This window comes from Anabrus simplex, chromosome 6 (assembly GCF_040414725.1).
Source record: "Anabrus simplex isolate iqAnaSimp1 chromosome 6, ASM4041472v1, whole genome shotgun sequence".
Taxonomy (NCBI): domain Eukaryota; kingdom Metazoa; phylum Arthropoda; class Insecta; order Orthoptera; family Tettigoniidae; genus Anabrus; species Anabrus simplex.
The window spans coordinates 173,151,258-173,223,346 of record NC_090270.1 but is presented as its reverse complement, the minus strand read 5'-3'; the positions used below and the strand labels follow the sequence as shown (position 1 = coordinate 173,223,346).

The window sequence follows — 72,089 nt, the reverse complement described above, 5'->3', positions numbered from 1 at the left end:
TATTGTAACTAAATCAGAGTACGAAATCTATATCGATTTCTTCTGTTGCATGTTCTCGAATCCCGCAAAATTTATCTCCTTGAGACAAAAGTATCCCCCTGCAAAGTAGTAAAATCATTTTATCTGTAGTGATTAAGTAGAAGTATGTCGGATGGAGATATACAACATTTGCAATTCTATGTGCGCGCGCTGATTGCATAAGAGTGCGATTGTATCAACAGAGAGATTAATCTTATGATGCTTTGCGTTATACGTTTTTCTGTTCTGAACACTGATAGCCAACATGTTTCGTCTTGTTCTACAATAAATTCTAGTGTGTACTAATTGTAACTTGTCTTGACGAAGCACAGTAGCGATAAAACTTTTCTGTTTACTAGTCAACATGTTTTGTCTTGTCGGATAAATACATACAGCATGTCAATTCTATATTTTTACAATTGCATTCTGTAACAAGATTGAACTTGTTTTGTCTTGTCGGATACAGCATTTGCTTATCATGCAATATATTTGCATGCTGAAAAAGTATTACCTTCTCTTTAGTGCCTCCTCCTCCTAACGCTTTCTCCTCAGTCGAAAAACTTATGCGATGAGGAGAACGCTACATAACGTACGTATATTGTTTGTAATGTAACGTTAAATTCAGGAAAGCAGCTGTTTGTAAGTGGAGGGATAGAGCTGACCTCATTAAATGTAAGGAAACGTCCTTTTGCCAAGAGGAGGAGCCCCTTTGCGAGGAAGATGAGCCCTTTGCCATTTTGCCATACAGATAAGGAAGAGCCCTTTCGCCCTTTTGCCAGGAAGAGTAGCACTTTTGCCTTACAGATGAGGATGAGGTGTTCTTTTTGCCTATTTGCTCTTTTGCTAGGAGGAGGTGCCCTTTTGTCCTTTTTCTGGGGGAGGTGCCCTTTTGCCCTTTTGTCAGGAAGAGTAGTCCTTTTTCCCTACAGATGAGGAGGAAATGTTCTTTTCGCCCATTTGCCCTTTTGCTATAAGGAGGTGGCCTTTTGCCCTTTTGCCAGGAAGAGTAGCCCTTTTGCCCTACGGATAAGGAGGAAGTGTTATTTTTGCCCATTCGCCCTTTTGCTAGAAGGAGGTGCCCTTTTGCTCTTTTGTAGAAAGATTATCCCTTTTTCCCTACAGATGAGGAGGAAGTGTTGTTTGCCCATTTTACCTTTTGGTATAAGGAGTTGCCCTTTTTGCCCTTTTGCTAGGAGGAGGCGCACTTTTGCCAAGGAGCCCTTTTTCCATGGAGAGTAGCCCTTTTGTCCTACAGATAAGGAGGAAGTGTTCTTTTGCCCATTTGCCCGTTTGCTGGGAGGAGGTGCCCTTTGGCCCTTTTAATAGGAGGAGGTGCCCTTTTGCCAGGAAGTGAAGCCTTTTTGCCCTACAGATGAGGAGGAGGTGTTATTTTTGCCCATTTTCCCTTTTGCTAGGAAGAGGTGCCCTTTTGCCCTTTTGCTAGAAGGATGTGCCCTTTTGCCAAGGAGCCTTTTTGCCCTTTCGCCCTACAGATAAGGAGGAAGTATTCTTTTTGCCCTTTTGCTAGGAGGAGGTGCCCTTTTTCCGTTTTAATACGAGGTGGTGCCTTTTGCCAGGAAGAGAAGCCCTTTTGTCATACAGGTGAGGAGGAGGAGGAGGAGGAGAAACCATAAAAGCGTATGTATAGCCACCATTTTGTGCAGTAGCCTCTAAGCTAGCTTTCTTCATAAGAGCCTGTGTATAGCCGCCATCTTGTGCAGTATGCCTCTTCAGCCAGCTTTCTCCATAAGAGCAGTCGCCATCTGGTCTATACAAATAGAGTATAGCAGTTATCTTGCATAGTAATCCTTACCTCAATTCCTCAAAAGTTACGCTGCTAAAACGAATATGTCATAAGATACAAGTTGTGAGCCCCTGAGGCAGCTCTCTAGTTTAGGCCTATACGAATACAGTATAGCAGTCAATTGCATAGTAGCCCTTTTCTCATTTCTCGAATGTTAAGCTGATTAAACGAATAGGTCATAAGTTACAAGTTGTGAGCCCCTGAGGCAGCTCTGTAGAGTTAGGCCTATAAGAACAGTATATCGCCATTAGCTCCTAGTCCATCTCCTTAAAGTTAGTCTCATACAACCAATGTATAGCGACGATCTTGCTTCGGGGTCCCTAGCACTAGGAAGTTGTACGCGGCCGCCATCTTGCGCAATCAGCCTAAGGCCGTCACCTTAATTCCTGTCACCCCTGTCCCAGGTTTTTCCATAAGAGCCTATGTATAGCCGCGATCTTTCTCTGACCCACGTTCTAGGAGTTAGCCTCATAAGAGCAGCCTCCATCTTGTGTAGTAGCCTCTAAGTTACCTTTCTCCATATAAGCCTGTGTATAGCCGCCATCTTGCGCAAGCGCCCTTAAGCAGTCTCATAAGAGCCTATGTATAGCCACCATCTTGCGCAAGCGTCTCTAGCGAGTCTTATAAGAGCCTATCTATAGCCGCCATCTTGCGCAAGCACCCTTAAGCCGTCTCATAAGACAGCCGCCATCTTGTGTAGTAGCCTCTAAGCTAGCTTTCTCCATATAAGCCTGTGTATAGCCGCCAACTTGTGCAATCGCCCAAAGCCGTCTCATAAGGTCCTGTGTATAGCCCCATCTTGCGCAAGCGTCCCTAGGGTGTGTCATAAGAGCCTATGTGTAGCAGACATTTTTGTGCAAGCGCCCCTAGGCCGTCTTATAAGAAGCTATGTATAGTCACCATCTTGTAGAATTAGATAGCCTCCATCTTGCGCAAGCGCACCATGGGAGTCTCATAAGAGTCTATGTATAGCAGCCATCTGGTGCAATTAGATAGCCGCCATATTGCGCAAGCGCCCTTAAGCCGTCTCATAAGGAGCTGTGTATAGCCGCCATCTAGTGCAATTGGCGTCGGGAAAGGCATCCGGCCGTAAAACTGAGGTTAGGCTCCTCCAAGATAGGGGCTTTGAGGTTAGGCTTGCTGTCTTGCGCGTAAAAAGTAAGGTTAAGCCCATCCAAGATAGCGTTTGTGAGGTTTAGCTCGCTCTCTTAGGCGTCAGGAAGGGCATCTGGCCGTAAAACTGAGGTTAGGTCCCACCTTGAGGTTAGGCTTAGTCTCTTACGCGTAAAAAGTAAGGTTAAGCTCCTCCAAGATGGCGGATGTGAGGTTAAGCATTCAGTCTTAGCCAGCACAGTCAATGAGGGGGAAGCCTCTCCCGACAGCCGGAGGTGGAGGTGGTTCCCGAACCCCTGCAAAGTATCTACTTAACCGGTCTACTAATTCATTCGGATCATTCCAAAACACATGGTCAACACCACGCTTATTATATCTCTTCAACACCATGCCATGACCTGTCCACTTCGACCCAGAAGGCATATTTTGAAAGAGCTGTTTTATTATGTACTTATGTATTTATAACTCTTAACCACTTTTAAACGACCTCTCCGATGGTTTCTCTGTCCGTGTGCATTGGTTTGATCAAAATATTTCTATAGGTTTCTAGATCTTTTTCGTCAATATAGCTTTCTTGGGGAATCCGTTTAAATAACAGCTCGTACAGACCACGTGAACCTAAATACCGCACACCACCGATAAGAACAGAAGAACCTTTAAACTCGACCGTTTTGTTGCCCATTTTGAAACCATTATTTACACGTCGAACTCCGTACACACTATGTAGTATTCTTTTGGCTGTAGAGGGGAATTATACGTAGCCAAATAATCTTATAACTCTTGAGCATTATTTGGATCAATATTATCTTCTTCTTCTGCTTCTAATACATCAACTTCTTTTTCTTCTTCTTCCTTCACTTCATGTCCACTTTTGTTAGCATTCAACCCCGATGTCGTGCTCTCCTTTTCAACAACTACTAGCTCTTTCAAAGGTTCTGTTACAGGTTTAAATGGCTTCTGTAACAGTGATTCTTCCCTCCTCTGACCAGACTGAAGGGCTTGAAATGTAGCTTTCACACCATTTATTGCCTCTACAAGTTTATCTTTGTCCTTCGCTTCGCGTTTTACATCCAAAAGTGCGTCAGACACAGACGCGGGTTGAACATGCTGCTTACGTTTTAATGATAAAGGTTTACCTTTAGGACGACGACGACTATGCTTTTTAATACGATGGGTAACGAAGTTCTTTGTCGCGCGCATCGTCTGCTAGGATTAAAACACCACGTTCAGCTATTCCGTTTGCCTGTTTGACCATTCCCTTTATTATTTTTTTACTATCTATTTTTTCCATAACTTTGCCTCAGTAATCCCTCGAACTCAGGAGGCGAATACTTTATTTACCACAAGGACACGTGCTGTTCTTGTTTACCACCAACGCTCACTCTCTCTCTCTCTTGAAAGACAGCATGGCCGCCGGTTCCCTTCCCCAACTACGCACTGCCAAGACAGTATGGCCACCGCCAAGACTATAGAGCATCCAGAGTTAAGAAAAGACTACAGGCCTTATGGGCCTGCTGCCTTCCACTGTTGCCATACTCGCTCACTCAGCGCGGCTCGGACACTGCTTGCGAAATACAGTCATGACATAAAATTATACAACGCTTGGTACAGCTGTTGCAAGACTAATAATAATATAAATGCCAGATTATCTTCAGTAATTAATGAAATTTCGTTTTGCCATAACGTTTCTAAGGATAATAGCCCACTGACTGTATCATTCGAAATAGAGGAAGAGTTTGAACATGCAGGGATGCGAACTAAATAATAATAATAATAATAATAATAATAATAATAATAATAATAATAATAATAATAATAATAATAATAATAATAATAATAATAATAATATGCATATCCAGAAACCGAAATGATTGTCTTGTTTCTTATATCTGAGAAAGTTTCATGATCGTTGTTGCTTTAAGGGAGCGCAGTGCTGAGTCTATTAGCCCCCAGAAACATTTCATTATTAAGGCATATACTGTGTGGTTACAACACAGGAAGCTGACGGCGAGATATCTCTGTCTCGGTGACGTATCCTTCAGCTCATTTCAGATAAATTTTCTCGTAAGTGACAACAGATGCAAAGGCTTCATGTTTATCACAAAATACGATAACTTAAATATTCTTCCGCAACATAAAATACGGAATGCTGAATGACCTATTCGTATGATTTCTTAAAATCAGGTAGTTCGGAGTTGCTGTTTTTCGGAAGTGAGGATTGTGTTCAGAGTTGGCGGTTCATCTCTAAAATAGAATTCATGAACAGTGCGCCGTATTCCACTTCTGACAAAATCATGGTATTTAATGAGTCTGGAATTACTGCGAATTAACTGTTTCCTTTCCCGCTTCTTGCTGGGACTCTGGAGTGCCCTTCGCTGGCTTCCATCCTTATTTTGAAGACAGAAGTCTTCGAAATTCCTAAAAACTTTGCGGCTTTATCTACTACCCAGTTTACACTTCGTCCTGGATGCTTTGTTTTCAAATATGAAAATGAATTAAGCACCATTTGCCGTTCCTTTCTCCTGACAACTTCACTACTTATCCTTTTCACATGTTCAGCTATAATTTAAATATATTACTCGCTGACTGATTATATAAAAAATACTAAACAGACAAAAACTATACACGATACACACAACCAAAAGCAATGCAATACACGAAAAACGAAACACAATAAATTATACTGTATTTATAACAAAACACTATGCGTCCCAGGAAGACGATCACTTCACTCTGCCGAATATCTCCCAATCATTGTAATGAGTGACACACACAAAAAAGGAAACATGCCGCACTGACCTCACCAATGATGATTCGCAGTGGTTAAGCTGAGTTATTACACGTGTTGTCTACTGTACACACTTCCGCACTACACGCTGAAATGTGGCGCGCAATGCGACAAGCATGGCCGGCTGTTCCGTGTACTGAACCGCATATACAATATTTAAAAGGATAAACTCAAAGATATCAAAATGATTTTACGTCTTATTTAGTATTGTATGGCACAACCAATCCTTGTTTCATAAGAAAGAGTATACATTTTGATAGGAATTCATTATAATGTTTATATACATGTAGAACTAAAGTGGGTAACACCAACAGAAGTAAAAGCCCATAAGGCCTGTAGTCTTTTCTTAACGTTGGATGCTCTATAATTAGCATAATTCATGCGACAAACTGTCAACCATCAATCACCCTCCCCCACGACACGACAGCTGCCCCACTATCCATCGCCCGGACTCCTCCCAACCATACCATATATAGCACGACCTCACACCGCGCCAGACCTCCACCCCACACTCCACACATCACACAGCTCCTCCCACACACCATATATGGACATAACCACACCCCCCAAACCTCCACCACACAACTCCACCTGTGACGTCACACAAATGGAGCGCTCTCGTTGGCTAGTTTCAAAGCCCACATATAGTCACTACTTTCCTGACAAATATCCTGATTTCTCAAGATTGCTTCACTCACCAGCTCACTGAATGTTCCAAGTTGAGACTAGCTTTAAGAATGCTTGTAAATATACATTGTAATTCTGCACTTATTCACTGCACTGGCATTTAATTTACACTTAATCACTCATTTCCACTGTTTTTCTATATCCTCTTTTCTTATGTTATACTTATCCTATCACGATTATTAGTGATTTTTGACTGGGAAGTCACGGATGGAGCCCTGTTCGATGCGCTCGATCTATAATTCCCACGGACGGACATGTTGCGAATCGGCTCTCGCGACAAAGTCCACGGCCGTTCCCCTCTCATTGCTAGGTATTTTCTATGCCGTTGCCGTCATAAAAACGGTCTACGTCGGTGTGACATAAAGCAAATTGTAAAGACTCACTGTCAAGAAAGGGGAGAAGGCCCTGGGGAATGTCGCAATTTAATCCTCATTAAAGTGCAGTTTTAGGATTTTTCGATTTAGCTATACTTGATGGAAAACGTAAACTATTGTTTTATTAGGTGCTTTTTCAATAATACTGAATAAATGCAAATAAATGTCCACATAAATCTACGCACAATCCACATAAAATCCACATAAATTGTAAAGATGTGTTTTAATAATGAAAAAGTAATTGATTTTTACATTTTTTGTAGACATAAATTGAAAGAATGGAAGCTAAAGGCACACAAATTGTGCCTCTAAACTCTTAAGGTTAATAAACATAATAGTTTAGTTTTCTCCTAGAATGATACCAAACTCAGTTTATCATTATTTATTATTAGTATAGACAGAAACTGAAAGTCTGAAGTCTTTAGTGAACAATTTAGTCTTTTTCGGAATTTCTAATTCTCAATCATGAAGCGTGACGAACAGTAGAACGTTTGATGAAAATTTTGGCCACTGTTTCGAGGTTCAATTTCCTTTTTGTTTCTTGATTATGGACATACATGAATTCATTCTCCTTCAGTTTTCCTTTCGTCATGATATTGCGGAGGTAAATTTTAAATGTTCTCACGAAGCATTAGCGGCGATTAGGGAGAGGGCAGTCGCCCCTCACTTCGTGAAGAAAATGTAGTTTTTTCCATTTTAGCCGGCTGAAACTAGGAATTATAGGATTTATTAAAACAAGCAATTAGTACAATCCCTGTTGTCTTATCAGATAATTGTTTTATTTAATTATTGACAAAATTATTAGCGGAAATACGCAAAAATGTCGTTCGTCGCGGCTAACCGATTTGTACAGCGCCACAGCATGTAATTGAGACTAGAGCTGGGACGGAGCGAGTAATACCGATGAGTAATCCGGTTCTAACGGTAGAGTGCCCCACCGATTCCCTCCGCTTACAACTGCAACTACTCGCGGAGGACCAGAGCGCAATGTAGCGTACGAAACATGTTTAACAAGGGGAGACCACGACGTTCGGATCACGGATTATCTTCAAACTTTGTACACTTTTAGTACTGCATTAGGACAAGATAATGTGCATATAGTAAGGCATATTAATTAGGCGTTTTCTAGAAAATCGCAAGAGAATTTTCGCGTCGAATATGTACCGGTGCTTTGCAGTCGCGAGTACGAGATGGCGAAGGTCGAGTTCAAGCTTCGTAATCGTTGGAACACTGGATCGAGCCCCGCTCATCGCCTTTTTGTTTTTCAGCACTGGTCATATTCTTTCATATATATTGCAGGTCAGAGCGTCCAGGTGTAAAGCAGTTCCGGGTACCTTACCCGATTTCACTGTCAGGTATGAGGGATTTCGCGAATCACGACAGGTATACATTTTCAGGAAAACTTTATGCGTTTGGTCGTTTACTTGTTGATAATTATAAATACCTTTTGTAGTCCGCCTCTGGAGACCCGGGTTCGATTCCCGGCTCTGCCATGAAATTTGAAAAGTGGTACGAGGGCTGGAACGCGGTCCACTCAGCCTTGGGAGGTCAACTGAGTAGAGAGGGGTTCCATTCCCTCCTCAGCCATCCTCGAAGTGGTTTTCCATTCTTCATCCGGGCAAATGCCGGGATGTAGGCCTCTACCTAACGTAAGGTCACGGCCGCTTCCTTCCCTCTTCCTTGCTTACCCCTTCCAACTCCACAAGGCCCCCGTTCAGCATAGCAGGTGTGGCCGCCTGGGTGTGGTACTGGTCATCCTTCCCAGTTGTATCCATACCCAAAGTCTCGCGCTCCAGGACACTGTCCTTGAGGCGGTAGAGGTGGGATCGCTCTCTGAGTCCGAGGGAAAACCGACCCTGAAGAGTAAACAGATTAAGAAAGGAAGAAAGAAAGAAAGAAAGAAAGAAAGAAAGAAAGATAATTTTTGTAATGATAAACATTAGTAAAGAGCCAAATAACATTGGAAATCCAATAAAAGTTCATGCAAATTCACCTTTTTTCATTATATTACCCTCGAATTGTAACATATATCATGAAGGAATATGACCAATGTTGAAAAACAAAATGACAAGCAGGACTCGATACAGCGATTACGGAGCTTGAACACTAACAACTCGACCACTGCCGTTTTGTGTCATGATCGCTGAACACCGGTACATTATTCGACGCGAAAACTTCCCTTGCGATTTTCTCGAGAACGCCTTAGAACCTTACTAATTGCACATAACTTGTCGTAATGGAATACTAAATGTTTACAAAGTTTGAAGATACTCCGTGATCCAAACGTCGTGGCCTCGCCTTGTTAGTGTATTGTCTGTGCTTCTTAATTTGCGTATGTATTTCCTCCGCTTTTTTTTGTAGGAAGTGAAAAGTATATTAGATAATAATTGCGGTATTAGTTTGATATTTAATCCCATATTTAGATAGCATTCATGTTTTAGAGTATTTAAGGAATTTAATATATTTTTACAGAAATGTGTATCACAAATGCCAGGGAAACCGCCTGATGCATGGCAGTTTTTTGAAATTACTGATGATAAAAATCAGCAAAATGGAAATTTTGCGGCCGCATTTACGTGGCGGGTAGTGGCGTACCGAATTGGTGGGATCATATCAAGAGGCATCACAATGATGAAATGACCAGGTCAGCTTCTTCAGCAGTAACAACATCGTTGTATTCATCAAAACAGTTATGTTGTGAGAAAAGGGCATTGAATTTACGTTGCCATACCAATAACGTATTTCGTGCCGCCACAGTACATTCACTCGGTACCGGTACAATTGGATGATGACGTCACAACAACTGCTCCGCTCCGCACCAAGGCTCTATAAGTCTTTAGAGAGCCCTACCCCGCACCGCTCCGTCCCCATCACTAGTGGAGACATTGCATGACAGTACGAGTTGGTCTTTTTATTGTTATCAGCTGACCTTTAGAACACACATTCGGTGTTCGGCTGTTGTGCAGTGCACACGTCTTTCTCCGGTCACTGGTGCAGCGGCTTTTTCACGTCTGTAGATAAGTAGAGTGTTTTATGTTTGTGTTTGTATCCTAGTAATTCTTCTCTTGTAGTTGTTTCGGGGCTAGTATTGTGTCCTCACCTTTCGGAGTACTATGTCTATAGATAGTGGAGGTGGCCCTTTAGGAAGACCACCTGATATTGGCAATGATGCCATGCGTGAGGACTTACACATGGACGCTAGTAATGCTGATAGCCAACGAGACCGTTCTCAAGATACAATATGTGACATGGATCAGCGCCAGCACGTTCCTGTATCTACATATTCTAACACTCATCTTAGCCCCTACCGAATCTCAAAATAAAATAGGACATATTCACCCTATGACTCTGGGTCGGATTTTCTTTGAGAGGCAAATTGGTGAAGTCAAGGCCATCCATAGGAAGGGAAGAAATAGGATCCAAATTACTTTCATGTCTAGTAAGGCTGCAAACGCCTTTCTTTCTCATCCCATTCTTAAGGAAAAGAAATTGACAGCTTTTATTCCGTCCTCGAATATTCATCGAGTAGGGGTAGTACGGGGAGTAGACAATACTATTTCCGAATCCGACATTCTCACCTATTTAGGATCGCCATATCCTGTAGTGAAAGTACAACGTCTAAATAGATGATCATCCAAAGAGGGAAAAACTGAATATATCCCTACAGGTACTGCAAAGGTTGTATTTGAAAGTCAACAACTTCCGAAAAGTGTGTCCATTTTTAAGGTCATTTTAGAGGTTCAGGCCTTTATATTCTCTCCTTTATTATGCAAACGATGTCAGCGGTATGGACATACCGCTACTAATTGTCGTTCCAGGAAGCCGAGATGTGGAAAATGTTCCCTTAATCACTCTACCGAAGATTGCACTCACCAACTAAAATGCGCTCATTGTGCAGAAAATCATCCTGCGGGGGCTGAATGTTGTGAAATCCACAAACAACAGAAAGAAATCAAACGCATTATGAGTGTTGAAAACAAATCATATTTAGAAGTGAAAAACTATTTTGCCCCATTACAGTCCATATCCAACCGCCTTATGATGCCACAACATTTCCCTCCTTTACCCAATAGACCTTCCCAATCGGAAGAAACTCTCCCTCGAAAGCGTAAATTTACTATGGTGTTTAGTAACCCTCCCCGCCCACCCGTTAAACCAGGTTATGACAGGTCATCATACCTGAATTTGATAAGTAATCCGAAGACGGTTCCAGAACATTCTGGCACTCCAGTAGTGCGTTTGATACCTGCTACTCCTAACGAGCCTGCATCTACATCACGGAAGTCAAGTCCCCAAGGGCAACCTTCGGATCCTCACGCACAACTATCAGCATCCCCCTCTGTCACGGCTTTACACTGTAATTCAAATGTTACTTCTACCGACAAATGTCGAAACGTCTCTAAGAAATTTGAAGAGTTAATAGAACACATGGGACAAAACGTCCAAGTGAAGCATCTGTTAAAGTCATTACAGGATGAAATTCTTCTTTTATTGGGACACTCCACTCCTTCCAAGTAAAACATACGGCTATTGCAATAGAATTGTAGGAGCATTCTACACTCATCCGACTCCGCCTAAATCATGTCTGTACGCCTGCACATCTCTATCGCATTACTCTTCTTGAAAGTAACTTATGTCCATGTGGCCGAGCAGTCAGTACTGTAACTCCCATCTTTTTTCACTGTCAGACATATGAACATCACCGTCGCGAATTCATGGGTAAGCTTTTTCATGCGGGTTACCAACTGCCGTTAAATGTTTCGTGTTTAGTGTTCTAACCGACTTTTCGCGTTGTAGACTTAATCATCAATTTTTTAGTTACATGTAACATCCATTTGTAACCTTTTCCTTTCCTCTAGGTACGGACTTGCGCATACTAACCCTTATTTGTGGTCCGGTCTTGTTTGTTTGTTTGTTTGTTTGTAGTAAGACGTCGTGACAGACCACACAGACGTGAAGAATTAGAACCCTGTGCCCCAGTGTTGTTGTGTTATGCCCTGATAGTTTAGACTATATATCATTGGTATTTTCCTAAGTTTCATCATTACCTGCTGCAATTAGCTTCATTACATAGCTAACCCTACTCTCTCGTAGTGTACTACTTTCTTCTAATGTTGGCACCTCTCCCAGACATTAATTAACCCGCAAACCACTGACTGGACGTAGCGTCTTACGACGATGTCCAACAACTAACCAGGAAGAAGAAGAAGAGACATTGCATGTGCTGTGAGGAAGGGTAGCAAGTGCATATTATTTTGCCAAGGTCATGGACACTGAGGTATGATTCACCTGCTCACCGCGCGCATTCGTCAGTCTGGCAGTCTCGTTAGAGTCTGTTAGTTTGTAGTCAAATACTAAATTATTTTTAATTGTTTAATCATACCGTATTTCTATTTATTTGTAATACATGTGTAATATTGTTCCTTTGCTGAAAGATTTATTGTATACTACTGAATCGAAATCTCAAAAAACTGTCATTACCGCACGTAAGTTTTTAAACTGACAACATTTACCTCTCTATCGAAATTCGCTCAGAGAACATTAAAACCTTATCATTTTATTGCTATTTCCTTTCGGTTTTGATGTATATAAACAAATATAGTAGAGACAATACACGACACATACGGATTTCGCCTTGCTAAAATGGGAGACAATTCGACGGTGGCGCTCCTAGTGACTTGACCTGAACAAATCGCGCTAAATTCAAATATCAATGGAAATGTATATACGGAAATGGATAAATAAATTACGTCTAGAAAGACAGTGGTATTGAGATATTAACTTCGAAGTTGCTAAAGCAATTCTGGATAAATGAATGAAGAATTATTTAAAAGTTTATATTTCAAAGACTGAAATTAGACATATAAACAAGGTGTGAAATGGACTGCTGTGAAATGGCTTGATCTTTCATTGATGCATTACTTTTTTAGCTTTAGCATACCTGCCTGAAATCTTACGGTTGGATTTGTCTTTTTTCCTCATTTAAAAACAATGTATCTTCACATTAAGACATTTGTCAATAAAAATATCGGCACATTCCTTACACATATAATGCAATGAATTAACATTTAATAGCTGGACAATTTTCCTCTTAACATGAAGCCTACTAACAGAAAGAAAATCTATAAAATCCCGGCTTTAATCTGAGAAGAGGGATAAAAGAAAGAAAAGTTTGAAAATGTTGTTGATAGCGATGCTTTGAGGAATATTTACGTACAATTAGAGTAAAAATGTAACATACCCTTGGCTGTATAGTCGAGGATTTTTAAAGTCGCTGGCCTGGAAATGATCTGAACAGATCTTATAATTCTTATACAAGCGTAACGTCCCTTCTTTCTTGTACACTTTATCCAAATCGCTTCTGTGACATTTCAAAACCCACAGATCACACCTACAACAACACATCGGTATTGAAGGTTAACTGCTGCACTATACAATAAAATATGCGTATTATATGTTAAGCCCGTTAAAACATGGGTCGAGCAGGTCAGAAGATTATGAAGTACTATAAAAATATCTGTCACTGGAAGAATATATATGCAAACACAATATTACTTACATGTTCTTGTCACGAGGGAACCTGAAGAACGAGCGCGCATTTTTCTCTACTTCGTAATTACTGCAGCCAAACACAGCACATACCTTTCCCCTCATGTTGAGAGGAGATATCAAGGAATGACACACGCTACTATTTAATTATGTCAACTCACTGAAAACGCACAAATAACACCAAAAACTTCATACAAAAATACACGTGCTCTTATGACAGAATCAGTACCGTTCAGGTCTATCCGCTAGAGTGAGCTCCAATAGCTGTCCCTCGATATCTCGCTCAGTGTCGTGTATTGTCTCTACTGTATTTGATATAAACCCCCACACCCACCCGCCCACTATATTCTAGTTTTTGTTGTCTGAACAATATTTTGCCCCTCAACTTCTAGTTCCCAATCGCCACTACTGATCCCAAGGCAGATTTAAAAAATACTTTATCAATATGATGTACGTATAAAAATAGGTACCGTATAGTTAAAGTGGCGGTCTTTAAACAAACCTATCTACCTCTGCAATCAGGTACACTTTGAGACGTTTTGGATGATTCAGATGTAGTGGATAAAATAAAATCCATATAACTCACTAGTGATTGAGAATAAAGTAAACAAATGTTTCTTAGTGGGCTAGTCAGCCCCCCCCCCCCCTCAATTGGTTATGTGGCGACAAAATTATCTTGGTACTGCTAAGGTTAAGAACTGTGGCAAAAAATATACAGGGTAGGGCACAATACCCTAACGAATGTGTCAATAGTGTCATCTGGTACCATCTACCCAAAACAGTGCCTGTGTGTATCAACAGCCTTCATTTTGATATATATGATGATGTTTCAAGTTTTCACCAGGGAAACATTTATTTATTTATTTATTTATTTATTTATTTATTTATTTATTTATTTTTCCCTTCGTTGTTGTTTTTACTACTGCAATAATTTAAGAAAACATACACCGGAGAACTACCGCTAAACTTTTATGAAATAGATCACAGATATCCTTGTAGGTTTATTATGTATATCACGTCAAATAATTTTAATACGTCATTAGTATACCGTAGTCTAAAAGTGAGATATATATATTATGTACTAGCGCTCCATGTAGCATGGTTTGTACTCGTTACAATTCTTATGCATCTGTGGTTCAAATTTGATGTGCCATGGATATGCTTAAGCAGATATAACTTCGTTCCATGTTATTTTGAAAATGACGTCTGGTATTTCATTATATAGTGTGGTATGTCAACAGTTATGATGGTTATATGATATTTTGCAAGACAGTTTGAATATAATTTTGTGTTGCAGTGTTTTGAGGATAATTGTTATTTCTACAATAGTAACAGAAATGGATGATCAGGTTTTGACAACCTTGAAGATTCTCATCATTGGGGAGAGTGGGGTTGGCAAATCAAGGTGAGGTATTTTGTTTAAAAAGCATCAATTGTAGGAGTTAACATGCTTCGTTTTTATGAAGTTTGTGTTGTAATCACGACTCTAGTATTAATGCAGTGTTCTTTTGTTGTAAGTTGTGTGTTGTTCTAGTACTGAATGATACATTTCGTAAAGAAGAAATTTCGCCTTTTGATGATCTCTTGATTTTTTCCATGTGAAATGTATTGGTCGACAACTGGAATAGTGTAGATAAAAAACTTAATTAAACTGTGTTTTAATGTGTATTGGATATATCTTGCAATTCTTCCTTCTTTTCTTTGTAGCTTGTTGTTACGGTTTATTGATGATAGCTTTAATCCTGACCAGCAGTTGACAATTGGGGTCGACTTTAGAACGAAGAAAGTTACTGTGGATGGAAATACAGTGAAATTGGCTATTTGGGTAAGCTCTTGTTTCAGGTTATTTGAGTTTTTGTTTGTATGTTGGAGTTCTTATCAACTTTCATTTTATTTACATTGTTTTAAATGTAGAGTTTATAGAGTATGGTTTGGAATATTGCCTGTAAATAATGAAGTAACTTGAGATTACATGTGACAGGATACAGCAGGGCAAGAACGGTTCAGGACGTTGACTCCAAGTTATTATCGAGATGCTCAAGGTGCTATTTTGGTGTATGATGTGAGTAATATGAACTCCTTTACTAAGCTTGAAACATGGCTGAATGAATTGGACACATATTCTACAAAAAGCAACATTATTAAGATGGTGGTTGGGAATAAAATTGATGTGGTGAGTAAAATATTTTCAGGTGTACTCATTTTAAAATATGGGCTAGTCCAAACATTTTTCCTTTGTGATATGTATTCATATGTGATTGTAAGTATTATAAATTACCTATGTTGCAGGAGAATCGGGAAGTTAGTCGAGAAGAGGGAATGAAGTTTGCTCGGAGACATGCTACGCTTTTTATAGAGTCAAGTGCTAAGACAAAAGATGGAGTGCAGTGTGCCTTTGAAGAACTAGTTCAGAAGGTATATTTACAATCCCTCATAGTATGTTTATATATATTATTTTAAGTTGTTTTCAACTATAGACAAAACTTCCTTACCCAGTGGACGAAAGTTCGGACGATGTCACAGAGGCGACACAAGACTGTCACACCAACAACACAAGGCTGCCAACTTAGAAATTATACAAAATTTTACAAGACATTTGTGATGGATAAAACCATTGGTCTGGATAGGTTAAGTCTGGTTAGTGACAAAGCCATTGGTCTGGATTCGTTAGGTCTGGCTTTTCACTGAACCGTTGGTCTGAATTGGTTAGGTTCTGCCTTGTGACAAGACCATTGGTCTGGATTGGTTAGTTTATTACCTTAGTTAGGTCCAGCTTGTGAAAAGATCGTTGGGCAGGGGTTACAGTGGTTATAAGGTTACAGTACATTCTATGCTTGACAGTGGTGAGAAATGGAAATTCTCAACACATGACTTACATTCATTGTCTTGGAGTATAAAGTGCGCTAGCTGCCTGTAAAAACTCGTGGTCACGTTCTTTGCGGGGATCGCAGTTTTTAAATAGGTGTTCAGCCAAGTATCCTATGAAGTGCTCCTTACACCCAGACATGGGGAAAGATTCTCTTACATTCCTCCATTTCCTCTCAGTCGTGTTGCAGTGAACAGCGAGAATCTCTCATGTGAGATGTTCTTGGTTCTGTTTGTGAACGTATGCAGTTCACGTATTGAAGTGAATGATTCACCTTCAAGTGCTGAAAACCGTCATCCTGGCGGCAGTTATTAGCCTTCCACCAGTTTGGTATTATTGTCGTACCGGGCAGGATATTCTCATTAATAATATTGAGCAAAGCAACACTATTGCAAAACTACGGGCACAAGAAAGAATTTCTTGTTATTGTCCTACTGATCATTGCCGAAAAGCCATTGTCCTTCTACTCGACACCCGCAATAATACTTCCTCTTTCCAAATTTTGCCACGTTGATTTCAACGTTTATTCCTACTCGTCCAATAGGTGTTGAGTTTCAATTACTCCAGTTTTCGCACACTTCCATACAATACGACGACCAGCCTGACACTGTTTCAGAACTTACTTTAAGCTCATCTTTAATAAGCAGGTAGTGGGCCTGGCACCTAGTAACCACAATGTTACAAAAAGTTATCACTTTCACGGGGAGAAGTTGTGCCTCCAAAAATGAACCCACTTAGCCGATTCCTGGAAGTTGCAGGTATGTTTTCTGCAGAAGAAGTTGAACTGAGCTCCCGTTACTTTTTGCGAGTTGCTTTACGTCGCACCGACACGGATAGGTTTTATGTAGGATGCTAAAAGGTTTGTTTTGTCACCTATTCAATACATATAAATTTTACAATTTAGAAATTTATTATTGATTCCACTTGAGATATGTTTCGCCCTTCATTGAGGGCATCATCAGTCAAATTATCTCCTCAGGGCAAAAATCAGGTACCTGGTTAGTAGTTGACATGCACAAATTAATACATATTATTAATACACATTACAAAAATTAAGTATGAGAAACAATTGTACAATAGCGATGGTTGAACATATAGGTTTATAGAATAAGAAGTCAGCACCATTGCATAAAATTAAAATAGTAGAGTTCGGCAGTGGTGCTCTGGAGAACAGTTGACGCAATCATAGGAAAATATAAAGTTTTAAAAATATTTACATTATAACAATCAAGGGAGAAAGGGTGTAGTGCTTGGCGTCAATGTTTGTAACCAAAAATTAATGTCAATGGTTGGTAACTATACAGTATTTACATTGTCCAATTGAACAGTTGAGAATAAGGTTTTTAAAAATATTTACATTATAACAATCAGGGGAGAAAGGGTGTAGTGCTCGGCGTCAATGTTTGTAATCAAAAATTAATGTCAGTGGTTGGTAACTATACAGTATTTACATTGTCCAAGTGAACAGTTGAGAATTTTACAATTTATATACATATTTACACAAAATCAGCTTGGTGAGTAAGGATATAAAAAAAATCTAGTACCAAGTGCGTCCTGTTGTTTTAAAGGTTGGAAGAAGAATGTAGCATTGACATTTCAGAATATGCAGAGTGGTTTATCTTAGTTAAAATCACCGGGGGTAGGGAAATGTTCATAGCCAAATGAGGTTTTATAGAACTCAAGCTGAAAGTTGTCTGGTTGCAGCACCGAGATCGGTACGGAAACTGGTCAGTGTGGAGGAGACTCATGGGTATTCAGTACGTTTGAATGGCAACAATGATGACAGTTATTTGTAGGTAATTGCTTATTAGGAATATGTTGCGGGTTGAAACTTTCGCTTATTCTTTTAGTTGACTTCTGTAGCTTCGAATGTTATGTGTGGACATTGGTGTGAGATGCCGGCGAGACTAAATTGATATTATTCCGTGGAAAAAATATGACGGACCTCGGGATGAAGTTATTGTTTTTTGTTGCTGGTCTGGTGAAATAGAATAGAGTTGCTTGTGTTGTGAACTGCGGTGGAGAGATTAGAATGTATACGGTAACTGCAGAATCAGAGCGTTGTAGCTGGGATGAGGCATCTTCTCATTCTGACTGCGAAGAGGAGCCGTAGTGGCACGCCATTTACGTGCCGATGTGCGTGTTGTTGAAAGTTTTATTGTATGAAGTGGAAGTTATCTGATGTGTCGCTGAGAGGTAATTGTTGATGAATATTGGTGCACTATGAAGGAGGCTCAGTCGGTAATACGCTTATTACAACATTTGCCTGGTGTGAAAATGGGAAGCCATGGAAAACCATTTTCTGGGCTGCTGACAGTGAGGTTCGAACCTACTATCTCCCGAATACTGGATACTGGCCGCACTTAAGCCACTGCAGCTATCGAGCTCAGTTCCGTTACTTTTAACTGAAGTTATCTCCCACTCACTCCACAAAAAGAAATGTGATTAATAACACTGCGAGCACGTAAAAAGTTAACAAATTGCACTTCGTCACTTGTAATACGCGTATTACTGACTGAGCCTCCTTCATAGTGCACCAATATTCATCAACAATTACCTCTCAGCGACACATCAGATAACTTCCACTTCATACAATAAAACTTTAAACAACACGCCAGAACCCAGTGCATATCGGCACGTAAATGGCGTGCCACTACGGCTCCTCTTCGCAGTCAGAATGAGAAGATGCCTCATCCCAGGTACAACGCTCTGGCTCTGCAGTTACCGTATACATTCTAATCTCTCCACCGCAGTTCACAACACAAGCAACTCTATTCTATTTCACCAGACCAGCAACAAAAAACAATAACTTCATCCCAAGGTCCGTCCTACTTTTTCCACGGAATAATATCAATTTACTCTCACCGGCATCTCACACCGATGTCCACACATAACATTCGAAGCTACAGAAGTCAACTAAAAGAATAAGCGAAAGTTTCAACCCGCAACATATTCCTAATAAGCAATTACCTACAAATAACTGTCATCATTGTTGCCATTCAAACGCACTGAATACCCATGAGTCTCCTCCACACTGACCAGTCTCCGTACCGATCTCGGTGCTGCAACCAGATAACTTTCAGCTTGAGTCCTATAAAACCTCATTTGGCTATGAACATTTCCCTACCCCCGGTGATTTTAACTAAGATAAACCACTCTGCATATTCTGAAATGTCAATGCTACATTCTTCTTCCAACCTATAAAACAACAGGACGCACTTGGTACTAGATTTTTTTATATCCTTGCTCACCAAGCTGCTTTTGTGTAAATATGTATATAAATTGTAAAATTCTCAACTGTTCACTTGGACAATGTAAATACTGTATAGTTACCAACCATTGACATTAATTTTTGATTACAAACGTTGACGCCGAGCACTACACCCTTTCTCCCCTGATTGTTATAATGTAAATATTTTTAAAAACCTTATTCTCAACTGTTCAATTGGACAATGTAAATACTGTATAGTTACCAACCATTGACATTAATTTTTGGTTACAAACATTGACGCCGAGCATTATACCCTTTCTCCCTTGATTGTTATAATGTAAATATTTTTAAAACTTTATATTTTCCAATGATTGCATCAACTGTTCTCCAGAGCACCACTGCCGAACTCTACTATTTTAATTTTACGCATTGGTGCTGACTTCTTATTCTATAAACCTATATGTTCAACCATCACTATTGTACAACTGTTTCTCATACTTAATTTTTGTAATGTGTATTAATAATATGTATTAATTTGTGCATGTCAACTACTAACCAGGTACCTGATTTTTGCCTTGAGGAGATAATTTGACTGATGATGTGCTCAATGAAGGACAAAACATGTCTCAAGTGGAATCAATAATAAATTCCTAAATTGTAAAATTTATATGTATTGAACAGGTGACAAAACAAACCTTTTTGCATCCTACATTCAGTATCTTCAATACGGATAACAATGATTTTTATCACTTGCAACGGATAGGTCTTATGTCGACGATGGGACAGGAAAGGGCTAGGAGTGGGAAGTGGCCGTGCCTTAATTAATGTACAGCCCCAACATTTGCCTGGTGTGAAAATGGGATGCCACGGAAAACCATTTTCAGGGCTGCTGACAGTGGGGTTCGAACCTACTATCTCCCGAATACTGGATACTGGCCGCACTTAAGCGACTGCAGCTATCAAGCTCGGTTCCGTTACTTTTAACTGAAGTTATCTCCCACTCACTTCACAAAAAGAAATGTGATTAATAACACTGTGAGCACTTAAAAAGTTAACAAATTGCACTTCGTCACTTGTAATTCTGTGTGTGTCTAGAATGGAACAATCGCAACCAGCACACACCATCACAAGTACAGAAAGTGTGGAATGACAAGTTCAAAATGCACCGTTTCCTGCCTTGTGGCATGCCTCATGCGAGCTCTGTCGGAGCAGTCAAAAAAGTAATATTCATGACAGCTGAATAGCAACGCAGAAAATGGTAACAAAACTCAGATTTACAGTGTCTCGGTTTTAATTCTTTTATATAGGGGCAGAATGGTGGGTTCCTGGCAAGCTTATTATTATTCTTTATTTACTTTTTTTTTTTTTTTTTGCTATTGGCTTTGCGTCGCACGGACATAGATAGTTCTTTTGGCGACGATGGGACAGGAAAGGGCTACGACTGGGAAGGAAGCAGCCGTGGCCTTAATTAAGGTACAGCCCCAGCATTTGCCTGGTGTGAAAAGGGGAAACCACGGAAAACCATTCAGCACGCCATGACAACGTTTAAAGTATCAGGTTTTCTTATTTTTACCGATTGTTGTTTTTCTTACTTTTACAGAACTTTGAAATTGATGTTCTCTTACTTTTAGCAAATGTGGCAGCCGTGTACTTGTAGATGATGCGAGTTCTATCAGAGACAATGCAAAACTTGGCCGGTGAATAGGAACACAGCACATGGTCGCATTCAGCTGATTTACACAGTCTAGGTTTTAATTCTTCTATATGGGTAAGAATACATCTGAGGGCAGGATGGCGGTTCCCTGGCAAGCATAAAGGAAGGATCTACCCTTTCTACTACTTAAGATATCGTTGCACATAATTTTTATGTGGTTTTTCTCATCCCTAAGTCTGCCCACCAGGTACAGAAGCGCCACTAACTATATAGCTCTGCATCCAAGACAGTTAGAGGGGATTGCAGTGATATGCTTGTCAGTGCTTTTTGTTGCTAGCATCTTTCTTAGTTGCTCATATGTTCATCAGTGGTAATACTGTTGAAAAAAACATTGATTTCTTTGCATAAGGAGTTATACTTCGTTTAATGGTGTGTGCGTATCGTTTATTACTCATCAGTTTATCACCATTGTGTGTTTACTGCATATGTGGAAGGGCATGCAATTCGCATACCAAACATAATTGTGCTGTTTAGAGAGTCAAAGCTAATGGAAGCACCAGAGACCTTTATTTCTATCACTATAGGAGTGCAACAAGGATATGTTCTTAGTCCCATTATTTTCATCATTGTGATATATTGTACAGTGCGTTAGAAATGAGTTACCGCAGCAAGCATTGCAGCTGTGGACTATCAGTGCATAGTTTGGGTAGCAGCAATGTCTGTTCAGGATCAAATGCGAGCAGACAGATTAAAAGAATAATTTACATGTGTATAGTTCTCACTTTTATTACTAAAATTAGGTTGGTAAAAGTGGGGTGCTGCTTATACTTGGAATTTTAAAATTAAATACAGTAAACACCCTTTAGTTTAGAACAATTGGGCGAGTTGACATACGATTAGGGGTGTGCAGCTCTGAGTTTGCAACCGGGAGATAGTGGGTTCGAACCCCACTGTCGGCAGTCCTGAAGATGGTTTTCTGTGATTTCCCATTTTCATACCAGGCAAATGCTGGGGCTGTACCTTATTTAAGGCCACATCCTTTTCCTTCCCACTCCTAACCCTTTCCTATCCATCGTCACCATAAGACCTATCTGTGTCGGGCGACATAATGCAAATTAAGAAAAAAAGAGAAAAAAGTAGTTTAGAACACTTTACTAGTAAAAAATGTTAGTTTTTACATACCTTACCTATTACATCCAAACGTGATTAAAGTAGTTTAAGGTATCTATTTATCATCACTTGACACTTTATCACTGTCACTGCCAGATGATGCGCTCCACACTGAGTCGTCTTCAGTCCCATCCATTGCATTGGAAGTTGACATGGTTTTGAAGCTCTTGGCTACCATCTCTGCTTGTATTAATTTCCATGCATCCAGGATTTGAATGAACGACAAATGGAAAGTCACGAAGTCACTTGTGAAATGCTGCTTCAATGCCACGAAAGAAAATAATTTCTGTACTGAATTGTGACGGGCGACGAAAAATGGGTATATTTTGGAAACCCGAAGCAGAGAAAATCGTGGCTGTCACCTGGCGAAGCCGGTCCTTCAACACCCAGGCCAAATCGCTTCGGCAAGAAGACCCTGCTTTGTGTCTGATGGGACCAGAGCCGTATTATGTATTATTAACATGTGAGACGTGGTTTCGACAATTTAAACGTGGTGATTTCAATGTGAAAGACAGTGCGCACTCTGGTAGGCGATGAAAATAAGTGTAATTGCAGGGAGAACTGTTCAGATTAGTTCAATTGTTTGCCTTCTCTGCCAAAGTAGTGTTAATATTTATCACTTATATTAATAATTATTTTGAATATTTGGTCCGAAGTGCGAAGACGAGCAATTGCAGGCGTTACTAGATGATGACCCAACTCAAACTCAACAGCAACTGGCACAAGCATTAAATGTGTCAAAAGAAACAATCAGTAGACATTTACGAGCAATGGAGAAGATCAGCGAAACCGTTAATGCACAACGCCTGGCACAAGCATTAAATGTGTCACAAGAAACAATCAGCAGACGTTTACGAGCAATGGAGAAAATCGGCGAAACCGTTATTGCACAACACTATCGCCAACAAATTACTAATTTAAATCATGCATTGATGGAAATATGACCGGAATGTGCCAGAAGACATGGCAGAGTGATTTTGTTACATGACAGTGCGCCATCTCACACAGCAAAACCAGTGAAATACACCTTGAAATCGCTTGGATAGACATCCTTCCGCACCCGCCGCACTGCCCCGACCTGGCACCATCTATCACCTCTTCGCATCAATGGGGCACGCGCTCGCAGAGCAGCACTTCAATTTCGAGGGAGTTGAAGTGATCATGTCGACGTTTGTGCCTGAGTTTTTACAGACCGCCCGGCTAACATAACGTAGATATGTGCTAGTTACTTATTATTAATACGTATTTGAGTCATTTGGTGTTTCAAATCAAAATATAAATACTGTAAAATGGTTTTTCAAATGAAAAATTTTCATTATTGTCAGCATAATTGCAACAGTTGCATCAGAGTTTACTTGTTTTGCTTAACTATCATATAGTGTGCGCGAGCGGTCCCTGGGTAAGTGCGGAATCGCATGCGAGCACATGATTTAAAGTTACAAACCCGGCACTCCATAGCAACCAAGTGGTAAGCTCCAGTGTTACATGATTATAAACGAGCAGTAGAACACTTAGAACATCTACAAAAATTGTTCAATTTTGCAGTTAAATTTAACTGGCTGATATTACTGTTAATGCCGTGAGGGATTTTATGGAAATTTCTCTCAATGAACTTGACAACATTTCTCAACTTTCTGTCTCCTTCGTGGAACTTCCTGGACCTAAGCATGCCCCTCCATCTGATTCTCCACCCATATCATACTTCAGTTTATTTTTCACTTTCTCTCTGCTAAACCTTATAGTCTAAGAAACCAATCGCAATGCTTACCAACTCCTTACATGTAATTAACTGTCCTCCAATTCCCAGTCTCGAAGTTGGAGACACACAACAATTAATGAAATAAGGGTGTTCATGGTTGCGTGTCAGGCAGTGGTAAATAACCCAATCCCCTAAGGTGACCAAGGGTGGATGAGTTTCCTTAGATGGGGTAATAGTTCCCTCAGTGTAGGGAATAACAGTGGAAACCATCGAGTAGTATCTGACCCCATTTTAGGGGTGGCTGCAAAAGGCATCAGTACTCCATGTTAGGAGTGACCTGATCACCTGCTGGCAGTAGCTCTAAAATGCCTTTGGGAGTGTGACCCATTGTCATCATCATCATTAGTCGTTGTGCTCGTTACTGAGCGTCGTGACCTCATAACTCCATCATTTCCGTGTTGCAACCTTGACAAGATGTCTCCATCCTGAGCGGTTTTCACATTTCGTTAATATTATCTGAAGTGTGACCCGTTGTAACAACAGCCTAAAATGAAAATGGCACTTTTAAATCAACCTTGGAAAAGGCTAAGGTGTTCTCGGGAAGCAATGCGTAGTTCTTATGCTGGGGGAGTTGCAAGTAGTGAGTGACCACTAGAGAACATTATGAAGGTCGCAAAAATCAATCTCATGTCACTCACTGACTGGAACATCAGAAGAGGCAATTGATTTCATCTAAAAGGAAATATAGCTATGGTGGGATTTAGTGAGGTTAAGTGGAGAAGAAAAGGAAAAAAAAGTTGAGGAAGGGATAATACACTTTTTACTGGAGTAGAGGACATAAGGCAGAGAAGGAGTGGGGTAATAACCAACAAGATCTTACATGAGTTTATAGATAAAGTGGATTACATAAGTGATTGAATCGTACAGTTAAGGACAGAGAATGGATTAAAGGATTTCCAAGCATATGCACTCTAGAGGGGATGCGAAGAAGGTATGGACAAATTCCTGGAGACACTGGACAGAGAAATAAAGGATGTGGAAGTGACGGTCATAAGTGACTTTATTGTAATGGTGAGATTAGACAGAAAAGGAATGGAAGAAGTAATTGTACCTTTTGGATATAGAAAGAGGAATCAAGAGGGAAAAAAACGTTGGTGGATTTCTATGTGAGAAATGGATTAAATGTGGGTAATATGTACTTCAGGAAGAAAAATAGTAGAAAGATTGCAAGATATGAATGGGGAAACTGGAGGACAAAGACATTAATTGATTAATTCTTGGTGTAAAGAGGCAGTCATAGACAGTTGTTAGATGTAACAGTCTTGCCAGAAGTAGCCTTAGATGGAGACCATAGAGTAGTGGTAGTGAAAATGAAAGAAGAGAAGAAAATTATTACATCACAGGTAGTATTTATAATGTAGTAACAAGCGTTGCATAGAATCTTTACCAAGTCAGTTCAGTAGATCTTCAGAGGCAATACTTTCAAACACACACATCATAGGTGCATGAACGTGTCGTGTTCTGTCATTTCAAAGGGGATCGGTATGCAATTAGCAGAGTCCGAGGGAAGTGCTGGGAACCTAGAGGAGTCCGTGGTAGGTGCAGAGGTTTTTCACGAGTATAAAGGAATAATTTAAAAAAGGAGAAATATAAATTAATTTTCAACAAACAATAGATAACATGTATTTCGAATCGACCAGGCAATAACATCCAGAGCATGGAACTTGTAAGAACAGGATGTGTTCAAATTAGAATTGAATATTGACAAAGGAGATCACACGATCCACCAAATCGGCCACAATAAATTGCAGCACAGGAAAGTTAAAAACATATCCATCCAGCGGGGATGCCTAATAAAAAGAAATTGCCCCAAGGGAACAAGTAGGGAATGTGGAAAAGGAAGTCAAATTTTGCATCCGAGTTTATTTCATTTAAAATATAGAGAAAGCGATGGAACCCAGTTCATTGCTTAGAATTTGATGAAATGAAATGAAATATAATACAAGTTTGCCACATGTTAATGCTCTCTATGTTCCACAAAATCAGTTCTTGAATAAAATGATTTAGTTCCCACAATTGAAGAGTGAACATAATATGTAATAAAGAAATGGATAAAGAGTTCCAGTAAAGGCCTGAAGGGCAAAATGGGAGACAGGCTCCCTATGTTCAATGCTCAAATAAACATGTCTTATCTCCCCCAGCGTCACACGATGTTGAATTCCAGATGGACGGAATTAAAAAGGTACATGCAGAAACACGGACTTCTGCCGGAGGCCCTCCACACCAGACCATTGTCGAAGCTGGGCTGATTTTTTAGGGAAACAGTTCACATATTTATAGGTAGACAAAAGGAATGTCCTCGAACAAAGGAAGCATGGAGCGGCTTCGAGAAAGTTCGCTGACGTTACAAGTCACATGACCAGAGAAGCCGATGCAAGCTCAACCTGATTGTATAAAGCTGGAAGGCATAGATGCTGGGTGCATGAGGGCTTAAAGTCATCTCCCTACAGGTCATGAAGGCCCTTGGAGGGGTGGAAGGTAAAGCGTTCCACTATTCGTAACCTCGGCACGTGATGGGGTAGAATGGTTGGCTCTATGCCTGGCGGCCTTTGCCCCCAGGAATTAACCTTGTACTCATTTGGGGTGAAATTAAAAGGTATGGAAATAAAATAGAGATTCCATTATGAATTGAAACAGCACATACCCAGAACTGAGGTGGAGAGTGTGAAAGTGGAATGGGACATTTTCAAGGAGGCATTTGTAAGCTGTGCAGGGAGTGCTTGTGGCAGAATACAGTAGCTGAAAGATAAGAGAGATCCCATGGTGGAATGAGAATGTAAAGGAAGCAGTGAAAAATAAGAAAACATGGCAAGTATGAAATAGGGATAAAACGGAAGAAAGTATCAGAAAGTTAAAATAAAGTGGAAAGTGAAGAAAAGCTAGGGGGGGTTATTTATATGAGAGTTGGAAGAGGATGCATATAGTGGTAAAAGGATGCTATATCAATCAATCACTCAATCACTACTGATCTGCATTTAGGGCAGTCGCCCAGGTGGCAGATTCCGTATCTGTTGTTTTCCCAGCCTATTCTTAAATGATTGGAAATTTATTTAACATCTCCCTTGGTAAGTTATTCCATCCCCAAACTCCCCTTCCTATAAACGAATATTTGCCCCAATTTCTCCTCTTGAATTGTAAGTTTATCTTCATATTGTGATCTTTCCTACTTTTAAAGACACTATCCAAATTCGTCTACTGATGACCTCCCACGCTATCTCTCCACTGACAGCTCGGAACATACCACTTATAATACCAATATATATGGTCCGTTATTGGACATTATAAATCTTCCAGCTAACTCATTCCTGGTTGCCAGCGTTTCGCCCCCGTGTGCTAGGCCAAGCAGGCATCAATTTTGGTAATGAGACAAAGTCTCTCATAGTGCATTAGCACTGTCGGTGGCAACAATTTGCCTACGCATTGGCCTCCACGGTATGCACTGGCCAGCGTATTGGTAGGTGTGCTAGGTACCAACTGACGAGCCCAGCCTAGCACACGGGGGCGAAACGCTGGCAACCAGGAATGAGTTAGCTGGAAGATTTATAATGTCCAATAACGGGCCATATATATTGGTATTATAAATTTACTCATTCGGAACAAATATTTCATATTCCCTATGGGAATCAACATCTATAACATACCACTTAGTCGAGCAGCTCGCCTCCTTTATCCCAAGTCTTCCCAGCCCAAACTTTGCAACATTTTTGTAACAGTACTCTTTTGTATAGACAAGAAATGTGTTTTTCCACCAATCAATACACGATTTATTGTAAATAGATTACACTAGTACCAGTTTCGGCCCTCATTTAGTACATGATTAGTTTCCAGCCATTAGACAAATCACAAGTTGTTATTGTGTTGGACATCCGGATGTCTAATGGGTGATGGAAATGCAGTATACAATAGCATGAAGTTAAAATATCTGTGGTCAAAGGTAAAAAGTTACATTAAGAACATGAGCATACAGAACACATTAAAACATATGGGTCACAATATAAAACACTTAAAAATTTTAACACATTAAAATGCTTATTAAAAGTTCATGTTGCTTATATTCCATTCTTCTATCTTCTGTGTGGTTCCTTTGCTTCTATGTATGTTGGTTTAGCTGTGTGAGGTAATCTTCGAGAATGTTCTGAGGCTGATATGTGTCATGTTGGTCTGAACCTTCGTCATGAAAAAATTTTGTGTTATATAATCGAACTGTGATGTACTTCAGTAAATTTTAATATAATAAACTGTAGGTCTTGAGTTTGAATTTAGAAGCTGTTGGTGGCAACACCTCTCTCGTCTATGTTCGTTTGTGGTGTAGTCTGTAAAGATAAGCTAATATAAGTATAGTGTATGTATGAAGGAATGCGTGGTGTGTATATGGAAAGAGTACTTACTATTGTTGTTGTGGAGGTCTTGTACCAATATGTCTGAAGGCTTCCTGTGTTCTATTACAAGTGCGTCTGGGGCTCATGTTAGCTGAGGAGGGGGGTGTGGGTGGAGGGGAAGGAGGAGTGACTATTGGAGAAGTAGGGGTGGGGTCAGGCTTGTGATTCGTTGGTTTGTTAGAGCGTGTGTTTACTATTTTGAGGTAATCATTCTTTAATGCCGGAATGGCTTTATCAAAAATTATGCTGGATTTCTCTGTAATATCATTAATGTTATAATTAGGATTAGCGTATTGGTCCAAAGAAATATAGAAATCTTCGATTATGTTGAGCAGGGGGCCCTTAGAGTTTGTTTAGTATCGTCATATTGTTATTGATGTCTGTGAAGCTATGCTTAGATTCTTCTACATGTTGGCCTATAGATGAGAAATGGTTATGTTTTACTGCATTTATATGTTCATTATAGCGGATGGTGAAGTTTCTGCCTGTACGTCCAATATAACTTGTCACATTTGTTACATTTGATATGGTAGACACCTGATTGGTTGTATTTGTTATTATTATTGGCTGTTTTCGTGTTATGTATAATGTTGGTGCTGTTGTGTGGTTTTGAATGCTATTTTCATGTTGTGCTTCTTGAAAATATTAGTTATGGTATATATATATATAGGTGTTGTTAAAGGTAAATAGGGCATAATCTTTTTTGGGTTTGGCTGTTTGAGTTAATTTAGTTTTAGGTTGGGATTTTATTTTGTGAATGATTTTGTTGACCATTTCTTTGCTATATCCGTTATGTTTAGCTATGTCGTGGATTAATTTGAATTCATTATTTTGGTCTTCTACTGTCATTGGGATGTTAAAAGCTCTATATATCATACTATAATAGGCTGCTCTTTTGTGTATATTGGGATGAATGGAGTCATTTTTTATGGTATTTAAGGTGTGTGTGGGTTTCCTGTAAGATAAGAGGTTGTCTAGTCTGGTTATTGTCAAGTCTAAGTAATTTAGTGTACGGTTATTTTCGGTTTCTTTAGTGAATTTAATTTGGGGGCCTAAAGTGTTAAGTTTATCTAGTATAGTTTGTGTGTGGCAGTGGATCTATTATCTATAATTACGAAGATATCGTCAACAAATAAGCACCAAAAATGTATATTTTTATTTTATTAATCGACGTGTGTTCTAAGTAATCTATATATATTTCTGCTAATATTCTGGAGGCAGGAGACCCCATAGGTAGGCCTTGTTGCTGATATACGGTATCGTGAAATCTGAAATAGTTATTGTTTATGGCAAATTCAAGTAAATTTATGAATTCGTTTATTTCTAAGGTGCTCAAGTTGCTATGGTTTTTTAAATCAGATTCAGTTATTTTGATTGTTTGTTTAACTAATATTTTCAAGAATCATTCAAAACCACACACAACAGCACCAGCATTATACATAACACAAAAACAGTCAATAATAATAACAAATACAACCAATCAGGTGTCTACCGTATCAAATGTAACAAATGTGACAAGTTATATTGGACGTACAGGCAGAAACTTCACCATCCGCTATAATGAACATATAAATGCAGTAAAACATAACCATTTCTCATCAATAGACCAACATGTAGAAGAATCTAAGCATAGCTTCACAGGCATCAATAACAATATGACGATACTAAACATAAACTCTAAGGGCGCCCTGCTCAACATAACTGAAGATTTCTATATTTCTTTGGACCAATACGCTAATCCTAATCATAACATTAATGATATTACAGAGAAAACCAGCATAATTTTTGATAAAGCCATTCCGGCATTAAAGAATGATTACCTCAAAATAGTAAACACACGCTCTAATAAACCAACGACCAAGCTCGATAGCTGCAGTCGCTTAAGTGCGGCCAGTATCCAGTATTCGGGAGATAGTAGGTTCGAACCCCACTGTCGGCAGTCCTGAAAATGGTTTTCCGTGGTTTCCCATTTTCACACCAGGCAAATGCTGGGGCTGTACCTTAATTAAGGCCACGGCCGCTTCCTTCCCACTCCTAGCCCTTTCCCGTCCCATCGTCGCCATAAGACATATGTGTGTCGGTGCGACATAAAGCAAATAGCAAAAAAAAAAAAAATTATTAACCAACGAATCACAAGCCTGACCCCCGCCCCTACTTCTCCAATAGTCACTCCTCCTTCTCCACCCACATCTTCCTCAACAGCTAACATGAGCCCCAGACGCACTCGTAGTAGAACACAGGAAGCCTTCAGACATATTGGTACAAGATCTCCACAACAACAATAGTAAGTACTCTTTCCATATACACACCACGCATTCCTTCAGACATACACTACACTTATATTAGCTTATCTTTGCAGACTACACCACAAACGAACATAAATGAGAGAGGTGTTGCCACCAACAGCTTCTAAATTCAAACTCAAGACCTGCAGTTTATTATATTAAAATTTACTGAAGTACATCACAGTTGGATTATATAACACAAAATTTTTTCATGACGAAGGTTCAGACCAACATGACACATATCAGCCTCAGAACATTCTCGAAGATTACCTCACACAGTTAAACCAACATACATAGAAGCAAAGGAACCACACAGAAGATAGAAGAATGGAATCTAAGCAACATGAACTTTTAATAAGCATTTTAATGTGTTCTGTATGCTCATGTTCTAACTTATTGTAACTTTTTACCTTGGACCACAGATATTTTAACTTCATGCTACTGTATACTGCATTTCCATCCCCTATTAGACATCGGATGTCCAACACAATAACAACTTGTGATTTGTCTAACGGCTGGAAACTAATCATGTACTAGCTGATGATGGCCGTTAGGGACCGAAACCGGTACTAGTGTAATCTGTTTACAATAAATCATGTATTGATTGGTGGAAAAACCCATTTCTTGTCTATACATTGAATCTATCAATACAGAAAATGAAATTTATAAACAATAATACGGAAGTCAACCAGGCAAAACGTAACTCATTCAAATATCAAAACTTGAAAATCAAATTGATGAACGCAACCAAAAGCATTGCCTTTTTGAAGGAATGCTTTTCAAACAACTTAACACCAAAATTTCTCCAGAAATACAATAATAAACACAGACGAACTGCTCAGACACGCAAAACACAAAACAGGACTAATGAAATTTGGTTAAAAGTAGAAATAAAATTCTTGTATCGTAAGAAACAACACCTCAATAATGAACTTTATTCAGCACATCTGAAAGCATCCCATGAACTCCCACACAGCTATTGGAATTACTTTCAACAAATTTCCAGAGATAAAATAGAAGACTTAGTCATAAAGAAACAAAACACACTAAACAAAAAACTGGAAACACTGAAACAACAAAGTAAACCAAAACCACCAACCATAATCCAAAACAAAGATCCCTCTCTTCCTAACAAGGATTCCCAACATAAATTCCATCCATCTATAAAAAACCTTACACTAACCGCATTTGACGACGTAGAAACGGATATGTTGAGCAGGGGACCGAAACACAACTGGGGTAATGCATCATCCTAGCAGAATATTATAACTACCGTTACCGAAACAGAACTTGCTTTACAAAGGATCCCATATGATATACAAGACGAAGTTAGGCACGAAATCAGTAGAAAGATCCCGCAATACATCAATAATATTCACAATAATAACTTAAACATGAATACCACCAATAGATCAAACTTAAACAAACTCAAAAATAAAATAAAACAGAATAATCTACTAATAACGAAGGCCGACGAAGGCAACACTATGGTCATTATGGATAAAAATGCATAACAAAGATTAAAAAATGCTTTCAAGACAACACTTTTTCTATTAAACGCCGAGATCCAACCAATAACATACAAAGGAATTTAAAAATTTACTCAAAAACACACATTTTCTTCTTACCGAAACAATCTGCTAAGCTTATAACAATGAACCCCCAATTACCATCTGCGAAAGCCTACCCTAAAATTCACAAAGAAGATGTACCCATGAGACCAATTATAAACTATAGAGCCAGTCCAACGTATAAATTATCGCAATTCATCCCAAAAATTTTTAAAAAAAGCTTTTTTTTAGGAGACAAAACAATACAAAACTCAATAGATTTTTGCAACAGAACCAAAGAACTAATGATCGAACAACACCATACCCTTGCTTCATTTGACATAACAAACATGTACCCTAACATTCCTGTTAAACAAACAATCAAAATAATAGAATCTAATTTAAAAACCATAGCAACTTGAGCACCTTAGAAATAAATGAATTCATAAATTTACTTGAATTCGCCATAAACAATAACTATTTCAGATTTCACAATACCATATATCAGCAACAAGGCCTATCTATGGGGTCTCTTGCCTCCGGAATATTAGCAGAAATATATATAGATTACTTAGAACACACGTCGATTAATAAAATAGATAATACACATTTTTGGTGCTTATTTGTTGACGATATCTTTGTAATTTTAGATAATAGATCCACTGACGCACAAACTATACTAGATAAACTTAACGCTTTAGGCCCCCAAATTAAATTCACTAAAGAAACCAAAAATAACCGTACACTAAATTACTTAGACTTGACAATAACCAGACAAGACAACCACTTATCTTACAGGAAGCCCACACACACTTTAAATACCATAAAAATGACTCCATTCATCCCAATACACACAAAAGAGCAGCCTGTTATAGTATGATATATAGAGCTTTTAACATCCCAATGACAGTAGAAGACCAAAATAATGAATTCAAATTAATCCACGACATAGCTAAACATAACGGATATAGCAAAGAAATGGTCAACAAAATCATTCACAAAATAAAATCCCTACCTAAAACTAAATTAACTAAAACAGCCAAGCCCAAAAATGATTATGCTCTATTTACCTTTAACAACACCTATATGTATATCATTGTCATCATCATCAGCCAATTCTATCATTACATGATGTGGCCTCTTTAAGTCGTGAACTCAGATAGGTCTTTAACAGAACTCTCCAGGTAGAACGGTCTCGAACAGTTCTCTGCCAGATAGCACCAGCTATTCTCTTGATGTCTTTGTCCCATCTGTCTGGCGGTCTTCCTCTGGGCCTTTGGTGATCTCTTGGACTCCATTCTAATACTAGCTTCGTTTATCTGTCATCTTCCCTTCGAGCAATATGTCCAGCCCATTGCCATTTTAAGATGGCTATTCTCTGAAGAATGTCATTAACTTTAGTGATTGATCTGATGTCATCTGCTCTCTTCTTATCTTTCCTTGTAAAACCCAGCATTGACCTTTCCATGCCTCTCTGCTCTGTCCTAAGTTTCCCTTTCGTAAATTCGTTCAGTGTCCAGGTCTCACAGCCGTAAGTCAGCACAGGTAGAATGCACTGATCATAAACTATTTTCTTCAGATTTACTGGCATATTTGATCTGAAGACAGTTGAGTTTCTTCCGTACTCCTGCCATCCTAGCTTAATGCGTCGAAAAATTTCTGGTCTTATATCACCTTTCATATTCATCAACTGGCCCAGATAGATATATTCATTGACCTTCTCTAATGGCATGTTGTTGATGTTCACACTTCCTGTTGTGACCCACTTGTTGGACATGACTTTTGTTTTGGAAAGGTTCATCTTCAAGCCGACTGACTCACATTCCATGGCAAGATCAGTAACTAATGTCTGGAGTTCATCATTGTCGTTTGCCAATAATGCAATGTCATCAGCAAAACTCAAGTTATTAAGTCTTCTGCCATTGATCTTTATACCCTTTCCTTCCCAATTTAACTTTGACAGTGCCATCTCCAAAACAGCTGAGAATAGCTTTGGAGAGATTGGATCACCTTGTTTAACACCTCTTCCGATAGGGAATTCTGGAGTTGCTTCACCGACATTAACAAAGGCTGAAGAGGACTTGTAGATGTTGTTGAGAACTCTGATATAAGACTCCTCAACTCCCTGCTCATCTAAGGCTTGTAAGATAGCTGAATGGCTGATTGAATCAAATGCCTTTTCAAAATCAACAAAGGCTATGCACAGAGGCATCTGGTATTCATCTGCTCTACTAATCACTCCACACAGAGTCAGAATGTGGTCCATTGTCCTAAAGCTGCTGCGGAATCCTGCTTGTTCAACGGGCTGGGCTGAGTCAAGGGTAGAGCTGATTCTGTGTAACAAGATCTTCATAAAAAGTTTGTACAAAACAGAGAGCAATCTTATAGGGCGATAGTTTTGGATATTGTGAATACTTCCTTCTTTATGCAATAATACTATCTTTGCTTTATTCCATGATGCTGGGATTGAAGCATTGTGTAAACAAGAAGTGAAGATTTTAGCCAAGTGGTTTACTGTTTCATCACCTGTAAGCTTCAGAATATCAACAGAAAGATCATCATCACCAGCAACAGTTCCTTTCTTCATGTTGTCTATAGCATATCTGACTTCCGAAGGAAGTATATCTGGAACGTTAGTTACACATTTTAGGTCAGGTGCTGTAGGTATATATACCATAACTAATATTTTCAAGAAGCACAACATGAAAATAGCATTTAAAACCACACACAACAGCACCAACATTATACATAACACTAAAACAGTCAATAATAATAACAAATACAACCAATCAGGTGTCTACCATATCAAATGTAACAACTGTGACACAAGTTATATTGGACGTACAGGCAGAAACTTCACCATCCGCTATAATGAACATATAAATGCAGTAAAACATAACCATTTCTCATCAATAGGCCAACATGTAGAAGAATCTAAGCATAGCTTCACAGGCATCAATAACAATATGACGATACTAAACATAAACTCTAAGGGCCCCCTGCTCAACATAACCGAAGATTTCTATATTTCTTTGGACCAATACACTAATCCTAATCATAACATTAACGATATTAGAGAGAAAACCAGCATAATTTTTGATAAAGCCATTCCGGCATTAAAGAATGGTTACCTCAAAATAGTAAACACACACTCTAACAAACCAACGAACCACAAGCCTGACCCCGCCCCTACTTCCCCAATAGTCACTCCTCCTTCCCCTCCACCCACATCTTCCTCCACAGCTAACATGAGCCCCAGACGCACTCGTAGTAGAACACAGGAAGCCGTCAGACATATTGGTACAAGATCTCCACAACAATAGTAAGTACTCTTTCCATATACACACCAAACATTCCTTCATACATACACTATACTTATATTAGCTTATCTTTGCAGACTACACCACAAACAAACATAGACGAGAGAGGTGTTGCCACCAACAGCTTCTAAATTCAAACTCAAGACCTGCAGTTTATTATATTAAAATTTACTGGAGTACATCACAGTTGGATTATATAACACAAATTTTTTTCATGACGAAGGTTCAGACCAACATGACACATATCAGCCTTAGAACATTCTCGAAGATTACCTCACACAGCTAAACCAACATACATAGAAGCAAAGGAACCACACAGAAGATAGAAGAATGGAATCTAAGCAACATGAACTTTTAATAAGCATTTTAATGTGTTAAAACTTTTTAAGTGTTTTATATTGTGGCCCATATGTTTTAATGTGTTCTATATACTCATAATCTAACTTATTGTAACTTTTTACGTTTACCACAGATATTTTAACTTCATGCTACTGTATACTGCATTTCCATCCCCCATTAAAAATCTGGATGTCCAACACAATAACAACTTGTGATTTGTCTAATGGCTGGAAACTAATCATGTACTAGTTGATGATGGCCATTAAGGGCCGAAACCGGTACTAGTGTAATCTATTTACAATAAATCGAGTATTGATTGGTGGGAAAACACATTTCTTGTCTATACATTGAATCTATCAATACGGAAAATGAAATTTATAAACAATAAAGCGCTACTCTCGTGTCGGAAATCACCCAGAACAAATCGAGCTGCTTTTCTTTGGATTTTTGCCAGTTCCTGAATCGAGTAATCCTGGTAAGGGTCCCATACACTGGAATCATACTCTAGTTGGGGTCTCACCAGAGACAAATATACTCTCTCCTTTACATTCTTACTACAACCCCTAAATACTCTCATAACCATGTGCAGAGATCTGTTCCATTTATGTGATTACCCCAATGAAGATCTTTCCTTATATTAATACCTAGGTATTTACAATGATCCCCAAAAGGAACTTTAACCCCATCAACGCAGTAATTAAAACTGAGGGGACTTTTCCTATTTGTGAAACTCACAAACTGACTTTTATCCCCGTTTATCATCATACCATTGCCTACTGTCCATCTCACAACATTATCGAGGTAATTACCTTACCTCGATAATGTGGTAGTGGTGGGGGTGGTGTTGATTATTGTTTTAAGAGGAAGTACAACAAGGCAACCATCCTCTATTAACACTAATCAGAGGGGAAAAATGGAAGTCCAACACTTGGAGAAATTAAGGTTTTGGCCAAAGAAAAATAAGGGCCATGAAGGGCTTGAAAATGAAAGACTCCCTAGGCCTCCGTACGTAATACAGTTGGAGTCGGAAAAGAACCGGAGTTAACCAAGGGAAGTCGAATAGGATAGACGAAAGTGAGGAGCCTGACTGAAGTAAGTAAAAACATTGTATGGACTTGTAAGAGGAAAAGTCTACACGGAGCAGATGAAAGGGAAAATAAGGGGAAAAATTGCATATATAACAAACTAGCTGTTGTGAACGAAGCTTTTGTAATTGGAACAGTATTGCTTGAGTGGAATGGCAGCAGAAGAGAGAGAACACAGTTCAAATAGATATTTTTAGATATTTTATTCTTCCACCATCAAGTACAGAAAATGTACACTAAGTATTGTCAGTATTAATAAAAATTATCTATAGTTAGTATCTTAGCCATAATGCCTGAGTCATTAGAAAAATTATTTTAGCTACCTACTGTATATTAGGTCAGTTTTTGAAATACCACATTCTAGATACTCTTCTACACTATAAAATGCCTTTTTCCTTAAAAATTGTGACATTACCCTGTTAAATGTACTATTGTCTAATGTTCCAATAGGTAGTGGAAGCTTATTGTACATCTTAAGCTGTTGATAACAGTGGCTGTTTGTGCTTTTACTAAGCCTAGAGTGAGGAGTATCCAGATCATTCTTGTATCTTGTGTCGTGCATGTGAATTGTAGATCTTTCTTTAAATTCGGAAAGATTCTCTTTCACGTGCATAATGTTTGTAAGAATATATAAACAGGGAACTGTCATAATTTTTAGGCTCACAAAGTAAGTTTTACAGGAGTCTTTAAATTCTAATCCAGCAATTAGACGGACTGCCTTTTCCTGCCAAATAAATACAGTAAAACCTTGTTAATTCAAAATCATTGGGATGCCAAAATCGGACTTCGAATTGCGTGATTTAGAATTAACCACCAACACGTAGTTCAGAGATGCCAACCCTTGCCGTCTCACAATATATTCTGAAGACCCGTTACTGCATGCAATTAACCTTGATACACACTTTAAACCTTTCAAATGCCATATTCAAAAAAGTCCAAAATGTACCCAACAAGGTGCCTTTACAGTATTCAAATAACACACTTCGATAACTCACTGACAAACATAACCTCAAGCAAGGAATAAAAGAAAAGCATGATACGAAGGCGAGAAGAAACCTAAGATGACTCCCCTGTGGTAGTCCTTTATTCATTGGATTACTGTACTGCCCTTAAAACATCGTGGCTTATCGAACTTTCCTATGACGAGGGGAGGGAGTCTTTCGCTTCCGTCAGCATTAGAAGTTTACAACACAGTACGGTGACTACCCTTGCACGATTTTCCGCTATGGTACTTCTCTCGTAATTCTTCTCGTAATTGCCATGATGCAAAGTATTCTGAGACCCATTAATGCATGCAGTCACCTTGATTCACAGTTAAACCTTTCAAATGCCATGGAGAAAGCTATTTCTGTAAAGTATCGAACAAAGTGCATGTACATTATTCAAATAATGCACTTGGATAAATCACTGGCAAACAGAACCTTACGCAACGAAAGAAAAATACATACATTCAAAGACAAGGACAAATTATGCTGGCTGCGTTGTGCAAATGCTTTATTTTTTTGGTTTACTGTACTGTTTGCATTTTTTAGATGCCTTGTACTTGCGCGGAATGTGCCCGACACCTTTAAAACATCGTAGGTTATCGAACTTTCCTATGATGAGGAAAGGAAGTCTCTCGCTTCCGTGTGCATTGCAACACAATACAATGACCCCCCCACCCTTGTACGATTTCCCGGCTGGCACTTTTCTCCTGTGGGCTCAACATTTAAAAAAAAAGGAACAATGCAGTTTCATTGGCATTGACAATATTGTTCGATGCGTACGAACTGATTTTATGGCACGCTTTTTCGCCAACTGTCGGCATCGCCAGTATTAGCGGATTCTAATTCTTAAGAAGTTATTATATTAATAAAACCACCTTTCCAATACACAATAGTCCTTTATATTTAGGATAAAACCATTTAATTACAAGTAGGACATGTTTTGCTCAATCTTAGTGAGCATCATCAGCTATAGATAACATAATCCATAGTGGTATATATAACGAAAAAACGTCTAATATACATTGATAAAATATGAATTTTAACAATTTAAAAATAATCAATAAGATTACATTATGTCTATTAAAACAAATATTGATCATTAAAATTGCTTAAAATGTAAGTGGAATGAATGACATGAAATGTTCGTATAAATCAATGACCATAATAATCTTCGCTCGATTGCATTAGACTGTTTATAATTAAAAACAGTTATTCACATAAGGGTGAGCTCTTGTAATGAACTGTGATGATGTTTTTTAAAATAAACATGATGAGGAATGCTAAAATCACATATATTGGTTGAAAAACGTACTGCACTGATGATAAAACGTTGTCTGGATTGGCGTAAATAACCTTTTGGGACCTCCTCGCGTTGTGTTTCAAACATTATTATATTTTGTGTAGTAGTGTGTTAATATTGGGCTTCAAATGGAGAACTACTGATCTCGTAGGTGAAATAATATAAATTGGGTGTATCCTGTAAAAAAGAAGAAAAAGGAAGAATAGTATGTGTCAGTTGCTGGAATTTAAAGGCTGTACTACTGTAAGGAAATAATAACAGAAGGCGCTTACCCGTGTGTTAATTGAGGGGAGATTAGTCCCTTGGTTGTTTACTGAGGTTTCATGGTCACTGATTTGCTGCTACGTGTGTTGTATGAATGCGATTGTAGAGATGGGGAAGATAGCGGAAAGGGGAAGGGAGGCGGGACGTGCCGCGAGTTGTCGGCCAATGGAGGGGATGCAGTGCTAGGAGGCGTCGTAGGTGTGGCTACTGTTGCTGTTGTTACTACAGGAGGATTGAAAGCATGTTTATAATGGAAAATCTTCATGAAATTTTTAGCATTGATTCCAAAGTTAGCAATTGGATTGGGGATTTGCTCAATTATGGGGCTATTAATGTCCGAGACGTCATTTAAATTACTATTTTTATTAAAGTACTGCTCCAAGGAAATATAAGCATTTTCATACCCAGTCATTAGACTGCTTTTATTAACGTATTTGAGTATTTGCATATCTTGATCGATAGTACTGAAATTATGCCCTGTGTCCCTCATATGAATACTCATGGCGAAATGCCTTTTGTGTTTCAAGGCATTATAATGTTCTAAATACCTTATTCTAAAGCTACGGCCAATTTGCCCTATATAAGAAAAATTGCACTGTGTGCATCTGAGTCTATACATTCCCGAGTTTGAGAATCTGTCGTAAATTGTATTAACTGAATTGGAATTGAAAAAAATATTATGGTTGGTGTTGAGGATCCGGTATGCAATGTTAATATTGTGCTTTTTAAATGGTTTAGAGACATTGTGAATAGCTGGGTTAGTGAAAGTAAAAATAGCGAAATTTGTTTTGCTTTTTTCGAGAACTAATGTAGTTGTACTCTTTGATCTAATTTTACCTATGATTCTGGTGATCATATCAGGTTTAAAACCATTCATCATGGCTAATTCCTTGATGAAACGTAGTTCTTTTTCTTGATTAGCATTAAAAAGAGGAATGTTCATGGCCCTGTGAATCAAGCTGTAAAATGTAGCCTGCTTATGGGAGTGAGGGTGCAAGGATTCGCTTTTTATTGTTATAGGAGCGGCAGATGGTTTCCTGTAAATTTGGTAAATGAACTTATCTTTATCTCTAGTCAAAGTTAAGTCTAAAAAGTTTAAGGAGTTGTTGATCTCGCCCTCTTTAGTAAACTGAATACTGTGGTTAAGGTTGTTAAGGAGCCTGAGTACGTTGTCACTATTATTCAATTGTTTATCTATGATTGCGAACGTATCATCCACAAATCTTAGTCAGAGATTTACGCCGTTAATTTTATTAATTATTAATTTGGTTTCCATATCGTCCATAAAGATGTTGGCAAGAATGCATGAAATTGGGTCGCTCATTGCTAATCCTTTTTGATGATATATTTTATTATCGAATGTGAAATAGTTATTGTTAAGTACGAATTTCAATAAATTAACCATGGATTATGTTATCTATAGTTGATGATGCTCACTAAGATTGAGCAAAACATGTCCTACTTGTAATTAAATGGTTTTATCCTAAATATAAAGGACTATTGTGTATTGGAAAGGTGGTTTTATTAATATAACAACTTCTTATTCTGTAATCCAATACGGTTTTATAATGAGATTTATAACTTCTAATTCTTATCTGGAATAAAACAAGTTCTGTTCGGAAATCCCACAATTTATATTTTGGCAAGTAATAGAAAAGTTCCCAAATTAGAAACTATTTAGTCCGTAGATTATCATACCAAAATGTAGCACTTGACAAAGGCTCTGCCTATTACTCACTCACATGGTCCTTTGTTATCCTCACAATAGTCAAAGTTATGCTTAGGTGACGACTGTAACACAAACTGCCCGTCTGAAACAAACCAATTGACTGACTGCATTAGACTTTTTGCAATTAGTTCTGTCGTTGAGTTTTCTCCCGTGTGAACTGTTTTTCTGGGTTTGGTGGTGGGAGTTCATCAGAGCAAAATCTCCTATATCAGCTGCCTACATAATTTACTGGTTGGAGTCTAGAGTTCCTAATATCAGTGTGAATTCACCGGGCAGATGTGACTTTGAATCCCCTCATACACGTTTAAATTATGCCCTCAGCTTGTTTGGCGCTCTGTTTGATGGTGGAAGATTGACAGTTGGCTGTAGTTTCCTGCGGTTCGAAATATGCCTTGGAGGGATACTTTTCTATGGTCCACTTTCACATTTTTAATTAAGCAGATGACACTTAGGCACATTGATTGTCGCACAAATTATTATAAGTTACTGGCAGTGAGGAGTAATTGAATTTGCATGTACGAAATTTTCACCTGGTAAAATGAACTGAATATCTTTTCCCGCTGGGCAGGGCATTAAAAATTTTCTCCACCCTTCCTGGTTGGCCATCTTTTCGACGTTCAGATTTTTAGACGTAATCAGTCTTCTCAAGGGGTGTTGGGCATAGCCTATCCTTGTTTCACCATCGTCTTTCTCCGTCTTTCATTCCAACCGTCGCTTTGTTCCAGAGATTTCCTTTCCCATGAGAAAGCTTGCTGAGCAGTGGCGTATCCTGTAATCTCCACTGAGGCATGCAACTAGTAACCATGCAGTTAACACAATGTATTAAGTAAATTTCAATTCTACTCACCCTAATTACATGTAGGTGAACTCGAGCCAAACAGTTTTACTGTAAGTTTCTGGATTGAACGTGCGTACACAATTCTTGTTTTCTGTTTTTAAATTTACGAGGGTACGCCTCTGTGGTGTAGTGATTAGTGTGATTAGCTGCCACCCCCGGAGGCCCGGGTTCGATTCCCGGCTCTACCACGAAATTTGAAAAGTGGTACGAGGGCTGGAACGGGGTCCACTCAGTCTTGGGAGGTCAACTGAGTAGAGGTGAGTCGATTCCCACCTCAGCCATCCTCAAAATGGTTTTACGTGGTTTTCCACATCTCCTCCAGGCAAATGCTGGGATGGTACCTAACTTCAGGCCACGGCCGCTTCCTTCCCTCTTCCTTGTCTATCCCTTCCAATCTTCCCATCCCCCGCAAGGCCCCTGTTCAGCATAGCAGGTGAGGCAGGCTGGGCGAGGTACTGGTCATCCTCCCCAGTTATATCCCCCGACCCAGAGTCTGAAGCTCCAGTACACTGCCCTTGAGGCGGTAGAGGAGGGATCCCTCGCTGAGTCCGAGGGAAAAGCCAACCCTGGAGAGTAAGCAGATTAAGAAGAAGAAGAAATTTCCGAGGGAAGGTAGAGGTCTCCCGGCTTTAACTATTTGAATCTTTTCATCAAACGAACGGCCAGTAAATGGCTTTTCAAACTGATTTACAATTATATCCGCTTTAGACTCATCCATCGTTAATACCACATGTGCGCAAAATATAATAAAACACCGAAAACACAATGAATTAACTCACTAGTTAGCCACAACTCAAGCACTGGAGGTAAGTCACCCCAGTGGCATTGGTCAGTTTCGTCACGTTGGGTTCTCGCTGGGGGGGGGGGGGGGGGGGGTAATCTGTGGGTCCCGTTCGCTGTAACGATGCCGACTTTCTCCAAGTTGCTAACAGATGGCAGAGGGTAGCACGGGTATGGGGTAACAAACTCTGACCAAGTTTCAATTGCAGCGACATCGTTCAGAGGTTCACAATTAAGTATTTAATTTATTTTCCACCTAGTCGATACAATTGTGAATCTATTGAAGTGCGATACGGACCATGAAGCTGATTTTATGTAATCGTTCAGAGGGTTTCAGACTACGTCTGCCACCGAATGCAATTTTAAGATTGAATGCCTTACATCCTTATCTCCTCCATTTGCTGTCTCTTTCTTCCTAGAGTGGTGTAGACGGCGAGACTACACCAGCACCACACGTAGTCAAGCAACGGAACTAGTACAGTTGCCTGGACCTTTTGAACTTCTGAGAGATGAAATCGTTAATATTTGACTTGAAAAAACCTAAAATCGTACATCAGACAGTTCTTTGTGTTATAACGCATGCAATGAATGCCTTGCATTCAAGGAGAATACGCCCCTGTTGCTGAGGTTGTCTTTCGTCGGCTCATTAGCGTTTGTTGGAGGACACTTTACAACATAATTGTGAATACTGTATGTGACCGTAAGAGCTCCTGCTGACTTAGGATTACAACTGAGAGGTCTCTGCCAAGTTCCACGCGAATTACTCGTACTGAACTCAATGCTGGCTGAATTCTTATATGTAAAATAAGTAAAATTAAGATCAAATTATTCATATTGCAATTAGGGCATTAGTGTTATGGGTGCATTACCTAGTTTAGATTTTCTTTGCGACCCACTTCAATTTCAACTGTACCCACAAAACTTCCACGTTTATTTTCTTCTTTTATCCACCCTCTAATGTTTCCTTCTAGGATGAACTTGCCTATAACTTCCTATTCTTCACACAGTCAATTATTTTGATTTTATCACTCTCAGAATATTTCCTTTCTTGCAACATGAACACACAGTGAACTTGTAATTCAATACTACACGCGAGCAGTACTGTACTCTAACCTACACTTGTTAATTAGGAAGGGAAGTGGAGTAAGGGCTTTGTAGGCTGTTTCGAAACCTGCTGCTTGCCTTGGCAAGAATTCTTAGAAATATGAACACTGTCAATAGCTGAGGAATTGCTAGTTTCTGGTCGCTTCTCTGCTATCCCATGAATGTAGTCTTACACCCCCAAGGCTAAGACCATAATAGATACTGTACTGTATTGTTTCTTTTTTGGCTGGGGTCTTGAAAGAAATACTGTGGTACAGCATTAGCATGATCATCCTGGTGAAATGACAACCCACCAAATAATAAAACAAGATATTTTCCTATCCACCATAGCTTAGGGTGTAAATGTGGTGTCCAGAACTACTGTATGTTTAGCTGGACTAAGGAGAAATTGTGTTCTAACTCCATGTTCGCTGCCTTGAAAATAGTATTCTGTAGTTTCCCATTTTTAAGCAGACTAAGGTAGCACTTTCAGAAAGTAAGTATTTCACTCAATCATTAATACTATATTTATATGGGGAATATACTCTTCACCACATCACATTGAACTTTTACTGTATTCTACATTAGAAGATCGTGACATCTTCTCAGCCCATCTGTTTCCCTATTTGTATTTGTATGCAAATTGTTATTAAATCCATCAACAGTGGGTTACACTATTAGTATTAAACTTTATTGAGATTATACTTGTCAAAATGGCTCCCGTGGTGATGTTGATACCACCCTCACTGAGCAAAAATGGATATCGAAGAATTGGTATTGATAAGGAGAGTGCCTTATCCGTGTGTGGACTGTAGAGTGTGAATATATGCAGAGATGCCAACTATTACGATTCAATCATAATAATTACGAATTACCCATCACAATTATGCCTTTACGAATCACACACCACAAATTACGATTTTTTGTTGATTTTTAAATTTTAGTATATGAATTTTTCAAAAGGATACACAAGGAATTGCAGCTTGAATTCTCAGAATATTATTTTCAGATTTCTCAGTAATAATTTATACCCCTTTCCTGTCCCTCGTTTAAGAATATTTCAAGTTTTCACGTGCCAAACGCAGTGTGTGCTTCCAGTACCGGAAAAATAGGCACCTGTGAAGTGGTATATCTTGCAGGTTTATCTTTGTTTGTCACAGACTTCCATGGAAGTATGCAAGTTCTTTTGTCTTTGTTTGGGCCGCAGAGTGGTGACAAACTCCATATCATTATGGATACGGTATGAGTGACTGTTGAAGAAGTATTTATTGCAATTTTGGTTGCCAAATTTACATATATTGCTCTTCTAGGATATATGCTAATCGTGTTTTACAAAATGCGAAAGGTTTGATATAATGGAGCGATTTCTTGTGCAGGAAAATACGTGTGGTGACATAACCGTGATTAGTGACGCTAGTGATAAACCAAAAATAGTTAAAAAATTTATGGAGGAGTACTCAAAAGAATGGCCCTGTTTACTGCGTTCCTCAAAATCCACATGTTTTGTAGTGTGTGTAGCCGCGATTTTTTAATTGCGCATGGTGAGAATATGAACACCGAACTGTTAAGTGCTCTGTTAGTGCAGAGGATGCACATGATATCAAAAGGAAAAGCATGTCACCAGTGTATGTTTACTGAACAGCAACTACAAGCTGCTAAGGGAGCAACTACAGTACTCAGCAAAAGAAATGATCCTTCAACCTCCACTCAGATATGTACTGCAGGTAAGAATCATGCACTCTTTATATGCCAGTCTTTGAATATCTGGTTGAATTGTATGTTGTTCATTGATTTTTCAATGATATGTAAGTAAGATCTCGAAAAAAAAATTCTACCCCCGCCCCCCGTGCCCGAACGGCTGCATTACGAATTGCCTTTCTCAAAAGTTGGCATCTCTGTATATGGAAATTGTTCTTTTGTTTGTCATGTTTATCCTTGTGTTTTCTTTCTGTTGCTGCTGCTTCCCATATTGACGTGTAATTTTGTTTATTCTAACCTCTGTTCCTACTTTTCTGCATTTGCCATTATTTGGTACTTGTTTGTCCTATCCGTTACATGTGAAATTTATTGTAAGTTAATACGAAGGTGGCCTAGAAAATAATGCACCACAATTTTTTTCTCAGCCCCCAACAACGGTACGAATCCGAAACTTTAGATGTGAATTCTTTGAAGTTTTAGGAGTGCATGCGCAAAACAGGCAGTGTGTCATCATTGAATTTCTCACTGCAGAGCATGAAACGGTTGGGAACATTCACAAACGTTTATGTGCAGTTTATGGAGCATCAGCAGTCAACGGAAGTACGGTAGTAGTCGCTGGGCACAGAGGGTGAGGCCATTTGAAAGCGGTCAGAGAGGCCACCCACGGCTGTCACACAAACAAGATGCAACGTGCTGATGTGCTCATTTATAAGGACCAACGCAGAATGACTCAGGAGTTGGCGCGGGAGCCGTCGATCAGCAAAGGAAGTGTGGGTGCAATCATCAATGCTGTAGCGTTTGTTCGAGACACAGCATACACATAATAAATAATAAATAGAATAGTAATAATAATAATAATAATAATAACATATTAATATGAATATTGATAATAATAAAAATAAATAAATAAATGTTGACATAAAATGTGAATAAAGAAATAGTTGTAAATAATATAGACACATAATAATATGAATAAGGAAATAGTAAAATGACACAGTGGCGGAGAATTCACATCAGAACATGGAAACGCGGCGAGTATCTTTCGATACGCAAAATTAAATCATATACAAGGGAACACTTACAGGCCTAAAAATGACAACTAAGAGAGGAGAGTGGAAGGTGCTGGAACCTTATGAGGTCCATGCGAAGGTATGGCATTATGGGGGAGGAAAAACTTACAATGATACACCCAACAGACAAATAATTATTGAGAAAGTGAACATACAATTATAAATGAACAAATAAATGAACTGTGGATTAACAGATACTTGAGACACAAAACAAAATATGTGTAAGGGAAACAATTAAGCTCTTCGGTGACAAAAAACTTTGACATAGAGGTTCACATTAAAGTTAAATTTACGGAATGAAAGGAGGCAACCTCAAAAGTATCAAAAATGTAATTACGCTATTGAAGAGTGTTACAGTTACTTACAATTACAACTAGAGTTAGGAAAGAAGGTCTGCCTCAGAAAACAACACGTTGCAGACTAGCATAATAGTTAAGTCATACAAATGCTCTATTTTGGAAAATTTGGAGAACTAGAGGAAACTCCAGCACACAAAATAAAATTCTACGTAATTACTGAAGTTACATTAAGTGGGAATTGTCCGAAACACAAGAATGCATTTAAATAACATAGCGCTTACCTTGGCCGGCAGAAGACCCATTGTGGGACGGACGCATTTTGCGTCCGCCCGCTGTAGTGATCCAAATTCAAAAGACGTGGACAAATTAACTCGCACGTGCAAGGAGCCACAAACAGGAAACCGAGTGATTACAAATAACCAATAGCAACACTCCAGTTTGCCACATTCACCAATTAAAAATCCTAATATACACACATCCCTTTCTAATTTACAGAATAATTGAATTTAAAACAGGAAATGTAAATACCTAGATATCTTTGAACATAAATCTTCTTCATAGTCCATTTCTTCATAGGCCTAAATATGTAATGATTTTTAAATAATAAAGCTACATACGATAATTAGCTTTGCATAAATTCTTCAGTTTCTTTTAATGTTTTTGTTTACCCAAAATGATGACAAGATAAAATTTACATAACATTACATAATAAGGACTTCTGTTGCTTCACTGATTTCTGTTCACTGCTGTTCAACAACTGCCACAATGCTCTTGATTATGAAAAGAAGTGTTCGCGATAGATTTCATGCCGTCTTACGGAGGAACACAAAACTCTCAGAAAAAACAACATATCTTCTGAGTTGCTGCAACGTTCTGCAGCTGAGGGGGAAGCCTTCTTGTCCCAGATTGTGACAGGTGATGAAACCTGGGTTCACCATTTTGAGTCCAAAACAAAACGGTAATTGGTGGAATGGGGCCGTCCTGATTCTCCACAGAAGAAAAAATTCAAAACAACTGCTTCCGTTGGTAAGGTCATGATCACTGTGTTTTGGGACTCATTAATCTGATGACTAGAGGCACCACCATTAATTCTGAGGCATATGTGAACACACTAACCAAACTCACTCCAGTGACTTGGATACCATAATAACCCAGGTTATTGTTTACTTCAACGTGATAACTTGAAAACGCACGCCCTCACACGAGTTTGAGGACATCAGAGCACATCACGAAACAGGGTTGGACAATGTTATCCCATCCACCCTATAGCCCTGACCTAGCCCTCTCAGACTTTCACTTGTTTGGGCCATTGAAGAATGCCATTCGTGGCAGACATTTTGAGGATGATAAAGAGGTGATTTGCACAGTGAAGAAATGGCTTTGTGAACGTAACAAGGAGTGGTACCGACAGGGTATACACGCCCTTGTGTCTCGCTGGAGGAAGGCCATAGAACGGGAAGGAGATTACGTGGAAAATAGGGAGTGTAGAAAAAGCATCATTCTTTCTTGTGTATAAGTTTCATTGTGTTCAGTAAATAATTGTTTATGAAAAAAATGTTGTGCATGAGTTTCTGGGCTACCCTCATAATTTGTATTGGTTTGAAAGAATGGTTGCAAAATGTAACTCATCAAAAGCCTTGGGAGTTAGTAGTGACAAAATGGTGTTTTTTCCAGATTATCCAGATGCCTGGCCTTTGGGAGGTTCATGGGGATGCAATCCATGTCACAGCAGAAGAAGCTGCTGTTGTACCAAGCTGTGTAGGTTGGAAGTGCAGCCTGGTGTAACATCAACTTTCTGGTAATTGGAACAGAGGACTTAAATTATGAACACTAGTGAAAATTCTGCTATAAAATGTGCAAAGATCTTTTTATGTACCAGTTAAGAGTAATGCTGTTGTAATAAGGCTTTGTGTAATACCACATATTTCTTTGGATTGCCTTTCTCTTCAGCTCTTTACAGTGAAATTTTATATAGAATCTTTTAATTGTCCTAGTGTAATTTTTCCTCTCCTTATTTTCTTGTCTTATAATTTCAGAGATGCTCTCCTGAGCATTCCCAAGGAAGATGAATACAGTCAAGTTGTAAAACAGTAAATGTAATTTGTACTAATATATTTTGTAATGCCAAAACAACTGGGAAAATGTATTTGAAAATAATAATATTGAACAGATTCTTAGTTGACAGGCAATAGGATTGGTAAAAGTATTATGCTAGCTCTTTCTGTTGTTTCGCTTGTAAGCAATATATATGTTCAGCAACTTTGTAAACAGATGTGACATTTTCTTTGTCTGATGTTTGAAAGCAGTAAACTTTACCCCAAGCCATTAACAAGAAATCTTCTGCCTGAAGGGTCAGTGATTTTATGGTCTATTTCATGAAGTAATCTGTGTGTGAGGTGTTTTAAGGATCAGCTGTTTTCATAAGAAAATATGTGAACAGATATCAACCTTTTTTATTACTAAATTTATTTTTAAAATAAAGTTTGTGGATGAATACAAACAATAGCATGTGTTATCTTTGGTGTTTTCTATAGATTTTCTCATATTTTTATTTATTATTTGAAGCAATAGACTTTCCTTATATTTTGTATTTTCTTATACGAGACCTTTCTTGGAGTCCACATCATAGTCCACATGCACACAAATGTTTAATCTGGTGAGTGAATTAACATGTATTGAATGCTAGCAGCTAGAAGTACAGTGAAGAAAGTGGAGTTCATTATTACTAGTTGTACAGTATTTCCTCTGAAAAATATGCAAACATAAGGATACATTAATCTGAATTATGTTAAAGCCTTAGAAAAGAAAGAAGATCCATTCATCTGTCAGGTTGGAGCAGCTTGGAATAAAAGAATACACGGAAGAATTTTGATGTTGATATTAATAGTATATTAGTGTTAATTGAAAGGTTTGATATTCCCCCTCCTGCCATCTTAAATGAAATGGCTCACTGGAAAAGCAGATTTTATTCTATGATAGGTTATGTTTGCAAATTTTTTTTAGGAGTAGGATCCACTTCCTTGTTTGAATGAGAAATAGTTTGGGCAATTTTAGAAAATACGGCAGGATGGATAATTTATATATTGATGTTACTTTATGTGAGCTAGAGTTAAATGGAATCAAATATTGGTTGTAAATAATAAATTGTACACAACTATAGTGGATATTTGTGAATTATTTGTTTTGTGGATATTAAATATCCTGATGAATGGATATTTTCTTGCATTTATAATGACAGTGTACAGTGTGTTTTTCATTATGTGGTGCTATACAGTATATGTTTTACAAAATCATTCTGTTCAACTTTCTTTTACATACATAGATGAGATTGGAGATCATTATATTTGTACACCTGAAAAGTGAATTACGTATAAGATAGGGATGAATGAGGTATATTATTTATTAATTTTGTTGATATTTAGATACACCGAGATTCTTTTTGCGTATACATTCATGTTCTGGAGTAATGGTGATTTCTGCATGCTCATTGTCAAAACGCTGAGGCTTTTTTAAAATGTCAGTATGGATTATGGTATTGTTTTATTATTTCTGTTGTCCCTTTATACAAAGAAAATTTAATGCCATTCATTGATGTTTTGAAAGTTATTAATTCCCTATACTCTGTATCTGAATATTTATATTTACTTATTTTCCATATTGAATTGCTTGGAGTATGTTTTTCTACAAAAAAAAATATCAAGGTGATATAGAATATGGTGATCTAAATTGATGTGGTGTTTCATAGTAGTCACATACACAATTAAAAAACAGCATTAGAACTGACAGAAAATGATTGATTCTCTCAAGAGAGGTCATGCACCAAAAGTGAGAAGCTCTCTGACCAGAGTTTGTTGGGGTCTCTGCATTAGTTATAATACCGGTACCTTGTTTTGCATTTCTGAAGGAGAGTTTTGAGTTTGAGGAAAACATAACATACACTACTTGATCGAAAGTAATTGGACACCTATCTGAAATTGCACTGATACTTTACCCATGTCACGTTCCCTATTATTGGACATTGAGATGGGGTGGGTCTACCTTTCGCCTTTATGATGGCTTTAACTCTGCTGGGGACACTCTCAAACAGGTGTGTGAATGAAGGTAGAGGGATGGCAGCCCATTCTATTTCGAGTTGAAACCAGAGAAGGTAGTGATGTTGGATGCTTTGGTCTGGAGCGAGGTCGGCATTCTAAGTCATCCCAGAGGTGCTCCATTGGGTACAGGTCGGGACTCTGGACAGGCCAGTCCATTTCAGGAACGTTATTGTCCACAAACCATTGCCTCACAGATGCGGCTTTATGACAGGATGCATTGCCATGTAGATATAAACAGCCATCGTCTCCGAACTGGCCTTCTGCTGTACACAGTGGTTTAAAATGTTCACATATCCTTCTGCATTTAAAGAGCAATAAAGGGACCACATGCTAACTGTTAAAAACACTCCCATACCATAACCCCACCTCCTGCATACTTCACTGTTCCCACTACACATGATTGCAGGTAACATTTTCCAGGAATTCACCTAACCCAAACCCTTCCATCGGATCGCCACAGGGTATAGCATGATTCATCACTCAAAATTACTCTTGTCTAGTCATCCATAGTCCAGGGGTCTCGCTCTTTATACCACCTCAAGTGTTGCTTAGCACTAACTTTGTCTTATGAGCAGCAGCTTGACCATATACCCCATTCTTTTTAACTTTCGATGCACAGTCATTGTGCTGGGTGGATTGCTGGTAGCACCTTGGAACTCACAAGTGATTTCCTTCCACTGATCTCTTGCGACTTTTTACAACCACCCTCCACAATGCTCAACTGTCCCTGTCCATCATTAAATGATGTCTGCTTGATCTTGGCTTAGCTGCTGCTGTTCCTTCATGTTTCCACTTCACAATCACATCATCAGCAAGTCAACTTGGGAAGCTTTAGAAGTGTCGAAATGTTGAATTGATTTGTTACTCAGGTGACATCCAGTGACTACAAATCGACGTCAGTGGATATATATAGATCGACATACGAATGTATATGCATGTTTACAATATTGCAGACCTTTATTTACAGATTAACTGCTTCTAAGCGGTACGTCATATCGACAACATAATACTCCATGCTTCATTTTAAACTGGTGGGTCTGCCTCTCGTGACATCTAGAGTTCAATTCCGCATTACATACGGGTATCCTGATACTTTTGACCAGGTGGTGTATATTGTTGAACATTTCTTACTATGTGTGAGATATGTACAGTATCTGAAATATAAATGCTGTCATCTCTGAGGAATTTCCGAACATTTTCTCTGTGTACCTATTGTTATTCCAAATGGAGTTTTACTGCATTTCTCAATTTTCATTAACTTATTGTTTGTCAATCATTTCCCACACCTTAACTTAGGCATTTTATTTTCACTTTTGGATTTTAGGTTTCTGGAGCCCATGTTCTACAATGCATGTGCCATGAGAATAAATGTGATCTGTAATAATAGATCCTAATTGTCTAGAAAAGGCATTCCTTCTCATAGAAAGGAACAACTCAGTATAGGCCATGCTATTTCCATCAAATTTGTTAGCAAATATTGTAACAAAGACAAGAAATATGTTAGATAGAAGCCAGTATTTTTTTTTATTTCCTTTTAAAACAACTTAAGTTTAAAGGGCAAGATAGCAACAAGACCTATATTGAATATTCATTAAATATATTGAATTTTCTAGTTCATCTCGCTTCATACCCAACCCCATAGAGAAATAAGACATGGGTTGGAAATACGTTTTAATTTTAAATGAGTGTATACTAGACATTTTCTGCTCTTGTACAACATGGTACCGTACTTTTATTTCAGGGAGATCCAACAATTGTTTAGAAAATGCTAAATATGATGGTTTATCAGTGTGCACATTTTGTGGTTTGTTGGAATAAGGCACCTCTGCTTCACAGAGTTGTGGTATATGTTAATTTTGTCATGTGTTTCTTTCCATTACTTGAAAGATTACTATGTTAGCCTTTATACCTATCCTCCACTCTTGGTGACTTTCTTTTATAAGTGGGCCAGTGAAATGTCACCTCCAAAGTAATAACTTGCCAGAAGAAACTTTAATCCTCCTGTATGTTGGTGTTATTTCTTTCAACTCGATTTCTTCATATTATTCTTTGTGATGATCTAAATATACTTAATTTAAACACATTTTTGTGCATCTAATTTGTAGGGAACCAAGAACTAGGTGGGGATTCATATTTTAAGGGGCAAAACAGGGATTATTTGCCCTTTATAATATTAATCACAGGAAGAAGAGTCTAACTACCTTGAGTGTTACGCAGAGCCGCTCCATTGCACAAATGGGCATGGAGTGATTTCTTGTAACATGGAACTGACACTTTATTTTACCAAACAATTCATCAAATGATTTTGTGGTCATCCTAAAATAATTTTAAAACTTTGTTTCATCTTCTCGTAAGTCAGTGTAGAGGGTTTCGAGAGCTCCTATCATATCTCTTTGAATGTTTAGAGGATGAACACTATAACGCCTTTTCCTCTTCTTTTTTTTGGCCATTATCTCGTCGAGGTATGCAGCTGCGATCACTTTAGTTGTAAACCCTGCCAGTGTACCTGCTCGACTGATGCGAAACTATAAAAGGGTCCTTTCAAGGGCGAGTGCCACATGCCTGGCTTCAAGCATGTGGCATGTGAGTATAAAAGGAGCCTTAGAATACTATAGGTTGAGCTTTCTACTAGCTTAATATTACAAGTGATAATAAAGTGAAGTTAAATCACCATTACCCTATAACAACAACGAAAGAAACTATGACAAGAAATACTACTAGTTTAACTTTCTAAATCTGGCATCATTATACACAAATTCACACACAACTTAAGTATTTCCATTACTTAACACTATGGCTTACAATACTATAGGTTGAACTTACTACTAGCTTAACACTATAAGTGATATTAAAGTTAAAACATAACTACCCAACAACTACAACAACAAGAGTACGGTACAACAAGCAATTCCACGGAGAGAAAATATTAGAAGAAATACCACCGTACTAGCATGATGAATAGAAGAACCAAGTGTGACGACTCGAGTTCAGGCAGCGCTAGAGTATGGTAGGTCCACAATACCGATCAGCTAGTCTTACGAATGGTGACATAGGATAAGTATATGCACTGTCTTTTATTTTAAAAAAAATGAGAGATTACAATTAAAATACCACGGCAGAGAACAATGGAAAAATATCATACAGGGAAATAAGAGCAACGATCTTCATCACATGTTGCGAAAAGCACAAGTTACTAGAGTGTACATATACATAAATAACACATAATTCCCAGCATATCAAAACAAACACCAACTCAGTTTGTCGGTTACTGGACTTTCGAAACCTTGCGTGAAGATTTGGCGGATGTTCGAGACTGTAAATCTCGGAGGATTTCTTTAATTCTGAAGAAAAATCGGCACTTCAGATAATGATAAACAAGTCTGGGGATTATATCCATAACATGTTGAAGACAACAGCCAGCTCCTTAAGGATCAACTGAAATTTTGTCTATAGAATCGATACAATCAAACATGTTTCGCCCCACATCGATTTTGAGTTCAGTTTTTCACGAATTACTTTCTCGGCCTAGAAAAGAATGCCACATATACTTTTCGAAGGGCGTATTAAAACACTTCGTTATTGCTTGAACCGGAGTCTGTTATTTCGGAGAGAACTGAAAATGTACTTTGATTATTGTAACGTAGAGAATGGGCACACTGCGAACATTTAATAAACTTAGAAAGAAGTAGTGGGATATTGTTACTTGGGTAGTAAAATAATAACTAACGATGGCAGAAGTAAGGACAAAATAACATGCAGACTAGCACGAGCAAGGAAGAGCTTTCTCACGAAAAGAAATTTACTCACTTCGAACACTGATATAGCTGTCAGAAAGATGATGATTGTTGTTTAAAGGGGCCTAACAGCTAGGTCATCGGCCCTTAATGGTACGAGGTGCAATGAAATGCAAATTAAAATTAAAACTTCAAAATGTATCGACTAGAATCTAAAACGAACGGCATCAGAAAGCACACTAGAATAATAACCCAAATTTTGATCAACATTAGACTGATCTTTTAATTCTCCATTCGCTGATGCACTCCCATCTTCAATCTTGTTTCTTCTTTTCCTAGTGGTGTCTAGATTATTTTTCCTGTTGGGAGTTTCACGGGACTTAATCTCACTTCAAAGGTATTTCAGCAAATTAGGGAAAATGTGAGACACTGCTCCTGGGCGTAATTTCCATCTTACACGAGACATAACCACTTTTTCACCATACACGAAAAAATGATCTGATTTTACTATCAAATCATCAGAGAAATGAACTTTACAAATTCTACTATTACGCGTTAACACAGTATCCTTCAGTGGAATAGCTCTGGCCCATTTTTCAAATTTATTTATATCCTTCGGTGGTGAAAAGAATCTTAATACCATTAACTACTCTACCATAGCCTGACTTACAGCCAGGCACAAAACAGAACCGCATGTTGAACTATTAATTTAATCGAGCCACATAACACACGTGCTTTAAGTGCACAACACACAATGAACTGAGTTTAGGAAATGAAAGCAAAGAAAATTCAACTTATAGACTTGAAATATTTCGCACAATAACATCTCCCGCACTTTCCTACACATGGTTTGCCGGTCTACTGAAGGACGTGTTGGACACCGTCGTTTGCAGTGCTCTCAGTGGCGGGTCCACAAACTACCACGCTATAACGTTTGAGTCATCACACTTGGTTCTTCTATTCGTCATGGTACTAGTTTAACATTCTAAATCCAGCAGAAAATCACAAATTAAGTGTCCGTCGTTTACAGCTTTTACTTTTCACTAGCACTAATCATCATCTTAAACGATCTGATACCGTAAAATAATCTAGCAAAAGACTGTTGCAGGTAATTTATTCGAATCCCTTATGGTCCTGTTTACGAAGGAAAACTTGCCCACATCAGTATGCTGGTTATTATTACACTACTGTAAGTGACCGTTGCCACCGGGATATTACCCACGTGCGATGTATTTGTTAATGATAATAATAATAAGGTACTTCGGTATATGACACTGCAATGTGTAATTGTGTCTAGTTGTACGCAACAACTTGAAGACGATGTCCGAAATGCAACGTAAGTCGTGGATGTCGGCTATTTTGAAGAGATGCCACATAGCACAGCCTGCTGTGTTGTTTATTCAAAAGAAATACAATACGTCGGCAGAAATACTTCTGGTATGATCCGACACTTAAAAACACAATATAAATGAAGAGGAATAATCACAAAACATCTCCGGCCCGGTCTGAATAACAAGAAGCTACCCTGCCGACAACTAATGTGAGGCATCCAGGTAGGTTTACATCCTAATAACAGTTAACAAATTATACGGGTTATTCAGCTAAGAAGTCCACCTGAAATAACTCGTGAACAGTTTAAGATACTGACATTCTGTCTTCATTTTCGTTAATGCTATTAAGGAGCTCATAGTTCAACATGCAGTGCTTTCCTAGGCTTTTGACAAAATTTATTGTCACACACGTTTCCGTATGAGAACTACCGATGATAAGTATCAAGCTTACACTCGTAGTTATTGGGACGTCGCACAGCTCGCAGCACACGAGAATTGATCTCGAGAGCGTTGCCCATCACCCCTGCTGAAAGAATTGGAGCAAAGTCGGGCATTTTAGATTACACATTCCACTCATGTGTAATGGGGGTTGCATATGTAGCAAAGCATATCTTCCCCGTCTCAAGTTCGAATAATGCACGCCTCTGGTATCCAAGTAGGTGTACATCCTATCTACAGTTATTCACAAATTATGCAGGGTAATTAAGCTAAGATCTAAGATGTCCACATCAAATGAGACGTGAACAGTTTAAGATACTGACATTCGGTTTTCACTTTCGTTAATGGTATTAAGGGGTTCATAGTTGAGCATGCAGTAGGCCTACTTTTCCAGGCTTTTGACAAAATGTATTAGCTTACACATTTTCATATGGGAACGTTATTTCACGCAATAACTGCCAATGATATACTATCAAGTTTACAGTCGTAGTTACTGGTACGTCGCACAGCTTGCGCTACAGGAGGATCGGTCTCGAGATTCTCGCGAGAGTCTCGAGATCTGCGACGTCAGTCTCGAGCGAGAGCGTTGCCCATCACTAGCTTCAGGTAGTTCATGTCATTCTTATTAGATTGTACTTTCTTGTGGTTCTGATCTGATAGAGCGATATTCAAAAACTTTATAGATTAGATTATAAAATGAGGCAGCCGGCCCCGTGGTGTAGGGGTAGCGTGCCTGCCTCTTACCTGGAGGCCCCGGGTTCGATTCCCGGCCTGGTCAGGGATTTTTACCTGGACCTGAGGGCTGGTTCTAGGTCCACTCAGCCTACGTTATTAGAATTGAGGAGCTATCTGACGGTGAGATAGCGGCCCCTGTCTAGAAAGCCAAGAATAACAGCCGAGAGGATTCGTCGTGCTGACCACACGACACCTCGTAATCTGTAGGCCTTCGGGCTGAGCAGCGGTCGCTTGGTTGGCCAAGGCCCTTCGAGGGCTGTAGTGCCATGGGGTTTGGTTTGGTTTTGGTTTTATAAAATGAGGCTCTCTTATGGGCTTCAGGATGTGTAGATTCCTGTCTTATTGTGTTTATTGTCTATTGGTTTTCTAAAAATGCCTTATGAGAGTTTATTGGAGTTTCTAATGACGACGAGGTCCGGGAAGTTTAGAGAATTATTATTTCGGATTCTGGCGTAAATTTTATCTATGGATCAACTTTATTCAATTGCTCTAATATCAAATCGCTATTGGTGACACTATGATCAATTATGGAAAATGTATCATCCACAAAACGTGACTGTATCGTGGCTGACCTATCTAAGGCTTTTGATAAATTAGATCATTGTAGACTACTAACATAAATGAGTGCATTTGGACTAGACAGAAAAGTGATCGAATGCGTGAAGAAAATAGGACTCAGAGAATTGGAGTAGGTGAAGCATTGTATGATGCTGTAATCATTAAGAGGGGAATTTCCTCTAATTAGTGTTAATAGAGGATGGTTGCCAAGTTGTACTTCCTCTTAAAACAATAATCACCACCACCACTCAAGAGCAGTATTATTGTACCTTTATGTTTTCTTATATAAAAAAATATTAGTAAAAAACTAGTATCAGACTGCTTTGCGGATGATGTTATACTATATAGAGTAACAAGGTACAAGATTATGAGTGACTGCAAAAAGAAAAAAAAAAAGGAACGAGAATGTTGTGATATGGAGAGCAGGGGCATTGGTATGATGGTAAACTGGATGAAAAGTGAGGTTGTGAGTTTCACAAAGAGGACGGGGTGAAAGTTCCTTTTTGGGATCATTGTAAGTTTCTAGGTAATAATATGAAGAAAGATCATTGGAGTAATCACATAAACTTGGTTGTTAATAAAGGTTACTGATCTCTACGTATGGTTATGAGGGTATTTAGGGTTGAAGTAAGGATGTAAAAGAGCCGGCATATAAGTATATGGTAAGACCACCCTCACCAGGATTACTTTTTTTTTGGAAACTGGAAAAAATCCCAAAGAAAGCAGCTCTCTTTGTTCTGGGTGATTCCTGACAAAAGAGTAGCATTGCCAAAGTGTTGCAAAGTTTTGGCTGGGAAGACTTGGGAGAATGGAGATGAGCTGTTCGACTAAGCGGTATGTTACAATTCTCATATTTTGGTCCGTATTGAATTGTACAATAAAGTCAAAGAAATATTAATGTTTATTATTCCACCTATTCAAAATCACTTTTTATGTATTGAATAGGTGGAATAAATAAACATTAATATTTCTTTGACTTTATTTATAAGCGGTATGTTCCGAGCTGTCAGTGGAGTGACATTAATGGACGAATAAGTGGTAATTTTAAAAGTAGGAAAGATCACAGTATGCAGATAAATTTGGAGCACAACAAGACAAATTGGGGCAAATATTAGTTTATAGAAAGAGGGGCTAGGGATTGAGATAATTTACCAAATTTCCAAATTCTTTTAAATTATATATGAAAAGACTTATTAAAACAATTGATGGGGAATCTACCACCTGGGTGACTGCCCTAAATGCAGATCAGTGGTGATTGACTGCAAAAGCATTTTTTGATAATGTGAAAATTGTTATATCCGAACACCCTGAGTTTGCTGATGGAATTAGATTATACAGGAGAGTACTACCACATTAGTTCAGTCCGTCTCCATAGCATAACTGTTGGGGTTATTAGCTGCCGTCCACGGGGGCTGGGTCGATTCCCGGTACTGCCAGAAATTTAAGAATGGCTGGAGGGCTGGTATGTGGTAGAAATGTTATGTGCAGCTCACCTCCATTGGGGGTGTGCCTGAAAAAGAGCTGCACTTCCTCAGAATGAGTACACAAATTTTTTCTTAGTACAGAAACCTAAGGTGATGACTGAAAAGGAAGCAAAACAAGAAGGTAAATATTTCGGTGCAGACAAAAGGGAACTATTTTTACAGTGTGCTATATGTTGCCTCTAGGAACACAGTGCCATCAGTGATGATATTTTCTAACGTCCTACTTTACAGCCCGTTTGGTAAAAGATTGCGAGTTCTAACCCAGCAGAGCTAGTTGGATTTTTGAAGTCACTCCATTTCTCATAAGGTTGGCATGTAAAAGATATTTGGTGTCCATAGGTTTCCCAAGAAAGATCCTTGTTTTCTGCTACCTTGTGGAGTAAAATGGAACATCAAAAGTGACAAGCAGGCAGCTTTGATGGCATCAAATTAAAATGCTTGCACACACTGTCTGAGGCCGTACGAATGAAAAAAAAAGTTGTTCTGCAGTAGACAGTTGGATGATACAACATGCATGGAAAAACTCAAGGCTGCCAGGGAAAAACAGAAGTTAGAAAATTTTCAAAATATAAGTCTATGTTGTGAGTCCTGGAAGGGATTTTGATCTTTGGTTAAGCAGTAAAATTCAGAACTAAACTATTTGTACAGTATTTAATTTGGCCCTAACAGTACAAGTTAACATGTTAATATCTATCCAGGTGAGAAGAGTACATGTCATTTTCTGTGGCAGCCTAGAAGTTATCTATGAGCTTTCAAGAATTTTAGATATAGCACATCAGAAGGAACTGACTCCAGGAAACTATCATGTCCAGCTTCAAGAACTGTGGGGCTGGTATGTGTTTACTGACAAAAATTTCCTCTGTAATCTTGTAACAGATTCTGCTTTGCCACCCTAATTGTTTTCTTTTACAAGTTCTCAAGAATTCAGGGGATTTCCAAAAGAAAAAATCAATGTTAGAGTATAATCACTACAAACACACCAGAGAAAATGCAATAACTGAAAAGAACACATGCATCAGCAAAGGAATCTAAAAAGGACAGTGTTTACCAAGAAGAAAGCAAACTGAGATGTGATGATGGAAATGATATCCAATCCTGATAATGAAGAGGATGTCATGAATGAAACAATGGAGTTTTTTCTGAAAACTATGGATTCGATACCATTTTCGATTATTTTGATATGCTGCTCCTTTCCCACTCCCGCCCCGAGGTATGCTAGGGGTGGCTTACCCCCACAATGTTTGTCTAGTAAGATGTGTACGAAGATTGGTTGAAATTGCTCTAGTGGTTTGGGAGGAGATGTGGAAAGGTACTTCATAAAATACGGCGGCGTGTTCCCATCCTCCTATATACAGCATTTCTTACCGGACTATCACCAGGATGAATAGAAATGCATAGTGTGACGACTCACAGCTGACTTGATGCGTCGCTCTAGCTAGCTCCTTACCGGGCTTGACAGTCGGGTCCACGCACTGTAATCAAAGTAGTTTCGTAGCTCGATACGTGGTGCTGGCGGCGTAAGTTTTTGCCAAAAATCTGTATACACAGGTCTGGTCACGCTCCCAGAATTCTTTGCAGTAGCGGCCATATTGGGATCAAATGTCTACATTGTGTGTTATACAGTGCAGTGAGATTATTTTCATTATTTAGTACAAAATGGCTAAGCAGTACGAGTATAGGAACTGTGGGTGTGGCCAGGCATTACGGAGTATGAGGGAGGAGTTGGAGAACTTGAGGGAGATAATTAGGATTCTCTCAGAGGACAGGAAGGAAAGTAGGCCTCCAAACAATGTACAGGATACAGTAGGTGTAATAGAGTGATGGGAAGGAAAGGGGGATTATGGGAGACAGGTGGTCTAATATTTTAAGGGGAAGGAGATTGCAGGCTAATGGCTCCATTCAGGATCAAAATTCAGTACAGGTGTCGGTGAGAAATCGGTACGAGTCACTGCAGGTAGGACAACCGAGGGAAGATGAGGAACAGGGAACTGTTGCTGAGAAGTGTGGAGGTAGGGGAAAGGGTAATGTCTAGTAGTGAATAGGAAAAGACACGTGGAACAGGGTCATGGGATGGAGAAAAGGGAGGAGGAAGTTGCTTCTGCAGCTGTCAGGAAAGATAGGACTGACCAGGAGGGGAGGGAATCAAATGAGGTGGATAGGGTTGAGGTTCTGGTCATGAGGGATTCTATCGTTAGACATGTCGGGAAAGTGTGTGGAGGAAAGGGTACCAGGGTAGAGTGTTATCCAGGAATTAGGTTAAGACAGATGTTGAGGAAAGTAGAAGAGAAGGACGAGGGAAAGGAGAAGGTGGTAGTGTTTCACGTTGGTACTAACAACATAAGACAAGCAGGTATAAGTACCAACATAGTTGGGGATGTGTGGGATCTAGTAAATGCAGCACGGGTGAAGTTTAAGGAAGCGGAGATTGTTATCAGTGGAATACTGTGTAGGAGGATACTGACTGGAAGATGATTGGGATTTAAATGAGACTATGGAGTGAGTATGTGGGAAACTGGGAATGAAATTTCTAGATCCTAATGGGTGGGTAGGAGATAGGGATCTGCGCTCAGATGGCCTTCACTTAAACCGCAGTGGTACATATAAGTTAGGAAATTTTAGAAGGGTTATAGGGAGGTACATTCAGGGAAACAGGGTGGCCTAGGGAGCGGTGTTTAGGGAACAGGGAACTGTAAATCAAGTAGGGATGACATAAAACTGTTAGTGCTCAACTGTAGAAGTATTGTAAAGAAAGGAATCTAATTAAGTAATTTAATAGATATATATGCTTACCAGATATTGTAAGAGGAGTTGAATCATGACTGAGAGATGATATAATGGATGCAGAAATTTTCTCACGGAACTGGAGGGTGTATCGTAGAGATAGGATAGGAATGGTAGGAGGGGGAGTATTCATTCTCGTAAAAGAAGAATTTGTAAGCTACGAAAAAGTTGAAGATGACAAACATGAAATTCTAAGGGTGAGGCTCATCTCTAAAGATAATAGGCAACTTGATGTCTTTGGAGTGAACAGACCAGGAAAGTGTAGCGCAGATGCTGATTCAGAATTATTAGAAAGTTAATCAGCTATGTGGGAAACGATAAGGAAAAGAACGTGATTGTAGCGGGTGATCTCAATTTACCAAATGTCAATTGGGAAGACAATGCGAACAAGAGGAAACATGACCAACAAATGGCAAATAAGTTAATATGGGAAGGGCACCTGATTCAGAAAGTGATGGAACCAACTAGAGGGAAGAATATTCTGGATGTGGTGCTGGTAAAACCAGATGAGCTATATAGAGAAACCGAACTAATAGATGGTATTAGCGATCACAAAGCTGTTTTGTGGTAATTAAAAATAAATGTGAAAGAAAGGAAGAGATTAAAATTAGGACTGTTAGGCAGTACCATATGGCTGATAAAACAGGCATGAGGGAGTATTTAATAAGTAACTATGATCGGTGGAAAACGGTAAATAAAAATGAAAACGGACTCTGGGATGGGATTCAAGCAATTGTTGAGGAATATGAAAATAGGTTTGTACCTTTAAAGGTGGTAAGGAATGGTCAAGATCCACTATATTATAACAGGGAAGTAACGTGACTAAGACGGAGGTGCAGGTTGGAAAGAAATAGTTAGAAATGGCTGTGGAAGTAAGGAGAAATTGAAGGAACTTACTAGGAAATTGAATCTAGCAAAGAAGTCAGCTAAGGATAACATGGGGCCGATGACCTTCGATGTTAGGCCCCTTAAAACAACAAGCAAGGATAACATGATGGCAACCATAATTGGAGGCCATACTAATTGTAGTGAAAAATGGAAGTGTAGGTATAGGTACTTTAAGGCAGAAACAGATTATAAGAAGGACATTCCAGGAATCATTAATGAAAAAGGGGAGTGTGTATGCGAGGATCTTCAAAAGGAAGAAGTATTCAGCCAGCAGTATGTAAAGATTGTTGGTTACAAGGATAATGTCCAGATAGAGGAGGTGACTAATACTAAAGAAATATCAAAATTTACCTATGACAGCAATGACATTTACAGTAAGATACAAAAGTTGAAAACTAGAAAAAGCAGCTGGAATTGATAAGGTTTCGGGGGATGTACTAAAGACAATGGGTTGGGTTATAGTACCATATCTGAAGTACTTATTTGATTATTGTTTGCATGAAGGAACTTTGCCAAATGAATGGAGAGTTGCTATAGTAGCACCTGTATGTAAAGGAAAAGGTGATGGACATAAAGCTGAAAATTACAGGCCGGTCAGTTTGATATATATTGTATGTAAGCTTTGGGAAAGCATCCTTCTGATTATATTTGACATGTTTGAAAAATTAATAACTGGTTTGATAGAAGGCAGTTTGGGTTTAGGAAATGTTATTCCACTGAAGCCCAACTTGTAGGATTCCAGCAAGATATAGCAGATATCCTGGATTCAGGAGGTCAATTGGACTGTATTGCGATTGACTTATCTAAGGCATTTGATAGGATAGATCATTGGAGACTACTGGCAAAACTGAGTGCAGTTGGACTTGACAAAAGAGTGACTGAATGGGTGGCTCTGTTTCTAGAAAATAGAACTCAGAGAATTAGAGTAGGTGAAGCTTTATCTGTCCCTGAAAAAAGAGCGGGAATTCCTTAAGGCAATATTATTGGACCTTTATGTTTTCTTATATATATATCAATGATATGTGTAAAGAAGTTGAATCAGAGATAAGGTTTGCGCAGATGATGTTATTCTCTACAGAGTAATAAATAAGTTACAAGTTTGTGAGCAACTGCAAAAATACCTCGATGATGTTGTGAGATGGACAGTAGGCAATGGTATGATGATATACGGGAATAAAAGTCAGGTTGTGAGTTTCACAAATAGGAAAAGTCCTCTCAGTTTTAATTACTGCGTTGATAGGGTAAAAGTTCCCTTTGGGGATCAATTAAATACCTAGGTATTAATGTATGTATGTTTAGTCCTCAGCCCGAAGGCTGGTTGGATCCTCAACAGCTCCGCCGTCAGCTGTCATAAATGGCCTAGGCATCACTGAAGAGGCGTACTAGGGAAATGAGGAGTGAGGTAGTTTCCCGTTGCTTTCCTCACCGAGCCAGAAGTTGCTATTACATATCAGTCTGCCAAGCCCACTGAAATGCATGCACCAACTGACCCTATGAGCAACATTTTCACACCATTCATAGCAGGGACTGGCTGCATAAGGAATGGCATTACTAGCATCACTCATACCTCAGTCACTTTCATCTTGTCAAAAGCCAAGGATAAAGCTGAGACAGATCAATGAAAGTAACAATATTGCTCTAGCCCATACCAGAAGACATAGGGCACTGTAAACACTACGTCCTGCCAGCAAAGGCATAAGGTATTAATATAAGGAAAGATCTTCATTGGGGTAATTACATAAATGGAATTGTAAATAAAGGGTACAGGTCTCTGCACATGGTTATGAGAGTATTTAAGGGTTGTAGTAAGGATGTAAAGGAGAGAGCATATTTGTCTCTGGTGAGACCCCAACTAGAGTATGGTTCCAGTGTATGGGACCCTTACCAGGATTACTTGATTCAGGAACTGGAAAAAATCCAAAGAAAAAGCAGTTCGATTTGTTCTGGGCGATTTCCGACAAAAGAGTAGCGTTACAAAAATGTTGCAAAGTTTGGGCTGGGAAGACTTGGGAGAAAGGAGACGATCTACTCGACTAAGTGGTATGTTACATGTGATAAATATCATACTTGATCCATATTGATGATAATTGATTGGAATAATAACAATGAGTTAATTTATTTGTTTCATCACCTAATCAATACAACTTATTGTTATTATTCCAATTAAGTGGTATGTTCCGAGCTGTCAGTGGAGAGATGTCATGGGAGGACATCAGTAGACGAATAAGTTTGGATGGTGTCTTTAAAAGTAGGAAAGATCTCAATATGAAAATAAAGTTCGAATTCAAGAGGACAAATTGGGGCAAATATTCGTTTATAGGAAGGGGAGTTAGGGATTGGAATAACTTACCAAGGGAGATGTTCAATAAATTTCCAATTTCTTTGCAATCATTTAAGAAAAGGCTAGGAATCTGCCACCTGGGCGACTGCCCTAAATGCAGATCAGTAGTGATTGATTGATTACGTTGTCATGGGTTATTGTTTCGCTCCAAATTGTAGAAGTCATTCATGTAAAGGGACTAGGTTACTTATATCCCCGAAAGAGAAGAACAGGAGGGAAAAATGGGTTCAAAATTGACGACCTGATAACTGGCAGCCCCAGAACATTCGCAGCTGCCTGAGGTTAGTTCAACCTTTGCTGGATAAAAATAAATAATCACCAAGTTTAATTATACCGTATTTCCTTTTGTAGTGTAGTGGTTAGTGTGATTAACTGCCATCCCGAATCCCGGCTCTGCCACAAAATTTGAAAAGTGGTATGAGGACTGAAAAGGGGTCCACTCAGCCTCGGGAGGTCAACTGAGTAGATGGGTGTTCGATTCCCGTCTCAGCCATCCTCGAAGTGGTTTCCCACTTCTCCTCAAGGCAAACGCCTGGTTGATAACTAACTTAAAACCACGGCTGCTTCCTTCCTCTTCCTTGTCTACCCCTTCCGATCTTCCCATCCCCTGACAAGGCCCCTGTTCAGCATAGCAGGTGAGGCCGTCTGGGTGAAGTACTGGTCCTCCTTCCTAGTTGTATCCCTCGAACCAAAGTCTTAACACTCGAAGATACTGCCCTTGAGGTGGCATCCCTCGCTGAGTCCGAGGGGAAAACCAATCCCGAACGGCAAACGGATTAAGAAAGAAATAATAAGGTAAAATTTGCATAACTTATTCATTAATATTGTTACGGTATATAAAATGTATATCACCGAGCAAGCATCTGTGGGTCTTGGATAACGTAGTCATCAGTTTGCATTTGGGAGAAAGTGGTTTCGGACCCCACTGTCGGTAGCCCTGAGGATGGTTTTCCGTGGTTTCCCATTTTCGAATCAGGCAAAAGCTGGGGATGTACCCTCTCCTAGCTCTTTCCTCTCCCATCGTCGCCATAAGACCTATCTGTGTCGGTGCGACGTAACGCGAATTGTAATAAAATGTATAACAAATGTAACCTCGTGGCGGTGAGGCTCTTTTTTTCAGGCACACCCGCAATAGATGTGAGCTGCATGTGTTGGAAGTGTGGTTTTCTCATAAAAATAAAATGTAATGTGTATATAGTTTTAAGGAATACAACATTGAGGTTATGTGTCGGTAACTCGGATAATTGAGTGGAGTGGTTTATCTTCGGTTGCTTTTGTTCTTTGAACATTTGAATTGCTTATTGTGTGTGAAAGTCAGTTGTAGTCAACAACTCGCAATAAATGGATGTGTGTAATGAAGCTGGTGATTCTATGGTATAAGTCGATTATCTAAACCGGTGTAACGAGCAGAAATGAAGATAATTCAACAGGTTATGGGCCCAGAGCTCCAGAGCTCCAGAGCGCCAAAACGCCGCAGTAAATTTCGGACAATATAAGTAGAAATGGAGTAAGGAGAATTAACGTCGGACGAAGCAAGTTGTGATATTATTGACGGGAAAAGTGGCGACCTCGTGGACCGGTAAAGAAACACTGAATAGGAATGTAGCCAAGCTTACAGTGGAGAACTATTTTTCGTGGGCATTAAAGGTTGAACAAGGATGTATGGGAATCAGCAATAGGGTATGAGGATACGTCAGGTTGTCAACTGCCTCAGATAGAAACGAGACGACGAGCGCGAAACAATGTGATCGCGTTAGCGGTTATTTTCAAATATGCGGGAGAAAATTTTGAAAGTGACATTGCAGATATTGAAGCAGCGAAAAAGGCATGGGAAAAACTGGACGAGTTGTGCAATGACGGAGGGCTAGTGAACGGTGCTATGACCCTGAAACTGTTAACTCATTTGTGAAGCCCAAGGACATGAGTGTTCAAGAATAGTTCGCAAAAATAAATCAACTGTGGAGGAGAACGAGTAAAGCCGGATACGAGTTCACAGATCAACAACTTGCAGGAATGATCATCGGAAATCTTACAGAGGAATATACCTTCCTTGGAAGCTGATTTGGCGAAACTGACCATCTCGAAGGGAAGGCGAGATTACTCACGGAGGAAAGCAGAAGGAGACTTCAGCAAAATGGAGGAAAGGCTTACGACACTGGAAAACGTGAGGAGGATGAAGCTCAAGTTGTTCAACAGAAGCGAGATATCAAGAAAGAAGACATGGGACGAGGAAAATAATAGTTGCTACAATTGCGGTAAACTGGGACATGTATCTATATATTGTCGCAGTACGCAAAAATTATTCAAAAGTATACCCAACAATGAAAAGTGACGAATCATCGCAGGAGAGTAAATCAGTGAATGCGAGTGGAAAAGTGATAAGCTCAGAAATTATACATATAGTAGATAAAGCAATAAGCATGGTAGTTTCTGTAGGAACTGAGAAAATTAGAGATGGGCTGTTCGATTCAGGTGCATCCCATCACATGTGTCCAACAAAGGAGATGTTTATAGACATGTTAACAAATGCAACAGGGAATGAAGAAATAGGAGATAACAGTAAGCTAGATATTAGAGGTATAGGTAAGGTCAAAGTAAAAAATGTCAACAGGCTGGACAATCACATTTACTGATGTGTTGTATGTACCAAACTTAGGTGCAAATTTAATATCAGTTGGTAAGTTAACCAGCAAAGGTTTCAAATTAGGATTTACAGGTGAGAAAGTAGTGGTTGTAGATAAGAATGGAGATGAAACATTGTTTGTTGCAAACGGGAGGAATGATGTATATGTACTACAAATTACTGGCGTAGCCAGGGGGGAGCCCAGGGGGGCCGGGCCCCCCCAAAATATTTCCTGAAACTAGAGCGAGGATTAACCGTTGTTTTACGTACGGTATGAACAACTTAAAAACGTACGCCGAAATGTTAAATTAACGTAGCGACAAGAATCTATTAGTAGGGCTCAATAGGGACATACATAATTCTCCATATTTGTACTGCTTGAATGAAAGGAAGACACTTAGAATTGTGATGCGCGAGGATATTTCCCTGTAGAGGCCTCAGTATTGGGAATGAAACCGTGTATTGACAAATGTCAAGACATGAAGAAAGGGTCAATTAGCAAGGGATTACTCAGTAGGGGGCCGGAACGTGACCACCGAGATAACGGGGGCCACGTCCAGAAACAGCTGCAAGCTTACAACATCGTGTCAGCTTTTGCAGATCGGTTCCAGGAAACAACAATGTCCTAGGGATCCTCGGGTTGCACCGTGGTTGAGAGATGTGCTGTGTTTGAGTTGCAGCGTTGGGAAGACTGTGACAGGATTGTGATCTGCACGTTAGTTCCTCATTTTGTGCCATATAAGTAACATTTTTTGAAGAGGGACCGTTTTGTCACTGAAAAGCCAACACTATGTGCATCCTCGTTAAGTTATGAAAAAGTATTTTTTTTAAATTCTTACAGTGCCAAGACAATCGCGGATGCGTGCCTAAGTTCGATAGGTAGGCCTATATATTTTGTCAAATGCCCGGGGACTGATTGGAACCTCAAATGACACCATCAAAAGTGCGGGTAAATACATTGTAATTGGCGGGCGTGATAACTCAGTTCCAATGCTTCTATCTTCTCATCAGGACGGCCCAGGCTTGAATCGCAGTCGATGCATGAAATATTTTTAAAATGGGTAGTCACATTCTATTGATACGGATTCAACTTAAAACACTAGATCCCGTTCCTTACCTTTCTTTATACTTTTGAGCCAGAACCGCATCATTTATGGTGGTGTATTTTGAGTATCCAACCATTCTTCGGACTTACCTTGTACCTTAAATGGTGAGTGGATGCAGTGGTGTACCCACAAAGTCCAGGCCAGTAGTGTGGATATAACTTTTCCTTGGAAGGGGTTGTGAAAATATTTTTTATTCTTTAATTAGAAAATGCTTAACGTCGCACCGTAGGTCTTCAATGGCGACGATGGGAAAGGAAAGGGCTGAGAGTGGGAAGAAGCGGCCGTGGCCTTAATTAAGGCACAACCCCAGCATTTTCCTGGTGTGAAAATGGGAAACCACAGAAAACCATATTTAGGGCTGCCGACAGAGGTGTTTGAACCCACTATCTCCCGGGTGCAAGCACACAGCTGTGCGCCCCTAACTGCACGGTCAATTCGCCCGGTGAATATGAAAAGAAAGTCGGTCCTACCGAGTGCGGTGACGGATCTTCAGTAGATATTGTTGGTTTTGATTGTTACCATGTACAATCATTGCTTTTGTACTCTTAACATAAACCGGCTGCATTATTGAAACTGTTCGTAAAATTGATAATATAGTTCTTCGTTTGTGAGGAAGTAGAATCTTCATTTAATTTGTCTTCTTAAAGAAAAAGGAACCACTTTGGTACTACACCCCGTGAAGGTGACTACCTTCCAGGCCGTATATATTTCGATTACGAGAGACTCAAGGATAACTCTACTGCACCCAAAAACAAGGCTGTATCCTCCCCATCCCATGCCTTTCTTAACTCTGTCAGTGCCGGGAATCTAATGCAGGATGTCTTAAGTCAAATTCGAAAATAAGGAGACCTAAAAGTACCAGCCGGCCCCACAGTGTACGGGTAGCGTGCCTGCCTCTTACCGGAGGCCCCGGGTTCTATTCCCGGCCAGGTCAGGGACTTTTACCTGGATCTGAGGGCTGGTTCGAGGTACACTCAGCCCACGTGTTTATAATTGAGGAGCTATCTGACGGTGAGATGGCGGCCCCGGTCTAGAAATCCAGGAATAACAGCGGAGAGGATTCGTCGTGCTGACCACACAACACCTCGTAATCTGCAGGCCTCCGGCCTGAACAGCCGTCGCTTGGTAGGCGATGGCGATTCGGGGCTGTTACGTCATGGAGTTTGATTTGGAAAAGTGAACAGAGAAGGAAGCGACAACCCTGCAAGGCTCCTTACCTTCCAGCTAGTTCTTCTGTCCGGCCCCGTGCGTTTAGGACAGTAAAAAACGTACGCCTTAATAAATGCTCCTCATAAAACCTTTGTAAAAATACTAGCTGCATCTATTTATAACAATAATCCCAAACGCCTCCTTTTCATGTGGCTCAGTTGGTTGAGTCGCTGTCCTTCTGAGTCTGAGTTCGCAGATTCAAATCCCGGATTGGATCGGTAACCTTTAAAACGGTGTTGAAATGGCAACAGATCAGTGTCGTTGATTTCTGGCACGTTAATAAAAATTATAGATACGAATATTAGCGTCACGAAACTCTAACTTTATACTACTATATTCTGTATCCCAGACTTGCGTGGAAAAGTAATTAACAATTTACTTTACGTCACACCGACACAGATAGGTCTTATGGCGACGTCGGGATAGGAAATGCCTAGGAGTGGGAAGGAAGCGGCCGTGGCCTTAATTAAGGTATGGCCCCAGCATTTTCTTGGTGTGAAAATGGGAAACCACGGGAAAACATTTTCAGGGCTGCCGACAGTGGGGTTCGAATCCACTATCTCCCGGATGCAACTTCACAGCTGCGTGGCCCTAACCGCGTTGGAAACTAACAGGACAAGGTAAACCCTACATAGCATTTGTTGTAACGTGTATTTTTCTTTACCAACTAACAAAATATCTATACCCATACGCTTTACATTATTTATTTATTTATTTATTTATTTATTTATTTATTTATTTATTTATTTATTTATTTATTTATTTATTTATTTATTTATTTATTTATTTATTTATTAGTGCCTTCAGTACAGTGGCAAAGTTAGGGCTCCAGGCCCTCTTGTACACTTAACCACATAATAATCAAAATCTTAAATAAAATACTGAGATTCGTAAAATAGTTAAAACTACATAGATTAATAGAATTTAAAATAAATTTAAATAAATTACGTACTAAATTAATATTAGAACTAATTAATATTAAAATCTCTTAAACATGGCTAATCCTCAGGAACGCACACATTCATACTTCAACCATTCAGTCAGCTGTCCTCAGCAGGTAGTCTCGGTAGGTGACCTTAAATCGTGATTTAAAAAAGCTAGTTTCTCTGACCTGAACTGGCAGGGAATTCCATAACTTGGCGACAGTCACCACAAATGATCTAATAATTTTATTTGTGCGGTGCAGTGGAATAGAAAGAATGGATCTAGAACGTGTATTAATGTTGTGAAATGATGATAAAAAGATGAATTTAGAAGAAATATAAATTGGCTGACTTTCAGCTAGCACTCTGACCACTATCGTTAAAGTGTGTAGCTGCCGACGTTTATCAGACATCAGCCATGAGACAGCCTGATAGTATGGGGGGATATGAACATCGTACCCGATATTGTAAATAAATCGCAGGCAGGAATTCAGTGCTCGTTGAAGTTTAAGTGTTTCTTCTCTCCTCATGTCAACTAAACGTCACAATAATCAAGAATAGGGAGAATGAGTGTCTGTATTAGTTTGGCCTGTAGCTCAAATGGAAATACATTCCTCTGTCGTTTAAGAGGGTGAAGAACTCCAAAAATCTTTTTACGTATTTCTTTCGTTTGATCAGACCAATCAACTGTTACATTCATCATTACGCCGGGATTTTTAACCGTTTTACTGTAGGGAATAATGTTACCATTCAGTAGGATAGGCGGGATTGCGACATTGTTTGAGAAGCTCAGTAATTTTCGTGATCCAATTATAATTGTCTGAGTTTTTTTGCAGTTTAGTATAA

The 72,089-nt window shown here is 39.1% G+C and overlaps 1 protein-coding gene across 1 annotated transcript; it reads left to right on the top strand.

Annotated features, from left to right (window-relative positions):
- Positions 1–14,492: 14,492 nt before the first annotated feature.
- LOC136876257 (ras-related protein Rab-18-B) lies at positions 14,493–51,845 on the top strand. The gene is made up of 5 exons (XM_067150061.2): positions 14,493–14,738; positions 15,041–15,158; positions 15,315–15,506; positions 15,623–15,748; positions 48,673–51,845. The coding sequence occupies exons 1-5, from the start codon at positions 14,671–14,673 to the stop codon at positions 48,781–48,783; spliced, it is 615 nt and encodes a 204-aa protein (XP_067006162.1). The 5' UTR covers positions 14,493–14,670; the 3' UTR covers positions 48,784–51,845.
- The last annotated feature ends 20,244 nt before the right edge of the window (positions 51,846–72,089 follow it).

Bases quoted from the DNA above. Each gene is read 5' to 3' on its own strand.
- LOC136876257 (XM_067150061.2), top strand. From the start codon at position 14,671: ATGGATGATCAGGTTTTGACAACCTTGAAGATTCTCATCATTGGGGAG. The intron at 14,739-15,040 runs GTGAGGTATTTT...TTTTCTTTGTAG, and splicing joins AGTGGGGTTGGCAAATCAAG to CTTGTTGTTACGGTTTATTG. The intron at 15,749-48,672 runs GTATATTTACAA...TGTTTTTTCCAG, and splicing joins TTGAAGAACTAGTTCAGAAG to ATTATCCAGATGCCTGGCCT.